This window comes from Bombina bombina, chromosome 1 (genome assembly GCF_027579735.1).
Source record: "Bombina bombina isolate aBomBom1 chromosome 1, aBomBom1.pri, whole genome shotgun sequence".
NCBI classification, from domain to species: Eukaryota; Metazoa; Chordata; class Amphibia; order Anura; family Bombinatoridae; genus Bombina; species Bombina bombina.
In genome coordinates, this window is record NC_069499.1 from 314,570,979 (window position 1) to 314,643,067 (window position 72,089).

Consider the following 72,089-nt stretch of genomic DNA (forward strand, 5'->3'; position numbering starts at 1 on the left):
AGTGGCGGCGATGTGGGGGGACCTCGGTTTAGGGGTACATAGGTAGTTTATGGGTGTTAGTGTACTTTAGGGTACAGTAGTTAAGAGCTTTATAAACCGGCGTTAGCCAGAAAGCTCTTAACTCCTGCTATTTTCAGGCGGCTGGAATCTTGTCGTTAGAGCTCTAACGCTCACTTCAGAAACGACTCTAAATACCAGCGTTAGAAAGATCCCATTGAAAAGATAGGCTACGCAAATGGCGTAGGGGGATCTGCGGTATGGAAAAGTCGCGGCTGAAAAGTGAGCGTTAGACCCTTTAATCACTGACTCCAAATACCAGCGGGCGGCCAAAACCAGCGTTAGGAGCCTCTAACGCTGGTTTTGACGGCTACCGCCGAACTCCAAATCTAGGCCTTAGAATATTCGATGCACGATAACCTGATCCCTCATTGAAGTCAGTGGAGAAAAAAACCTAACAACCTACTCAATCGTAAACCCAATCACATATTCTCACGTGTGCTAACCCAACATGAAAATATGAATCACACACACACATGGTAACATTTTTGGTAACAATATATACAGATATACAGTATATAGTAATATGTGCAGAACATTGGAATGTGAAATATTTACTGTAAATGCACACTAAAACACTTTATTAAATATGAATATTGCATAAATATGTTTTTACATATTTTCATATATTTAACAGCAAAGTGCTCTAATGTGTGTATATATATATATATATATATATATATATATATATATATATATATATATATATGTGTGTATATACAGGGGCGGACTGACAAGTCGGGCAAATCGGCCCCTGCCCGAGGGCCCGGCCACTTAAAGGGGCCCCGTCATTTGATCAGAAACTGCAGCAGCCAGCAGGTTTTTTTTTTAATTATTATTAAAATGTAAGAATATTTTTTTCTCCTTTTGATTTACTGGGTGTGTGCGACCATTGGTGGTGGGTGACAGTCAGTCGACTAGTAGAAGTCACAAGTCAAGTGTGTCATTGGGAATTTGGGGCCAGGCCATATAAACAGCGCCGTCACAGTGTGGAGACTTGGAGTGAGTCTGCTCTGCAGAACAAAGCAACAGGAGGATTAGGAGCTGGATGGTTGTGATGTTAAAACACTGAGCACTCATTGTCACTGCACCTGCGGAATATGTGAACCGGGTTCGGATGACTCCGGAATCCGGTCCACATATTAGATACCTAACCCTGTTCCTGTTCGTTGTGGCTCCTGCTTGGCTCCACCCACGCGCCGGCCATGCGAACACTCACCACACAATTTTTAACTGCGCAGTTCTTGTTAGAGGCACAGTGACAGCAGCATGTGTGGGCACGTGGTGAACGAACTTGAACAGGAGGACTGAGCAGTCAGGTAGGGTTGACAGGTGTCCGTTATATTTCTGAGCGCTGTGCTGTCCGGTATGATGTATTGGAAAAAAACCGGACATCATGCCAAAGTACCTATACCATCCACAAAAGACTAACTACCTGACTGTCTGACTAACAGTTCTTTCCTGGCTGATCTGCCTTTGTGTGTAGTTTATAGTTAGTCGCATTTGCATTCCTCTACAAGCCTGGCTGTTATCAGTCACGTGATGCTTCAGTGAGCACTGATGACATCACCTAGTAGTGCAGCGCGGGTACTGTGTTGAGAAGACCTGTAAGGGAGTGAGACTGTGAGAGACACGCAGCCTGGCTTGATTTTAAACTTGCAGCATGCCAGACTTTTGTAGCCAGCCCAGGGAGATCAACTGTCAGTTGACATTAATGCACAGATCTCAGATCACCTATAAATGAGGTATATTATGCAGTACTATAGAAGATTAATTCTTATAGTGATAAATGTATAGAATGCTCATTACACAGTTACTTAAGAAGGTTTAATAAGATCAATTGTTGATTCTGTGATTTCTCTCTGTAATGCTACTGAGTGGTCATGACTCATGACCATTATTAAATGCTGTACAGCAGTCTAGTATATAAAGTTTAATATATCTGTATATAAGGTACTGGGGAGAGGGTCAGTGTGTGTGAGACAGAGGGAACCTCTTTATAATATTATATATCTGTATATAAGGTTCTGGGGAGAGGGCTGTGTGTTAGAGACAGAGGGAACCTCTCTATAATATATATCTGTTTATAAGGTACTGGGGAGAGGGCTGTGTGTGTGTGTGTATGTGTGTGAGACAGAGGGAACCTCTCTATAATAGTATATATCTGTATATAAGGTACTGGGGAGAGGCTGTGTGTGTGAGACAGAGGGAACCTCTCTATAATATTATATAACTGTATATAAGGTACTGGGGAGAGGGTCAGTATGTGTGAGAGAGGGAACCTCTCTATAATATTATATATCTGTATATAAGGAACTGGGGAGGGGGCTGTGTGTGTGAGACAGAGGGAACCTCTCTATAATAGTATATATCTGTATATAAGGTACTGGGGAGGGGCTGTGTGTGTGTGAGACAGAGGGAACCTCTCTATAATATTATATATCTGTATATAAGGAACTGGGGAGGGGCTGTGTGTGTGACACAGAGGGAACCTCTCTATAATATATATCTGTATTTAGGAACTGGGGAGGGGCTGTGTGTGACACAGAAGGAACTCTTTATATTAGTGTTAGTGTCTGTATATAAGGGACTGGGGAGGGGGCTGTGTGTGTGACAGAGGGAACCTCTCTATAATAGTATATATCTGTATATAAGGTACTGGGGAGGGGCTGTGTGTGGGAAAGAGGGAACCTCTCTATAATATTATATAAGGATCTGGGTAGGGGGGCCTCTCTATAATAGTATATATCTGTATATAAGGTACTGGGGAGGGGCTGTGTGTGAGAAAGAGGGAACCTTTCTATAATATTATATAAGGATCTGGGTAGGGGGCCTCTCTATAATAGTATATATCTGTATATAAGGTACTGGGGAGGGGCTGTGTGTGAGACAGAGGGGACCTCTCTATAACAGTATATATCTGTATATAAGGTAATGTAGACGGGGCTGTGTGTGAGGCATAGGGAACCTCTACATTGTGTTAATTTTTTATACATTAGGTTTTGGCGGACGTTAGACCTCTCTATAGTACTGTATATATCTATATGAGATGCTATAGGAGGGGAACAGCAATGTTCTACTGGAGCTAGCTGAACTTGTTGGGTGAGCCAATAACAAGAGGCATATATGTGCATCCACCGATCTTAAGCTAAATCCCAGTAGTCCATTGCTGCTCCTGAACCTACCCAGGTATGCTTTTCAACAAATGATAGGAAGTGAATTAAGCAACTTAGATAATAGAAGTAAATTGTAATGAATGGTGTTTAAAATTGTATGTTCAATCTGAATAATTAAAGGGACAGTAAAGTCATAATTAGACATCATGATTTAGACAGAGCATAACATTTTAAACAATTTTCCAATGTACTTAAATTATTTATTTTGCTTCCTTCTCTTGTTATCCTTTGCTGAAAGGTCTAGATAAGCTCAGGAGCAGCAAAGAACCTACGTTCTAGCTGCTGATTGGTGGCTGCATATATATATACCGATTGTCATTGGCTCACCCATGTGTTCAGTTAGAAACCAGTAGTGCATTGCTGCTTCTTCAACAAATGATACCAAGAGAATGAAACAAATTTGATAATAGAAGTAAAATGGAAAGTTGTTTAAAATTGTTTGTCCTACCTAAATCATGAAATAAAGTTTTTGGATTTCATGTCCCTTTAAAGTTTAATTTTGACTTTACTCTCCCTTTAAAATTGATTTCTCTAAACCTGCCCTGGTTTCAGATAAAATGGAGACAGTTTTATCTTTATTTAGTATAGACGCCTACTTATAGGATCATGCATCTCTTATTTAAAGGAAATATACAAATGAATGATTTTTACCTCTTTGGCTGCCAGTAACAAGTGATTTTTACCCCCTTGTCTACCCCTCATTACTTTCTGCTCCATACTGTAGTGCATATAGGCATGGGGATTATAAAACATTTCTTAGTATAAGCACTTGTTACTTTACAATATTTAGTTCTTATTAAAAATATTTAAGAACAAAAATTGTCTCTTTATATGGCAATTAAAAACATGGTGGGAGAGGGGCATATGAGGTGGGAGGGGCACAGGAGATGGGGGCAATAGGGTGGAGGAGGGGCAGAGGAGGTAGGTGGAACAAAGAGGGGGTGGTGGGGCCCTGCCACACTTTTGCCCGGGGCCCTGGTTGGTCTCAGTCCGCCCCTGTGTATATATATGTCTGCAAATACATAAATACAAATATAAATACATATGAACACACATACAGTATATATAATATATATATATATATATATATATATATATATATATATATATATATATATATATATATATATATATATATATATATATATATATATATAAAATTAAAGAGGGTGGACACAGGCGCAGGACAGGGCTTGCCCCTGAAGATTAGTCAGTGCATATAGACAAAATGCAGTGTCATAAAAACATAAAATATGTATATTTACAAATATAAAATTAAAGTCAATATTGATAATTATTAATCAAACGGTCTAAGTTTAAATAATACCGCACTAGATATATATATATACAACACTAGTTATCACCCTCTGAACCAACAATGGTATCAATATGGTATTTTCAAAATCAAAAATAAAACTCTTATTAGAGGATTATTAGATATTCAGTCATAAATTCCTGTACAATAATAATAATACACTTAAAGGTGTTATTCAGTGTATAAAGACTCCCAAATACATAAAACACAATGAAGAAAAGGCCCCACCAGAGATGTATTCAAGACCAGTCTCAAAGTTCCCATGTGAAGAAAGTTCAGATCCAAAGTTAAGGTACGTTGGTGTGCCCAAAAGACCAGTGGAAATAGGTGAACTTCCTACTTACAAAAAACTACCTCAATCAGAATGAGGTAAGTGCCGCACAGATTGTCAAGTAGTTGGCTCTCCAGTAAAAAATGATCCGCTTTCTTGAACGCATCTTGGTAAAGATTTCCTTTCTCTTTTGTCTCTCAGATTGTAGTGGCCCCATCAGGTACAGATGTGGAGAGAAAAATAGATACAAAATAGTGCAATATTTTTTTCACAAGACTCACTTGATATTTATTGATGAAAAGCACATAGGTAAAATGTGCTTACATTCTACAACCTCAATCCACATATGTGGTATCAGTGGCATTTATTGTAACAATGGTATAACCATTCATATGACTGCAGATGTAGAAAAACCTTTTTATACAACAGTTCATATATGGGAACAGTTGTTGACCCAAGAAGCGTAAACCTCACCAAAAATATTCCTAACGCGTTTCAAAGGCATCTTACGGATAATACCAGCCTTCTTCATCCTCTGATTTAGTTTGAAATATATCTTTGATGTTTTTGTGACACTTTTTTTTTTGCAAAACAGTTAACCAGAGCTCTGTGCTAACCCAACTTACGTTAACTTGAAATGCGCTCAAGCAATCGCGTTTACTTTCAACTTATAATATGAGCGAATAACCCAAAGTACTTAAACACTCGCGATAAACCCCTTATTGCTCACGCATAACTGTTAGCGCTCCACTCATTATCTGGCCCTTAATCGTAAAAATTTTAAGATTTACAGGTTTTTTTAATTGTATGGCCCCTATTTAACAAAGGTCTGTTGGACCTGATCCAACAGTGCGGATCAGGTCCGACAGACCTCGCTGAATGCGAAGAGCAATATGCTCTCCGTATTCAGCATTGCACCAGCAGTTCTTGTGAGCTGCTGGTGCAAAGCTGCCCCCTGCAGATTCGCTGCCAATCGGCTGCCAGCAGGGGGGTGTCAATCAACCCGATCATCCTCGATCGGGTTGAATTGCGGCAATGTCTGTCCGTCTGCTCAGAGCAGGCGGACAGGGTTATGAAGCAGCGGTCTCTAGACCGCTGCTTCTTAACTGCTGTTTATGGCAAGCCTGCAGGCTTGCCAGAAACACGGGCCCTCAAGCTCCATTCGGAGCTTGATAAATGGGCCCCTATGTATTGCGTTGCTAAAATCATGCAAAACTGTAAGCTACTTCTTACTGTGAAGAACAGGTTTACTAATACCACAGTCACACTGTACCTAACATGTTTTGTTTTAATTTTTTACAAACCTTTTAAATTATGAAGAATTTAAAACAATATCCAGAATATTTATTGATGAATGCAAAAAAGGGTTTGATGTTTTAATTAAATTATATGAAAATTATTTATCGACCACACCAAGATGTAGATTTATTAAAAGTCGAGCATATGCTGTTGTCATTTAACAATGCACAAACATTTCTGGTGAAAAGCTTGTGCAATGCCACTCACTTCTCACTGGCGGCAAATCGGCCACAAGCAGGGGCTGTCAATTCGATCGGATCAGGATATTTCAATCTGCCACCTCCTGAAACGATGGGGCTCGGAAGCAGCATCCACTGCTAAATAAAGGGAGCCCCATGAATTGATATTGATAAAACTTCATAACATTTTCCAGAGGCTCTTTAGGACAGTGAGTGAGGGGCACCAGTGGCAGCACGAGTGTGCCATGAAAAGTGTTGGGTGGGCTTTAGGCAGATATAGTGTAAGTCCCTTCTTTTGCTTTGGAAACTAGGATATTTGTGATAAATAGAAACAGCAAAAGGATAGTGGGGCAGAGCTCAAAATTGTCTCTCCTTATGGGTTGGAATTAGGGACGCACATGGCCAAAAAGATTGTTTCAAGTGAATTTAAAAAAAAAGTTTCATGGAGCTAATTACTATCTTATCTATTGGCTGAGAAGTTTGCACCATATTTAATTTTAATCACAATAGCATTGCCAGGTTTGAGCTTTGGGTTCATGAAGGCACAATCTCGGTTGAAAGCTTATTTAACTGGGCAAATTCCATTTCACAAACACATTACAAAGGTGGAATCTCATTTGAACATCTTTGCAGATACAATAGTGCATGGAGCAGTTTCACGTTTTACAGTTTCAGTACTCTATTAGAAAAGGTCATAAGTCCTTGTAAGACAAACCTGTAGTCTTCTTGTGTTCAGATGCAGATCACGCCAAACCAGAACAATAGGGTTATTAAACAAACATGCTTTGTATGCCCATCATGCCTAAATAACAAATGACATTAACAGGTTAAGCAGTGGTGAGTATGGATTTGGATTGCAATAGCTTAATCTCACACATAGAAATATTTTTTTTTCCTTACACACTGAACAAAGAAGTTAAGTCAAAAGATATTTACTGTAACCTTTAAAGGGGGAAAGGATAATTTTATATGCGAGTTTTGAGTGGTTTCACAGTTTCTATCGTGATAACATGTACTTAACACACAAAAAGGATGAATAGCCTATATAGGCCTAGATTACGGGTGGAGTGCTATCGTTAGCGTGAGGAACCTAAACGCAATTGCATGTTCTTTATGCTCAAATCCATATTACAAGTGGTGCGCTGTTAAAATTGTCACAAATTTGTTTGCGCAAACTCACAGTAATTGAATCTCCACATATTTTCTCTGGGTAGCATTGGGGAATAATGTGCGCTCATATTAAAAGTTGAAGGTAAATGTGATCGCATTTAGCATAAAGAGTTTGTCCATATGAAACAGTTGCACTAAACTATACTATGAACCCCTAAACCGACACCTTCCCATATTATAAACCCCCACCTCAAAGTAAGCTTCTACACTATTAACCCTTATAAACCTCCACACCCCCACATTGCAAAGCCCCAACTACACTGTTAACCCCTAAACCACCACCTCCCACATTGTAAAGCCTTCACTACACTATTAACCCCTAAACTGCCAGCCCACCCAGTGCAAAGTAAACCACTAACATCTAAACTCCCCAACCTAACACCCCCTAAGTTAACCGAAAAAAGACTAACCCTACCTTTACAAAAAAGCCTAACTACCTTAAAAAAAAAAAACCTTACCTGAGATATTAAAAAAGCAAAACAACCAACTTTACCTTTAAAGGGACAGTCAACACCAGAATTTTTGTTGTTTTAAAAGATAGATAATCCCTTAATTACCAATTACCCAGTTTTGCATAACCAACACTGTTATAATTATACACGTTTTACCTCTGTAATTACCTTGTATCTAAGCCTCAGCAGACTGTCCCCTTATTTCAGTTCTTTTGACAGACTTGCATTTTAGCCAATCAGAGCTGTCTCCATGGTAAATTTATGTGCATGAGCTCATTGTTATCTATATGAAACACGTGAACTAATGCCCTCTAGTGATGAAAAACTATCAAAGTGCATTTAGATTAGAGAAACAACCTTCAAGGTCTAAGAAATAGCATATGAACCTCCTAGGTTTAGCTTTCTACTAAGAATACTAAGAGAACAAAGCAAAATTGGTAAAAAAATGTAAATGGGAAAAATGTTTAAAATTACATGCCCTATTTGAAACATGAAAGTTTTTTTTGGACTTGACTGTCCCTTTAAAAACTTTCATTGCTGTTAATAAAAAACACCTAACATTACTGTAAAAAAATCATACCATTACAAAAATAAAAAACCCTACCTTTACAGCAAAAAAACCCTAACATTACAAAAATAAAAACCCTACCCATTAAAGTATAAAAAGGATAAAAAAAATCAAACATTACAAAAAATAATAAACCTTGGTGTTACAAAAAAAAATACAAATAAACCTACCATTACAAAAAATAAAAAACAAATAACCAAAAATAAAAAAAGAGTTTGCGGCAGCTAACAAACCCTGTACAATAGATATCAAATGGGATTTCTGGGCTGTAAGAGCATGGGAATTGTGGTGTAAATTTAGGGTTTGTGTACTGTAGGCCCCATTTTTTTTCAGTGACTCTGCTGCCTGCTGCTGTCACTCCTGCTCCTCCCCTTTCTTCTCTTTGGTAGTCATCATCCGTCAATGCCAAGTACTCAGGGAACTGCTATCTGCTGTGTCCATGGGACCCTAAACACATGTTTGTCCTCCTTCCTTTAAGGTGTATTTTTTGGGAGTTTGTATACTGGGGGCCTACCTAGTCCAGGACCTTGCTGGCTGCTACTGCCTCTCTTGCTCCTGACCTTCCTGCTCTATGGTAGTCATCATCAGTTGAAGTAAAAAATCAAAACAAACTGTGGCCCACTGTGTCCAAAGGACTCTAATCACGTGTTTGCCCTCCTCCCTTGGAGGTGTATTTTTGGGGTTTGTGTACCAAGGCCTAACTACTTCAGTAACTCTACTACCTGCTGCTGCTATTCCTGTTCCTTTGCTTCCTGCTCTGTGGTAGGCATCATCTATCAATGCGAAATCCTCAAGGAAATGCTGGCCACTGTGTCCAATGGACTCTAGTAAACACATGTTTTTCCTTCTCCCTTGGAGGTGTAATTTTGAGGTTTATGTATGCCAACCTAGTTCAGTAAGTCTGCTGCTGGATGGTGCCACCACTTCTGCTCCTGCCCTTCCTGCTCTGTAGTGGTTATCATCTATTAATGCCAAATCCTAAGGGAACAGCTGGCTACTGTGTCCACAGGGCTCTATAAATCTGTCCTCCTCCTTCCTGGAAGGTGTATTTTTTAGGTTTATGTACTGTCAGACCTACCTAGTTCTGTAACTCTGATTCGTCACTTGCCACTCCTGCTCCTGCCCTTTCTACTTTGTGGTGTTCATCATTAGTTAAAGTAAAAATTAATTGTAGTAAACGGTAACCTGCTTTGTACAAGGATCTCTAAGCATGTCCTTTTCCCTTGGTGGTGTATTGTAGGGGCTAATGTAACAAGGCCTACCTAGTTCAATAACTCTGCAGATTGCTGCTGCAACTCCTGCTACTGCTCTTCCTGCTCTATGGTAGTCATCATCTGTCAATGCCAAATCCCTAGATAACGGCTGGTCTCTCTGTCCAGGGGACTCTAGTAAACACGTTTGTCCCCCTTCCTTAGAGGAGTAGTTTTGAGGGGTTTTTTTTACTGTAATTTAGAAGCCTTACTAGTTTAGTAACTCTGCTGCCTGCTAGTAAACTAGTTAGTGTGCATATTACAATTTGAAAGTAAAATGTTTGTGTGCAAGCAAATCCCAACGTGTTCTAACTTCAGTACTTGAAGGGAGCATGTTATTTAAAAAAAACAAAAAAAAACAACTAACACTTATATCTCACGTACAAACCCGAGACCACATTAGACCTACTGCATGGGAGTTAGGGTGTGTGAAAGTCAGAATACAGGAATAGCTACACAAAACAATGAAAGTATTTATAAAGCTTTAATTATGGTTAGTAAATTCAAGATCAGAGTGACAACAAGTTTGTACATATGCCCAATGAAGAACTCTAAAGTTCAACACAAAGTTCAGATTATTTAAGTAGATTATTGTAACAAAGTCCATTGGACACTGGTGCTTGAATTGTGCAGTAAAGGATGAGGCTGTTACAGAATACCTGGTACAGCAGGCACAGCTGGTAAGAGGAAAGCAGACACAGGATACCTAGTGGGCTCTGTTGGTGAGACTGTCATGCGATACTATGTAGGTACAGAAGACACAGCTGATTTGAGAGAGGCTGTCACTGGTATAGTAGACACTGGAACCACAGCAGGTACAGGATACCCAGCAGGTACTGTTGGTAACACTTTTACAGGATACTAGATAATTACAACAGGCACAGTTGGTTTGAGGAAGGCTGCCACTGGCATAGTAGACACAGGTTTATCATCAGGCACAGGATACCCAATGGGTACTGTTATTGAAACTGTTATGGGATACAAGATAGGTACAGCAGGCACAGCTGGTTTGAAGAAGGCTGTCACTGATATAGTAGACACAGGTTTCTCAGCAGGCACAGGATACCGAACAGGTACTGTTAGTGAGACTGTCACTGTATATCAGATAAGTACAGCAGACACAGTTAGTTTGAGAAAGGCTGTCACTTATATGGTATAGATAGCAAAGAAAAAGGTTGTACTCTGCTCAAATTTGAAATGTAAAACATAGTCTTTATTAAGCATTTGGTATAAATACAAGTTAAAAATGATTGCAAAACACTGAAAAATAGCAGTCAAACGAGATGATGTCCAACACTGTACAACTGGTTTACGCATTTCAGCTTTACTTATATAGTATACACATGTTTCTCAGCAGGCATAGGATATCCAGTGGATACTGTTGGTGAGACTGTCACAGGATACCAGATTGGTAGACTCTCAGGAACAAGATGAGCATACACAGGTATCAGGCAAGTCTGCTTGGTTTTCAGGAACCAGGTGAGCATACACTGGTGCAAGGTAAGTATGCTTGGTCTCTGGAACAATGTGAGCATACACGGGTACCTGGCAAGTATGCTTGGTCTCTGGCGCAAGGTAAGCATATGCAGGTACAAGGTAAGTATGCTAAGTCTCTGGGAACAAGGAGAGTATAGGCAGGTACAAGATAAGTATGCTTGAGACTCTGGAAGAAGGTGAGCATACACAGGTACAAGGAAAATATGCTTGGTTTTTGGAACAAGGTGGGAGTTCCAGTAATTAGGACATGGTCCCTTTAAATATCTGCAGCATGTGGCCGTGTGCACCTAGGGAAAGCTGCAGCAGGAGGATTCAAATCTTAGCAGGAGATTAAAGTAGTAACTATGGGCATTCACCGAGATCTGAGGGCTGGTCCAGAAGTGGAGCTCCCCGCAGGGCCAGCTCAACCATGGGACCAAGTGGGTCCAACAGACCCAGGCACCATTTGACAAGAGGCAACACTTCAGTGACTGAGTATTATTATTATTATTATACTTTATTTATGAAGCGCCATCATATTCCACAGCGCTGTCCATGGATACAGATCATTTAAATTAAACAATAGTATAAAACTTCTAAGACTAAGAGACAGGACAGAATTTGCAAACACATACAGGAGGAATTGAGGGCCCTATTCCCATGGGAACTTACAATCTAGAAGGGTAGGAGGTTGAGAAACATGAGGTGATGACTGCAAGATTGAGAAAGATGTTAATGCAGAGTTGGAGGAGGGAAATGTTGTTAGGTAAAATGAATATTATTGCGTGGGGTGGTAAGCTTCTCTGAACAGAAAAGTCTTCAGAGAGCATTTAAAGGAAGAAAGATTCCAGAGGGTAGGTGCTGCACGATAGAAGTCCTGCAGTCTAGCATGGGAAGAGGTGATAGTTGCAGAAGCAAGGAGCAGGTCATTGTTGGATCTTAGTGGGCGGGCTGGAGTATACTTGTTGTTTAGAGAGGATAGGTAGAGGGGAGCGGAGTTGGTGAGTGCTTTGTATGCAAGGGTGAGAATTTTGAATTGAATTCTGCTGTGTATGGGGAGCCAATGAAGGGACTCACAGAGAAGTGCAGCAGATACAGAGCGACGGGAAAGGTGGATCAGCCTGGCAGAGGCATTTAGGATGGATTGAAGAGGGGAGAGGTGGGAAAGAGGAAGTAAATCAGTGTCAAACCCAGATCACTCCTGTCCTCTGTTTCCATGGGGGAAGTTGCAGGTTCCAAGCAGCATACCTTCATCATGCACAAAGAAACAGAAGCGGTAAGGGGCAACATTTTTTATGGGACAAGTGCGTCTCTTCCCTAACTACCCTCCCATCTATTGCACAATTATACATAAGCATTGATTGCATGCAGGTACCAAGGCAGGCTTAGTAAGGTCATTAGCCAAGGTAGTAGGTTGCTATGCTAATCAGTAATGTTATTGCATTCTCTGACCCAGGCAGCACAATACCTTGCTTGGGTAAGCATGATGACTCCTACAGCATTAAACTCAAAGGTAGTGATGCATATTTTACATTCCAATGTTCTTGACGTAGAAGAAAATGTTCTTTTTATTTTTAAATATACAAAGTATAGATATATTCAGATATATCTAGGACTATATATTTAAAATACAACAAACGTTTTCTACTATGTGAAGAACATCTGAATGTAAAATATTTACAATAAATACACAGTAAAACACATTATAAAACATTACTATGTAATAAAAATTAATTTCCTGTTTTAAGGTTTTTGAGTGGAAATGGCTCCAAAGTGTATATATACACCTTTACACAAGGTTATCAGTACTGCTAACCCAACAAGTGAACACATTTACTTTCAACTTACAATGTATATACAAGTTAGCGCATTGCGATATTGCTTACAATATCACCCCACTTGCAATCTAGCCCCAACATTTTTGCCTATGCTTATGTCTAGTAGAGAGTGTGTTAAAAGTTCAGCTTTCATTGTTCATATACAATAATAATTGTATTCCTCTTGCATCATTTTAGACAAATTCTTTGGGCGTATTGAAGAGTGATTTTTAGTTAAGCAAAGCAATAAATGTTATACGCTTGAAACCTAATATGCTACATTTTTCATATCAGTCTTTGATAAATGCAATCTTTACATGTAATTTTTCTCATAAGTTTTATGCAAGTCAAATGATTTTGCAAAGCATATTTGGATATCTAAAAGCATATAAAGCTACAATAACTCAGAATAATTCTGAATTTATGATTCATAGCTGTAAATCATGATTCATAGAAATTCATTTATTCTTATGCAGTACGTGCCAGAATAAAATTAATGTACAAGTTTATAGGGGACTAACTCGACATGACATCAAATATGAAACTCTCTTATTGATTTGTATCATTGACCATATTTTCAAAGCTAAATACATCTTTACTTTAAGGAAATACATATTTCTTTTAAAAGGCTTCATAATAAGTATTTTTTTAAAGCTACAACCTACCTTGTGTATTCCAAAAAGTACACATTGAAAGATTTTTTTTTTTCATTCTGAATACTGTTTGATGAAAAGGAGGTTGCAGAGGAAAAAATATCATGCTCTAATTTGTTAGAGCATTATATTTTTAAATACTCACCTTGAAACACCATGACCCAGATTGTAAATGATAGCACGTGGTAGACTGTGCTAAAATGTATATTACAACTCCACGTTAAAACAGATTTACCAGAGAAGGTTTCGTGTGGGTGACATCCCTTTAGGACACCCTATACCTCAGAGGTGGCAAAGAATGTAAAAAGCAGCGGTCTAAAGACCACTGCTTCTAACATTGCGGGAAGCAGGTTCACGTGTATGCTGCTTCATACATGGAGCCCAATGTGTTTGACTGGGAAGATCTCAAAGTTATACATATATATGTCTAAATATTTGTATGTGTGTATGTATTTATGTGTTTATATACTGTATGCAAATATGCATGAGCACACATTTGTACCTGTTGCAACCTGTGCTGAACAGAAATTGGTTCAGTCTGTTGTGCCCTGTGTGAGATCTGTATCATGACCATCTTTGTGTAGTTTGTCCTGTGTGCAAGTATCTCTCTATGAAGGTCTATAATCTGCTGTATCTCTGCCTGTGTTTCCACTAATCCAGTCCCCAGGCCGCTAGGTTGGTTATCTGCACTGCCTTGATCTTATCTGTTATGTTTGCTGATCAGACCAATTACTGTCAATGACCTCTGGTTTGGCTATCTGGACTGCTCTTTTGCCTCACTCTTACCTGTTCTGTTGCTAATTGTACAGACTTCTGATTTGATCCTGATCTGCTCTGTCTTGCTACCTGCAAAAAACCCTCTCCACTACTTCTGCACATCAGATATCAGCATAACCGGAACAAGAGGTATGTTTACCCCTTACACATATATAGACAAAGATATACACTTCTGAGCCATTCCCAGTCAAAAGCGTTAAAATATGCAATATAATTTTAAACAATTTTAATTAAGAAAAATGTAAAGAAATACTTGAAATTACCATGGCTTTTTTGTTTTTAAATTAAAAAATATAAGTAATCCAGAAGAGGCACTCACCGTGATACAACCAGGTGAATTTATTAAAGAGTGAACGTTTTCGGGATATAAACCCATCCTCAGACTCCTGAAAAAACAAACAGTGTTTGTTTTTTGCAGGAGTCTGAGGACAGGGTCCTTTTGGAAGCCTGGCTCCACCTGGTCTTAGACCAAACAGGCCAAAAAGTCTGCCCCTCCTCTAAATATGCATGATTGTTTAGCCCCTAATTCAGACAAAATACTGGTGGGAGGCTTATTAAACCTTTTTACATTATTTTATTTCTTAGGTTTCAATCAGACAGTGCCACTGTGGAGGCTTTACACCAATCACCAAGGTGGAACTCAAATTTTAACTTCTGTAGAACGCCATCATTGCTGGGGGCAATTGGGATGTGGACTTTCTCATTTGTCCATGCTTTCACCCCAACAATTGATACCTGAATCTTGTGGTATTTGACCACATTTTCAATGGGGCAGTCCATACATAGATCTCCTGTCCTCTTGGTTTAATAACAACATACCACAGTATTGTGCCAGATCTTGTGATCCACAAGTGACTCACATAGTAGCTTTAGTGATCAATCTGATTTACATTGCTCCTCCATTTGTTTCTATACACTGTAGTAGCTAGGATAAAAAAAAAAAAATTAGCGCCTGTAATACTGATTGCTGTCTCGTGGCTTTGCAAGGGAACAGCTGCCTATTGTGTCCACAGGGCTTTTTAAATGCATCTGTCCTCCTCCTTCCTGGAAGGTGTATTTTTTTAGGTTTATGTACTGTCAGACCTACCTAGTTCTGTAACTCTGATTCTGCATTTGCCACTCCTGCTCCTGCCCTTTCTACTTTGTGATGTTCATAATTAGTTAAAGTAAAAATTAATTGTAGTAAACGGTAACCTGCTGTGTCCAAGGATCTCTAAGCATGTCCTTTTCCCTTGGTGGTGTATTGTAGGGGCTAATGTAACAAGGCCTACCTAATTAAATAACTCTGCTGCCTGCTGCTGCAACTCCTGCTACTGCACTTCCTGCTCTATGGTAGTCATCATCTGTCAATGCCAAATCCCTAGATAACGGCTGGTCTCTCTGTCCAGGGGACTCTAGTAAACACGTTTGCCCTCCTTCCTTAGAGGAGTATTTTTGACGTTTTTTTTTACTGTAATTTAGAAGCCTTACTAGTTTAGTAACTCTGCTGCCTGCTAGTAAACTAGTTAGTGTGCATATTACAATTTGAAAGTAAAATGTTTGCGTGCAAGCAAATCCCAAAGTGTGCTAACTTCAGTACTTGAAGGGAGCATGTTATTAAAAAAAAAAAAAAAAACTAACACTTACATCTCATGTACAAACCCGAGACCACATTAGACCTACTGTATGGGAGTTAGGGTGTGTGAAAGTCAGAATACAGGAATAGCTACACAAAACAATGAAAGTATTTATAAAGCTTTAATTATGGTTAGTAAATTCAAGATCAGAGTGACAACAAGTTTGTACATATGCCCAATGAAGAACTCTAAAGTTCAACACAAAGTTCAGATTATTTAAGTAGATTATTGTAACAAAGTCCATTGGACACTGGTGCTTGAATTGTGCAGTAAAGGATGAGGCTGTTACAGAATACCTGGTACAGCAGGCACAGCTGGTAAGAGGAAAGCAGACACAGGATACCTAGTGGGCTCTGTTGGTGAGACTGTCATGGGATACTATGTAGGTACAGAAGACACAACTGATTTGAGAGAGACTGTCAGTGGTATAGTAGACACTGGAACCACAGCAGGTACAGGATACCCAGCAGGTACTGTTGGTAACACTGTTACAGGATACTATATAAGTACAGCAGGCCCAGTTGGTTTGAGGAAGGCTGCCACTGGCATAGTAGACACAGGTTTCTAATCAGGCACAGGATACCCAATGGGTACTGTTAGTGAAACTGTTATTGGATACAAGATAGGTACAGCAGGCACAGCTGGTTTTAAGAAGGCTGTCACTGGTATAGTAGACACAGGTTTCTCAGCAGGCACAGGATACCGAACAGGTACTGTTAGTGAGACTGTCACTGTATATCAGATAGGTACAGCAGACACAGTTAGTTTGAGAAAGGCTGTCACTTATATAGTATAGATAGCAAAGAAAAAGGTTGTACTCTGCTCAAAGTTGAAATGTAAAACATAGTCTTTATTAAGCATTTGGTATAAATACAAGTTAAAAATGTTTGCAAAACACGGAAAAATAGCAGCCAAGCGAGATGGTGTCCAACACTGTACAACTGGCTTACGCATTTCAGCTTTACTTATATAGTATACACATGTTTCTCAGCAGGCATAGGATACCCAGTGGATACTGTTGGTGAGACTGTCACAGGATACCAGATTGGTAGACCTTCAGGAACAAGATGAGCATACACAGGTATCAGGCAAGTCTGCTTGGTTTTCAGGAACCAGGTGAGCATACACTGGTGCAAGGTAAGTATGCTTGGTCTCTGTAACAATGTGAGCATACACGGGTACCTGGCAAGTATGCTTGGTCTGTGGAGCAAGGTAAGCATATGCAGGTACAATTTAAGTATGCTTGAGACTCTGGAAGAAGGTAAGCATACACAGGTACAAGGAAAATATGCTTGGTTTTTGGAACAAGGTGGGAGTTCCAGTAATTAGGACATGGTCCCTTTAAATATCTGCAGCGTGTGGCCGTGGGCACCTAGGGAAAGCTGCAGCAGGAGGATTCGAATCTTAGCATCCCACGTAGAGGAGATTAAAGCAGTAACTATGGGCATTCACCGAGATCTGAGGGCTGGTCCAGAAGTGGAGCTCCCCGCAGGGCCAGCTCAACCATGGGACCAAGTGGGTCCAACAGACCCAGGCACCACTTGACAAGAGGAAACACTTCAGTGACTGAGTATTATTATTAATATTATACTTTATTTATGAAGCGCCATCATATTCCGCAGCGCTGTCCATGGATACAGATCATTTAAATTAAACAATAGTATAAAACTTCTAAGACTAAGAGACAGGACAGAATTTACAAACACATACAGGAGGAATTGAGGGCCCTATTCCCATGGGAACTTACAATCTAGAAGGGTAGGAGGTTGAGAAACATGAGGTGAGGACTGCAAGATTGAGAAAGATGTTAATGCAGAGTTGGAGAAGGGAAATGTTGTTAGGTAAAAGGAATATTATTGCGTTGGGTGGTAGGCTTCTCTGAACAGAAAAGTCTTCAGAGAGCATTTAAAGGAAGAAAGATTTGGGCAAAGCCTGACAGCACTAGGGAGAGTGTTTCAGAGGGTAGGTGCTGCACGATAGAAGTCCTGCAGTCTAGCATGGAAAGAGGTGATAGTTGCAGAAGCAAGGAGCAGGTCATTGTTGGATCTTAGTGGGTGGGCTGGAGTATACTTGTTGATTAGCGAGGATAGGTAGAGGGGAGCGGAGTTGGTGAGCGCTTTGTATGCAAGGGTGAGAATTTTGAATTGAATTCTGCTGTGTATGGAGAGCCAATGAAGGGACTCACAGAGAGGTGCAGCAGATACAGAGTGACGGGAAAGGTGGATCAGCCTGGCAGAGGCATTTAGGATGGATTGAAGAGGGGAGAGGTGGGAAAGTGGAAGTAAATCAGTGTCAAACCCAGATCACTCCTGTCCTCTGTTTCCATGGGGGAAGTTGCAGGGTCCAAGCAGCATAACTTCATCATGCACAAAGAAACAGAAGCAGTAAGGGGCAACATTTTTGGTGGGACAAGTGCGTCTCTTCCCTAACTACCCTCCCATCTATTGCACATTTATACATAAGCATTGATTGCATGCAGGTACCAAGGCAGGCTTAGTAAGGTCAGTAGCCAAGGTAGTAGGTTGCTATGCTAATCAGTAATGTTATTGCGTTCTCTGACCCAGGCAGCACAATACCTTGCTTCGGTAAGCATCATGACTCCTACAGCATTAAACTCAAAGGTAGTGATGCATATTTTACATTCCAATGTTCTTGACGTAGAAGAAAATTTTCTTTTTATTTTTAAATATACAAAGTATAGATATATTCAGATATATCTAGGACTATATATTTAAAATACAAAGAACATTTTCTACTATGTGAAGAAAATCTGAATGTAAAATATTTACAATAAATACACAGTAAAACACATTATAAAACATTACTATGTAATAAAAATTAATTTCCTGTTTTAAGGTTTTTGAGTGGAAATGGCTCCAAAGTGTATATATACACCTTTACACGAGGTTATCAGTACTGCTAACCCAACAAGTGAACACATTTACTTTCAACTTACAATGTATATACAAGTTAGCGCATTGCGATATTGCTTACAATATCACCCCACTTGCAATCTAGCCCCAACATTTTTGCCTATGCTTATGTCTAGTAGAGAGTGTGTTAAAAGTTCAGCTTTCATTGTTCATATACAATAATAATTGTATTCCTCTTGCATCATTTTAGACAAATTCTTTGGGCGTATTGAAGGGTGATTTTTAGTTAAGCAAAGCAATAAATGTTATACACTTGAAACCTAATATGCTACATTTTTCATATCAGTCTTTGATAAATGCAATCTTTACATGTAATTTTTCTCATAAGTTTTATGCAAGTCAAATGATTTTGCAAAGCATATTTGGATATCTAAAAGCATATAAAGCTACAATAACTCAGAATAATTCTGAATTTATGATTCATAGCTGCAAATCATGATTCATAGAAATCCATTTATTCTTATGCAGTACGTGCCAGAATAAAATTAATGTACAAGTTTATAGGGGACTAACTCGACATGACATCAAATATGAAACTCTCTTATTGATTTGTATCATTGACCATATTTTCAAAGCTAAATACATCTTTACTTTAAGGAAATACATATTTCTTTTAAAAGGCTTCATAATAAGTATTTTTTTAAAGCTACAACCTACCTTCTGTATTCCAAAAAGTACACATTGAAAGATTTTTTTTTTTCATTCTGAATACTGTTTGATGAAAAGGAGGTTGCAGAGGAAAAAATATCATGCTCTAATTTGTTAGAGCATTATATTTTTAAATACTCACCTTGAAACACCATGACCCAGATTGTAAATGATAGCACGTGGTAGACTGTGCTAAAATGTATATTACAACTCCACGTTAAAACAGATTTACCAGAGAAGGTTTAGTGTGGGTGACATCCCTTTAGGACACCCTTTACCTCAGAGGTGGCAAAGAATGTAAAAAGCAGCGGTCTAAAGACCACTGCTTCTAACATTGCGGGAAGCAGGTTCACGTGTATGCTGCTTCATACATGGAGCCCAATGTGTTTGACTGGGAAGATCTCAAAGTTATACATATATATGTCTAAATATTTGTATGTGTGTATGTATTTATGTGTTTATATACTGTATGCAAATATGCATGAGCACACATTTGTACCTGTTGCAACCTGTGCTGAACAGAAATTGGTTCAGTCTGTTGTGCCCTGTGTGAGATCTGAACCATGACCATCTTTGTGTAGTTTGTCCAGTGTGCAAGTATCTCTATATGAAGGTCTATAATCTGCTGTATCTCTGCCTGTGTTTCCACTAATCCAGTCCCCAGGCCGCTAGGTTGGTTATCTGCACTGCCTTGATCTTATCTGTTATGTTTGCTGATCAGACCAATTACTGTCAATGACCTCTGGTTTGGCTATCTGGACTGCTCTTTTGCCTCACTCTTACCTGTTCTGTTGCTAATTGTACAGACTTCTGATTTGATCCTGATCTGCTCTGTCTTGCTACCTGCAAAAAACCCTCTCCACTACTTCTGCACATCAGATATCAGCATAACCGGAACAAGAGGTATGTTTACCCATTACACATATAGACACATATAGACAAAGATATACACTTCTGAGCCATTCCCAGTCAAAAGCGTTAAAATATGCAATATAATTTTAAACAATTTTAATTAAGAAAAATGTAAAGAAATACTTGAAATTACCATGGCTTTTTTGTTTTTAAATTAAAAAATAAAATAATATATATATATATAATAATAATAAGTAATCCAGAAGAGGCACTCACCGTGATACAACCAGGTGAATTTATTAAAGAGTGAACGTTTTCGGGATATAAACCCGTCCTCAGACTCCTGAAAAAACAAACAGTGTTTGTTTTTTGCAGGAGTCTGAGGACAGGGTCCTTTTGGAAGCCTGGCTCCACCTGGTCTTAGACCAAACAGGCCAAAAAGTCTGCCCCTCCTCTAAATATGCATGATTGTTTAGCCCCTAATTCAGACAAAATACTGGTGGGAGGCTTATTAAACCTTTTTACATTATTTTATTTCTTAGGTTTCAATCATACAGTGCCACTGTGGAGGCTTTACACCAATCACCAAGGTGGAACTCAAATTTTAACTTCTGTAGAAAGCCATCATTGCTGGGGGCAATTGGGATGTGGACTTTCTCATTTGTCCATGCCTTCACCCCAACAATTGATACCTGAATCTTGTGGTATTTGACCACATTTTCAATGGGGCAGTCCATACATAGATCTCCTGTCCTCTTGGTTTAATAACAACATACCACAGTATTGTGCCAGATCTTGTGATCCACAAGTGACTCACATAGTAGCTTTAGTGATCAATCTGATTTACATTGCTCCTCCTTTTGTTTCTATACACTGTAGTAGCTAGGATAAAAAAAAAAAAATAGCGCCTGTAATACTGATTGCTGTCTCGTGGCTTTGCAGGACTTGGTGTGCAGATCTAGTCTTCTCAGAAAGGACCTTCTCCTCTCATTCCCTTTTTTAATCAAGACCTCAATTTATTGGATTTGATGGCATAATACTTGAAGCCCAATATCCAATGGCTAATTTTGTCTAAAAGAGGTTTCTCTAATCAAGTGATTGACACTTTTAATTACCCTTGTTACCAGGGTTAATTATCAGAAGGTGTTGAAAACTTTTCTTACCTGGTGTCATACTAGCATTGACATTGGCTTATTGCAATTTAGTTATTTGTGTAATACAATTCTAACAGTACAGTCCAGAAAAAGGTTTATCAGCCAGCTCCCTTATATGTCAAATTTAGACCTTGTTGGTCTTGTATCACAAAAAGATCTCTTAACATCTTTGCATGCAAGCTTTTGTTCAGTGTTTGATCTGGATAAAACCAGTTATCAAACAAGTTTTTCTTCCATGTAACTTCAGCTTGTTTTTGAGAGTTCTGTAGGTGCAACTTTATGAGCCAAATTATGAGCTTGATAATCAAATGTTATTTTTTAATGTTGTTTTTCGTTTGGTCATGTCTTATGACAACAATTTTATCATCAGGACAAGGCAATTTTGAGAAGCAACTATTATTTCCTTTGTACAGCTTCTAAAAATGGTAAGGATAGACTTCTTCACAACTTAGATATTAAAGCTTCAAAATGCTCTAAAAATTCTTTTTTATTCTGGTCCCAGCAATAGACAGAAAGCTACATCAATAGCTTAAGGCCTTAATTCACAAAGCTTACTTGGTGGTGGAGAAGTCTCCCCACGTGTGAATTACTACTTATTCTACTAGAACAGTTGTGATCTCTTGGGTTTTCAGGAAGAAACCTTTCATTGAGCATACCTTTACTAAATTATTTTATTTGACACATGTGCCATGTCTGAGGCTGCTTTTGGCAGGAAAATTTTGCAAGCTGTTGTGCCTTTTTAGTGACTAACTTGTTTTAACTGTTATCTTTCATTGTGGTCTTGTGAATTTTAAAGCGTTGGTACAATCCCACATGTGATAGCTTCTGGACTTTCAACATCATATTGTCAGAAGATCTGTGAATATTATTGTTAGGTGTTGTTTTCAGAGGGGGAGTGCCAATCAGGACTGGGCCTTAGGCACATCGTACCAGCTGTAAATGAATATGTTATTTGATCAGGATATCCAGAGAATAGAATTCAGACCATGCAGCAATAAGTCTAAAAACGATTCTGTTTATTGAAAGATGAAAGGCACATCTTATAGGCGACAGTTACAGCATATAGGGTTAACAAGATGACACGTTATGACCGCGTCATTTTACACAGTGTTTGTCAGGAAAAATACAAGCTCATTATTATAATTAGGTAAAAGACAGTTTTGAGAAGCAATATTTCTATAGCCATAATAAGAGGTGCATCTGCGCCCATAGCAAGGCCATATGAACATCTTATAGAGAAAACAACTTCCAGGCACCTTGCCAAGAACATCTGCAAGGCCAACCTAGCTCTAAGAAACTAATAACAAATATATATTTCCCCAATACAGAATAGCTGCTATAATAACTGTTACTCAGACAAGATGGATGCCAAAGACAAAATGGCAGCTAAGAACAAGATGGTGCTGGTCATGCTAACAATTATTCCTAACATACCACCCTTTTATTCTATTTATTTAACAGAATAACATAAAAGCTAAAAAAATAACGAATATAAAGAACTTTATAGAGAGATGGCTGATTAGTTACATTGTGGAAAAGAGAATGGTGAGGGTTAGCATGGGTACTGGCAAGCTTATTAATCAAACACACAGTAAGCTTATATATGAAAAGGAAAGCAAGAAAAAGAATAAATGCAAAACCCATTACATTTTTCATACCAAGGGATCCTAGCCAGGAACCCAGACCAAAGATCCAATCTATACCATCAAAGAAACCTTTAGGCTGTTTACGTATCTGTGATTGAATGTCATGCAAAGTATCAAGATCATGGTGTATTCTACCAGTGTTATTCCAAATAAAAACACAACAAGAAGAACCTATGCGCTTACCTACTCCTCCTTCTGCGGCTAGCAAATAATCTAAAGCCATTCTATTCAGGAGAGCAGTCTGAGCTATTTGTTCTTGTCACATAGTCAAGGACTCTATAGCATCTGTGGTAGAATTAAAGGCTGAATCCACAAGTGTGGCAAACAAATTAAGCTCATAATATAATCACATTACAGCTGCAGTAGGAAACCAGGATGCAGTAGCTATCTCGGAATTACTAGTCTTAACTGTGAAACTAGAAGCTCTACGTGTACGCAGTTTATCACTAGGGAGTGTGTCGTGAATACTTAATGCTGGGAATATGTAACCCAAGTAACAGGGTGATAGATGGCTACATGGTATAATTTTAACTACCCATCTGTCACAAAGCCAGTAATAACCATAAGGTTACTTAATAACTGGAGGACAGGAGGGAAATCTTCTCCTCTTAGCTTCTGGAGAAGCACCAGTCTGCTTACCTATATTTCTATTGTTACGCCAAAACCAGTTACGAATTGTGTTATGGGGTTCAGTGTACTTAGCAGTAAAGTTGTGAGTAGAAGAAACATCACCATAGATGCCATACAAGGTTTCAATCAATTTACTCACATATTCTTCCCTTACAACATTTATGTCTCTCCAGGAGAACCTTTATGTTTACACCATGGGGTTGGAAAAGATCTGCCCATTTACATTTCAAAAGGTGAATAACCCGTAGTGGCGCTAGGAGTCATTCTGATTTCTATTAATATAGAGTTCATATAAGGATATGTATTCTCTTCCTGGCACTCTTCAGTCTTCTGTGTGGTCTCTCTTGATCCTCATAATTTATCGTTCTCTGGCGTCTTCCCAAGTATCTGCACACCAATAAGAAGAGCAACAGTTACTGGACTTTCTGGGGGAGGTTGTGTGGTTCAGTTTCTATACTCCTTACCATGGTTTATAGTATCCTGTTAAGCTCATATTGAGCAATTACTATATTGTATTGCCTAAACTTATTACAAAAGGTGTTGATAGCAGGTCTGGTGACGCTATTTTATATATTTTATATATTGTGTTTTAATAAATTTATTTATCTGAACAACTGGTACAAGAATCTGTTTACCCAAAAGTATAAAAGTGGGTGTGCGCTTTTACCTGAGCTTGGTTATAGCTCCACCGCATGTGAGTAACCATTTTCACGGACACAAGTTTTGTATTGCAACAAAGTTACAGAATTACGCTATGTGGCATATTTCTTCTTTTTTATGAAGATCAAGAGAGACCACACAGAAGACTGAAGAGTGCCAGGAAGAGTATACATATCCTTATATGAACTCTATATTAATAAATTTTATGGTTTAACATATATTAGTGGCACCATATACTTAATTTTTTGGGGTTTATCTTATCTTATCACATTTATTTCATTTATTCCCCTTCTTTTGTGATATTTTGGTACTTGTTATCATTCTGATTTCTGCCAAAACTGCAGGTAAATGTTCAAGCTAGTTAGTAAATGTACCACCAGTTCCCTTCCTGAATTTATCTTTAATGTTTCTATTCATTCGCTCCACCTGCCCTGATGACTGTGGATGATAAGGAATATGAAATTTCCAATCAATGGATAACAAAGTATAAACCATTTGTGTAATCTGTGAGATAAAAGGAGTACCTTTGTCACTGTTTATCTGTAATGGACACCCACAACGAGGAGTAATTTCTTTGCACAATATCTACAGTACGTGCATTTTCTCTAGTGGTTGGAAACACCTCAACCCACTTACTGAATTGATCAACAATGACTAAAAGATACTTGTACGCACCTCGAGCAGTCGGAATGTGTGTAAAATCAATTTGCAATACCTGCATAGGGCCATCAGGGGGTGGTAAATGCTCAAGTTTACCATGTACAAGGCCTCCAGGATTATTTCTGGCACAAGTTAGACATCTATCCAGTTGTCTATCAATCATGTGCGACAGGTCTTTAATGACATATTTGGATGTCATCAGATTCTTAGTCTGTTGTTTACTTATGTGGCCAAAACCATGAAAATTACTAATAAACAAAGGTGCAGCTATTTGTGGTATTCCCACTCTCCCCTCCTCGTCTGACCATAGGCCATCCTGGCCTTTGGTCAGAGCTGCAGGCATCCAAGTCTGTAAATCAGTTTCAGTTGCGCCAAACTGTAGGTGCACCACATCCACATCAGATGCTAGTGCAGGAATCATTACCATATGTAACTGTTACTGAGTATTAGTGTTGAGATAGTCAGGGTGTGGTGAACCCTGAAGTGCAGCTTCTTTTGCTATTGTATCTGCAAAATCATTACAAAATCTAATGTCAGTGGAGTCAGTACTGTGACCTTTACATTTAACAATTGCTAGCTTATGTGGCAATTTAATTGCATCCAAGAGTTCCTGTACCAGTGTAGAATGTGAGATACTCTTACCATCAGCAGCAACAAAACCTCTATTCTGCCAAATCACTCCAAAATCATGCACAACTCCAAACGCATACCTTGAGTCAGTGTAAATGGTCACATCTTTCATTGCAAACCCTCTAAATGCCTGAGCTAGGGCTTCCAGTTCAGATGCCTGAGCTGACACAAAAGGCAGGGAACCAGCAGTAATCACTGGGTTAGGCAACTGTACCATGGCAAAGCCTGTAAGATAAACACCATCAGCAGGTTTAGAACATGACCCATCAACAAAAACAACTTCTCCCTCTTCTAGTGGGGTTGTTTACAAGTCAAGACATGGTGACATCTCTGTGTGTACCGTGTCTATACAATTGTGGTCATCAGTTTGTTCTAAAGGACCATTACAAATCAATGCATGTAAAAAAGGTGCTGGGTCTCCTGTAGGTGCAATGTATTTGATAGTGAGGTTTGCAGTAGATGTGAGAATTGTTTCATAGCCTGACCTTCTCTGTGCGGTCATATGTTGTGTAGTGAGATTGTTTAACACTTGCAAGACTTGATGTGATGTATGCAATGTCAAAGAATGTGACAGTACCAATGTTTGTGCTGCCATCATAGCGCATGCTGCTGTAGCTCTTAAGCATGCTGGCATACCCTGTACCACCATTGGCAACAATTTTGAAAAAAAAAGCTACCGCTCTGTACCCATTACCATGTTCCTGAGCAAGGACCCCTGCTGCTGTACCTCCCCCTTCTGTGCAATACAGGTGAAATGGTAGGTTATAGTTCGGTAAACCTAAGGCTGAAGCGGAACAGAGAGCCTGCTTGAGGGTGCGGTAGGCCTCATCAAGAGCCTGTGTCCAGTAGATTTGTTCTGGTTCATTCTGACCTGTAACTGAGCATAAAATATGATCATAATATGAACAGTCTGGTATCCATTGTCTACAATAAGTAACCATACCCAAAAAAGATAACATAGCAGTCTTTGTTTGTGGTCGATGAAGAACCATGAGAGCCTTAACACTTTCAGGGGATAACAGTATCTTGCCTGCTGAAAGAACAAAACCCAGGTATGTTACTTGTGGAAGACAAAATTGCATTTTTCTCAAAGTCACTTCTGCTAAGTGCTAAAGCAAATGGAGAGAGTCAGTTTTACAAGTCTGTTCATCAACACTGCACAACAACAGATCATCCACATACTGTATCAATGTGGAACCTCCAGGAGGTGTCCAGGATTCTAGGGTCTTATGGACTACAGCTGAGTATGCGGCGGGGGAGTCAATAAAGCCCATCGGTAACCGATTCCACATATACTGATCCCCTAAGTATGTGAAACCAAACAACGGTTGAGTTTCGGGATGCACAGGGATGCTAAAGAATGCACTGCAGAGATCAATGGCTGTAAAGCAAGTTGCAGTACTTGGGATGGCTGTTAAAATGGCATTAACATCTGGCACTATCGGGGCAAGTGGTTGCAGTAAGGCATTTACTGCTCGCAAGTCATGTGTAAATCTGTATTCTTTACCTCCAGGTTTAGGAACAGGATAGATAGGTGTATTGTATGGTGACAGTGTACGTTTAATAACACCCTTATATAATAGGTCCTTAATGACAGGAGCTATTCCATGTTCCTTTTCTTTTGACAAAGGGTACTGTTTAATATATACAGGTTTAGCATCTGGTTTGAGAGTAGCTTGATATGGTGTGCATGAAATGAAACCTGGATCATTAGACCCAGTGGCCCATAAACTCTGTTTTAATTCACTAAGTGCATCTGGAATGTTGTTAGTGATGTGTGAAGCATGTGTGAAGGTCTGTAAAAAGCTTGTGTCACAACTTTGTCAGGGTGTGAGGCATACTCAAATACATTCTCAAGAGTCTGTAAACTGTCAGTGTCAAGGTACAACTGTTTAGTAAGGGCAGGTTCATGATCAGCTGCATACAGTGACTGAACCGCATCCTAGGGAGTGTCAACATGCAGTCCACCCTTAGAATCAATGTTAACAGACATTTGCATTTTAGCCATTAAATCCCTTCCCAACAAATTAACAGGACTATTGGGTATTATGCGAAAAGCATAAGTAAACCTGTTTGAAGGGCTTTCATTTGGATACACCTCTAAAGGGGGTGTTCTGGGACACATAATTGGGACTCCTCCAATGCCAACAGATTTCACATGTATTAGTTACTGGCCCATTGTATTCTCTAGCAGAAATGCTAGATTTAGTTGCTCCGGTATCTACTAAAAAATCATGTGGGACACCTTGCACAACTAAGGACATTAATGGTAAATCCTGTCAATGATAAGACAATTGAGCCGTATAATATGTGAGAAGTCCCTTCTGCTGTCAATCCTAGTGGGTATTATTCTGATTCTGGGAAGGAGACTGAGTCCAGGGAATCTGGTATCTAGGACCATTGCTGGGATTCTGGGGAAAGTTATTATTCCCATCATACTGATCATTTCTTTCCCTTTTAGGATGTGGGCAGTCTCGCTGCCAATGATCATGAGCCCCACAATTCCAGCAAGATCTGTCTGAAGAGGTATTCACCTCTATATCGTTCCACTGAGATCTGTCTCTTCCTCGTCCTCTAAAACCTCATTTCTGTCCTCTATTCTGTCCTCTTCCTCTCCTGTAAGCTGAATTATTAAACATACTCTCTTGACCTTTCTCATTAAACATACAAAAAACATCTGCTGCATCCTTTTCTCGCACAGCCTTTTCAAATTCTTCCACTTTCATTGCATGTATACCTGAAATTGTCTGTCTCACCAATTGCGCAGTTTGCACATGCATATTATTCAACAGATGTTGCACATACAATTGCCCCAAATCTCCTTGCGTCCCCAAACAACATTCTTGTCTCCAACAGTCACCAAATCTCTTCAAAAACCGGCACCGCACCGGCTTTCGTAATATCTTTACGATCACCATGCTGACTTTTAAAGAATCTCTCAATCGCCTCCCACATATCACTTACAACTGTTGGTTCTCTCCACACATAATTAGCACCAGTTGGAACATCATATTTAGTATCCAGCAAATTATACACTTCAGTAAAATTCACATCTGCATATTTAGTAATCCCATTTAACAAAAACCTATAATCAGGACCACCCAGACACATATCATTTGTGACCCTCTTAAGATAGGTAATTGCTCCCATCGGATGCTTCACAGGGTCAGGGCATTTCAATGCCCAATCTATCAAATGCTCTGAGTCAGGGGTCTGACCATAGGTTGGTCACCTATAGTTACAAATGGTGCATCAATGTCCACGTCCATGTCTGTGTCTGTGCCTGTGCCCTGCATGTATGATCTTGTGTGCTAGGATCAGTAACAGCCTTAGCTTTAACTTTAACAGCTTTCGTTTTAGGCTGTCTTGAAGCACTCTGTGGCCCCCCTTCCTTGCCCACAATGCTAGTGAATACAGGAGCTAACTTCCTTGCAGACCCCAGAACACTGTTTTCACTGCTAGCAGCCTGAAATTTCAATTCCTCGTCCCCCTTTTCCCCCTTGGGAGTGGACATTCCTCTCTCTACACTGCTCTCATCCTGAAAAGAAACTGTTTACCTCTTCTTAGCTACTAAAGTTGCAACAGCAGCATCTTCCATCTGCTCTGTCTCCCTGCTGCGTGCGTTATTAAGCACAGCTAATGAGGGGTACAGTGCAGCTGGAGGAGGTGAGGAGAGCGCTGGAGCTGTGGGAATAGCTGGGTATGGAGGAGGCAGGGTGTCACACTCGGTCCAAAAAGAAGACAGTTTAAACCAAACCTCTCCACATTCTCTCATGTATTTTTTATCCCATAATGGGTCTCCACTGGGACCCTGATAAGCAGAATCCTTTAAAGTGAATGTAAATTTTGATGCTAAAGTGCCCGGTTTTTAAAATTTTGATTAAAAACAGGGGCACTTTAATTCATCAATATTTTCATTTCACTCCTGTTGTGAAAATAAACTTACTTTTTAATCTTCACAGCAGCTCCAGCTTCCTCCACCTGTTTCAAAGCCTCTTCCTGGGTCTAAAATGAGGTATCTGGATTCCTCCAATCACAGCAGTGAATCAGACACTGAATCCCCCGTGGGGGAATCTGTGATTGGAGGATGACCTATCAATCATTTCTGACATCAGAAATGGCTTGTGAGACCGGAGGAAGCAGCAGCTGCTGTGAAGTTTAAAAGGTAAGTTTTTTGTCACAACAGGAGTGAAATGTAAATTTTGATGAATTAAAGTGCCCCTGTTTTTAATCAAAGTTTTAAAAACCGGGCACTTAAACATCAAAATTTACATTCACTTTAAACACATACCCCTTATCATAGTAACATGCGGTTCACATAGAGACCCTGTACGGGGGAACGGATTTGCTTCCTGAGGATACAATGACTCCATCCAGCCCAACAGGTTATTGGAGAAGGGGATGACATAGTACCCCCCTGCTATCCTAGTTACAAAATCTCAAAGAGTTTCCTCTTTAACAGGTATTTAACAGAGTATTTGTAACACGTAAGGTATATTTACCAGGCTAGATGGCAAATGCTGCACAGATTTATACTTAATATTACATTTCTGCACATCAGCAAACTCACCACAACACAGCGATGCCAACTTGCACGGGGGACTAAGAACCTCCCGTCAAATGCATGCTAACTTTTTATCTCTTTGTGCGCTTCACCAGATAGGAGACTGCACACCTGTCTAAACCAGCACAGGACTTTTAACCTGCCTGGAGGGGATTATCACAACTGCCGGCATCTGAAAACCTCTGCAAAAACCCTGCTTCTTTACTGCAGGAACCCCTTAACCCTTTATCAGATATCCAGAGAATAGAATTCAGACCACGCAGCAATAAGTCTAAAAACGATTCTGTTTATTGAAAGATGAAAGGCACGTCTTATAGGCAACAGTTACAGCATATTGGGTTATGACCGCGTCATTTTACACAGTGTTTGTCAGGAAAAATACAAGCTCATTATTATAATTAGGTAAAAGACAGTTTTGAGAAGCAATATTTCTATAGCCATAATAAGAGGTGCATCTGTGCCCATAGCAAGGCCATATGAACATCTTATAGAGAAAACAACTTCCAGGCACCTTGCCCAGAACATCTGCAAGGCCAACCTAGCTCTAAGAAACTAATAACAAATATATATTTTCCCACTACAGAATAGCTGCTATAATAACTTGTACTCAGACAAGATGGATGCCAAAGACAAAATGGCAGCTAAGAACAAGATGGCGCTGGTCATGCTAACAATTATTCCTAACAGTTATTAAATTTTATATATATATATATATATATATATATATATATATATATATACATACATATTATTATTTAATATATATAGATGGTTGTATACGCCAAATAATTCATTTTATTTGTAAAATTAAAAAAAGGTCACTGTGTGGACAAACCCCCCTTCTCTCATTCATCAAAGAAATTACTTGCATAGTTATTTCAGAAAGAACAAAGGCTTAGACTGTTGTATAGATAAACAGATTATTTAAAAAAGATAGTCATCTACATGGCTGTATATTGCAGGTCTTAGATCAGACATAAGATACACTTATCCTAATTAAAATAACATTTACATTATTACTTAGATTACAGGAACCCCTGGAGTGACAGAGACGCGATGTCTAAGATTTTCATTTGAAGCCTAATGAAATTCATAAAGCAAATCAATAGCTGAAGAAATGACTAAGTGACTACTATGTGTTAATTGCCCCTAAATCTCAGATACACGTCTTTATTGCTAGCTAAACAGAAAATATGTTGTATTGTGACTTTTAAATTCACTGAAAATACAGCTGGTATAATTTTATTTCTTGTATAACAATGTGTAATCTGCCAGGTTTTCATTTGAGTTTGGAATACTCAAATAACACACACACACACACACACACACACACACACACATATATATATATATATATATATATATATATATATATATATATATATATATATATATATAATTTTAAATACTGTATTAAATGTCTACATATGGATCTGGGGAAATGCAAATCAAATTGTAATAAATTAAATGAATAACTACATTTGTATATATAAAATACTGACCTATTGATTTCAAGATAAACACATTTTTCTCTGTTTTGCAGAAATCTAGTGAAAATTACAGGAGGAAATGATGTGGAGATGAGATCTCTAAATAAGTATCTATATAATAAATGTATCAATGTTAGACTAATTTCAAAATAATATCTGTCCCTTGTTTTTCAGAAAAGATGTCCCATGAATAGTAGTCATAAACAGACATATATGGATATTTTCTATTTTAACATAGACATTGATAAAATAATGATGTTTGATATCAAATTATAATTTTTCTGTTATGCAAAATGAGATATGGATGCTGACAGGAGAGATTTGTTAATGCAAGGAGTTATGGTGGTTTAAATGGTCATTTTATAAGGATGTATTAAATTGTTAGCAATGTTTGATGGTGGGTCTACATTGCTGGTTGTCTGCTGCCCCTAGGGGATTGGAAGTGGTGTGACAGCCAGATGAATTGTCTATTGGAACGTATGCAAACCCCAGTGACCAATAAATGTTCAGTATCCAAAGGGCCAAGCCGATAAGACCTCACAGGTGACCAATGAGATGTTCAGCTCCGAAGGGCCTCCCATACAGATCACCAATTATTAGATATAAGAAAAGCTGAATGCAAGAGAGAAAAACATTTTTTGTGTGATCTGCTTACACTGGTGATTGATAACTGGTGGCCATTCTTGGGGACACAATCACTTAAGCAAGGAGCTGAGACTAACCTTGATCTATGCAATAACTTTTCTTCAAATGAGGTGATCTGAATACAGTATACTTGAAAAGGAATGAAACATTCATTGGTTCAAGTTGGTGATGTATGATTGTTCTATGTTTTGATATTTAAATCAAAGGTATTTAGTAACTATAGTCCAAAAGCAGATTTAAAAGAACAATTTGTATTTTAAAACTTGTATTTCATAGCCTGTGTATTTTAAAACGAATCCTTAGTGCTAAGTAATTTATCTTTGCAAATATATATATATATATATATTTTAGAATTGGTCTTAATTGTAAATAATTAAATATTTATTTCAGCTTAGATAAATTGGCATTCTGATTCTGATATCTCATTGTGGTATTTTAAATGCAACTTTGATTTGAGAGACTATTGTGAATAAGGCAACTTTTATGATCTTTGCATAGCATATTATAATAGTTTAAACGTATATAGTATTGATTCATATCTGGTTTTCTACAAATATATTTCAATGTGTCTATAAATTTTAACTAATATAACGAATTTATGAATTTACATTAATTTTATGGTTTTGTATAAGCATTTTATTGAGGGGTTATTTTAAAGGATAATTATTAAATATATATATTGTATTATAACCCTGCCATATACGGACAATATGAAGGGAAAAAAATATGCTTACATGATAAATTAATTTCTCTCATGAAGGTGAGAGTCCATGAGACCTGTGGAAGATAGATTTTTCTGGCACTGTGTGTATTGTTAAATGGCTTAACGGGGTAGGCATACCCGGTGCTACTCCTCTCATTAAGGAAATACTGTATTAGAAAATATTTAGCACCCTATGGTGCAAATAAGAAAGTTTATGAGTGCACACCTAGCTCCTATATTTCTCTAGCTAAAACTTTAACTTTATTATATCATAATTAAACTTGATTAGGTAAGATACCTAAGTGAAAAGTCAATGAGACCTGTTCTTTATTTTTTTTACAGTTAGCCACAGTACCAGCTTGCACTTCACTTTCTTTTTCCTGCTTTTCTAATTTCTCCTTTCTCTTGGCCATATGAATAACAAAGGGATTATGGGAAAAGGGAGGAATTAAAAGTACTGCTATGTTTAGTGTGTTTTTCTCCTCCTAGTAAACTAAAGTTTAATCCCACATGTGATGGTTTATGGACTTTAAACATTATGAAAAAAACATATTTATCATGTATATTTTTACAATAAACAAACTTAGGAAAAATTGTACTGAACAATTTTACAGTACAATGCATAATTACACATCATACACACATGAACTGTATACCCATAGGCCTAGATTACAAGTGATGTGCTAACGCAGGCACATATTACAAGTTGAAATTAAACAGTTGCGCTCAAGCAAAAATTTAATTCAACATATTAGCATACCTGAACCTTAGTGTAATGTGTTAAAAGGGTTAAAAACAGTTGCACCACGAACAACTTAAATACATTAAAATAAGATACATATCACACTCAAAAAATGCAGTTTCTAAAAAAAATGTTTCAGAAAAATATTAAAGGGACACTGAAGCCAATTTTTTATTTTGTGATTCAGATAGAGCATGCAATTTTAAGCAACTTTTTAATTTACTCCTATTATCAATTTTTCTTCATTCTCTTGCTATCTTTATTTGAAAAAGAAGGCATCTAAGCTAAGGAGCCAGGCAATATTTGGTTCAGGATCCTGGACAGCTCTTGTTTATTGGTGAGTTAATTTATCCAGCAAGAACAACCCAGGTTGTTCATCAAAATGGGCCGGCATCTAAACTTACATTCTTGCTTTTCAAATAAAGATACCAAGAGAATTAAGAAAATTTGATAATAGGAGTAAATTAGAAAGTTGCTTAAAATGCCATGCTCTATCTGAATCACAAAAGAAAAAAATTGGCTTCAGTGTCCCTTTAATATTGTGTAACTAAAATTCCAAATTTAATATATGAGTAATAAGTGATTTTTGATAATATTGAAGTTAATGTCCACCAATATTCTAATTTGTATATATATATATATATATATATATATATATATATATATATATATATATATATATATATATATATATATATATATGAAAAAAGACTCACAGCACCATTTGTTATTACAGACTGAAAAATCCACCCCTGTCTGCAAATTTAAATATATAGCAGGCAAGGGGTGCCGGACAATAGGGTCAATAATATTAAATTTGTAAGAAGAAATAGGTTCATAAGAACCAATACTTCTATTATAGCCATCACTGATTTATATTGCCAAAATTAACCAAGACTCCATTACGGGGGTGTTAAACAAAGGGGAAAGAAACACAAAGATTAGAAACCGTATCAATTATTAAACATTTATTTAATTACCACAGTACCAAAGTTACCAACACAGATTGACTAGTCATTAACAATTCCTATGATAACTCTACCATCCCGGGAGGTATATTAATAATGCTAATAGAGTCCAGCAGTATGTGAACATATAATGTTGAACCTCCTAAACGTAAATTAAATGAGATCATAGGATCAGAAACTTAAAAGGCCTCCTTGGGTGGATAAGATAATATAGTCATAGGAATGGCTGAAAAATAGAGGGAGCTGCTGTTCTTTGTATTACCCCTGTGCACTATGGACTTTATTCATCATGCCATGTGTTTAACAAGCAAAGTCCCAATGTAAGATAATATCATAGCAACCAAGTCACTGGAACAATGCAAACAAAATTCCCAGTGATGTAGCTTTAAGAAGGCTTACAGATACCTATATCAGGCTCTTGCATATACCTGACCCATCCTTAGACGGTCCGTACTGTACCTTTAAGTATCTGAAGACACTGCAACTAAGTCACTTAGGATGATAAGAACAAAGTCCCTGTAAATCAGCTTTGAAAAGGATTATGGATACCTGTATCAGGCTCTGTCACATACCTGACCCATCCTTGGATGGTCCGTTATATACCTTTAAGTTGTCAAAAACCACTGGTGTTTGTTCCGGCTTGTTTCGCTAAGTATTTAACTTGAATCACTCATCCAATAGAAGCATCAAATCCCAGAACAAAGTTGCACAGGGGTCAGCAGTCTCAACCTCTATATTAAGCCACACAGGACTGTCAACTGGTTAGGAACAGGGGGGTTCAGCTGATACCCCCTTCACTTCTGCTACGCGCGTTTCAACCGCACATGGAGAATTTGAATCGGGCTTCATCAGGCCGTAGAGTTATCATAGGAATTGTTAATAAGTAGTCTATCTGTGTTGGTAACTTTGGTACTGTGGTAAATAAATAAATGTTTAATAATTGATACGGTTTCTAATCTTTGTGTTTCTTTCCCCTTTGTTTAAAACCCCCGTAATGGAGTCTCGGTTAATTTTGGCATTATAAATCAGTGCTAGCTATAATAGATGTATTGGTTCTTATGAACCTATTTCTTCTTACAACTTTTATATATATATATATATATATATATATATATATATATATATATATATATATATATAACGTAAAAAGAAAATTTTCTTCTCTGGGGAGAACATTGGGATGTAAAATATGTAAAATAATACCTGCGGCATTAGTGCAGTTGGTTTAATGCGTGATGAGTTAGCGCGCAAGTGATTTGTTATGTTTGTTTGTTTTTTAAAGACTGATCCATTGAAGTCTAGGGGACCAAACATATTTCATAGCTCACCGCTTGTAATCTGGCCCATAATGTTCCAACTCACATTGATTTAACAGTATGTTGTAATATTTTTTCTTTTTGCAAGATAGATACCATTGATTTCACGCCTTCCAAATAAATATGTTATTTCCACCACATTACAACATGCAATATTGTACTTCCAAAAATATATTTAATGAATTTAAACCTTTGTATTAAAGAGACAGTGCACTGTGATTTTTTTTAATTTTTTTTTATTTTCTTTTTTACCTGTTGGAGTGTATTATATTTTTTTTAATTTATTTTATCATTTGAAATAGCTGCTTATGTCTGTTGTATCCCCACCTCTACTGTAAATTTCATTACTTGAGTACTGTTTACAGGAAAAAAATGTGTAAAAGAGAAAAGTTTAGAAGAAGAAAATAATATGTTAAAATTTTCCATTGTTCGTCCTAAGTGGTCCAATTCTAAAAAGTTTGCAGCGTCCTGTATGAATTTTGGGTTTTAACTTCACGTTCACAAAGTTCAATGTTTGAGTAATTTTCTAACAAAGTGGGCTGTCTTATGCCATAACTGTAATGTGCAAGTTTCCGTCCATTGTAAAAAAAAAGGTTTTGCACTTTTTTAGAATTTTGAAAATTACCCAATTGTGTATAAATCAAACAAGTTGATTTCTTTCATGTAATTAGCAAGAGTCCATGAGCTAGTGACGTATGGGATATACATTCCTACCAGGAGGGGCAAAGTTTCCCAAACCTCAAAATGCCTATAAATACACCCCTCACCACACCCACAATTCAGTTTTACAAACTTTGCCTCCGATGGAGGTGGTGAAGTAAGTTTGTGCTAGATTCTACGTTGATATGCGCTCCGCAGCAAGTTGGAGCCCGGTTTTCCTCTCAGCGTGCAGTAAATGTCAGAGGGATGTGAGGAGAGTATTGCCTATTTGAATGCAGTGATCTCCTTCTACGGAGTCTATTTCATAGGTTCTCTGTTATCGGTCGTAGAGATTCATCTCTTACCTCCCTTTTCAGATCGACGATATACTCTTATATATACCATTACCTCTACTGATTCTCGTTTCAGTACTGGTTTGGCTATCTGCTATATGTAGATGAGTGTCCTGGGGTAAGTAAGTCTTATTTTCTGTGACACTCCAAGCTATGGTTGGGCACTTTGTTTATAAAGTTCTAAATATATGTATTCAAACATTTATTTGCCTTGACTCAGAATGTTCAACTTTCCTTATTTTCAGACAGTCAGTTTCATATTTGGGATAATGCATTTGATTTAATAAATTTTTTCTTACCTTCAAAAAATTTGACTCTTCCCTGTGGGCTGTTAGGCTCGCGGGGGCTGAAAATGCTTCATTTTATTGCGTCATTCTTGGCGCGGATTTTTTTGGCACAAAAATTCTATTTCCGTTTCCGGCGTCATACGTGTCGCCGGAAGTTGCGTCATTTTTTTGACGTTATTTTGCGCCAAAAATGTCGGCGTTCCGGATGTGGCGTCATTTTTGGCGCCAAAAGCATTTAGGCGCCAAATAATGTGGGCGTCTTATTTGGCGCGAAAAAATATGGGCGTCACTTTTGTCTCCACATTATTTTAGTCTCATTTTTTATTGCTTCTGGTTGCTAGAAGCTTGTTCTTTGGCATTTTTTCCCATTCCTGAAACTGTCTTTTAAGGAATTTGATCAATTTTGCTTTATATATGTTGTTTTTTCTCTTACATATTGCAAGATGTCCCACGTTGCATCTGAGTCAGAAGATACTACAGGAAAATCGCTGTCAAGTGCTGAATCTACCAAAGCTAAGTGCATCTGCTGTAAACTTTTGGTAGCTATTCCTCCAGCTGTTGTTTGTATTGATTGTCATGACAAACTTGTTAAAGCAGATAATATTTCCTTTAGTAAAGTACCATTGCCTGTTGCAGTTCCTTCAACATCTAAGGTGCAGAATGTTCCTGATAATATAAGAGATTTTGTTTCAGAATCCATTAAGAAGGCTATGTCTGTTATTTCTCCTTCTGGTAAACGTAAAAAATCTTTTAAAACTTCTCTCCCTACAGATGAATTTTTAAATGAAGATCATCATTCTGATTCTGATGATTCCTCTGGTTCAGAGGATTCTGTCTCAGAGGTTGATGCTGATAAATCTTCATATTTATTTAAAATGGAATTTATTCGTTCTTTACTTAAAGAAGTACTAATTGCTTTAGAAATAGAGGATTCTGGTCCTCTTGATGTTAATTCTAAACGTTTGGATAAGGTTTTTAAAGCTCCTGTGGTTTTTCCAGAAGTTTTTCCTGTTCCTAATGCTATTTCTGCAGTAATTTCCAAGGAATGGGATAAATTGGGTAATTCATTTACTCCTTCTAAACGTTTTAAGCATTTATATCCTGTGCCGTCTGACAGATTAGAATTTTGGGACAAGATCCCTAAAGTTGATGGGGCTATTTCTACCCTTGCTAAACGTACTACTATTCCTACGTCAGATGGTACTTCGTTTAAAGATCCTCTAGATAGGAAAATTGAATCCTTTCTAAGAAAAGCTTATCTGTGTTCAGGTAATCTTCTTAGACCTGCTATATCTTTGGCTGATGTTGCTGCAGCTTCAACTTTTTGGTTGGAAACTTTAGCGCAACAAGTAACACATCGTGATTCTCATGATATTATTATTCTTCTTCAGCATGCTAATAATTTTATATGTGATGCTATTTTTGATATTATCAGAGTTGATGTCAGGTTTATGTCTCTAGCTATCTTAGCTAGAAGAGCTTTATGGCTTAAAACTTGGAATGCTGATATGGCTTCTAAATCAACTTTGCTTTCCATTTCTTTCCAGGGTAACAAATTATTTGGTTCTCAGTTGGATTCCATTATTTCAACTGTTACTGGTGGGAAAGGAACTTTTTTACCACAGGATAAAAAATCTAAAGGTAAAAACAGGGCTAATAATCGTTTTCGTTCCTTTCGTTTCAACAAAGAACAAAAACCTGATCCTTCATCCTCAGGAGCAGTTTCGGTTTGGAAACCATCTCCAGTCTGGAATAAATGAAAGGCAAAGCCTGCTTCTAAGTCCACATGAAGGTGCGGCCCTCGTTCCAGCTCAGCTGGTAGGGGGCAGGTTACGTTTTTTCAAGGAAATTTGGATCAATTCTGTTCACAATCTTTGGATTCAGAGCATTGTTTTAGAAGGGTACAGAATTGGTTTCAAGATGAGACCTCCTGCAAAGAGATTTTTTCTTTCCCGTGTCCCAGTAAATCCAGTAAAAGCTCAAGCATTTCTGAAATGTGTTTCAGATCTAGAGTTGTCTGGAGTAATTATGCCAGTTCCAGTTCCGGAACAGGGGATGGGGTTTTATTCAAATCTCTTCATTGTACCAAAGAAGGAGAATTCCTTCAGACCAGTTCTGGATCTAAAAATATTGAATCGTTATGTAAGGATACCAACGTTCAAGATGGTAACTGTAAGGACTATATTGCCTTTTGTTCAGCAAGGGAATTATATGTCCACAATAGATTTACAGGATGCATATCTGCATATTCCGATTCATCCAGATCATTATCAGTTCCTGAGATTCTCTTTTCTGGACAAGCATTACCAGTTTGTGGCTCTGCCGTTTGGCCTAGCTACAGCTCCAAGAATTTTTACAAAGGTTCTCGGTGCCCTTCTGTCTGTAATCAGAGAACAGGGTATTGTGGTATTTCCTTATTTGGACGATATCTTGGTACTTGCTCAGTCTTTACATTTAGCAGAATCTCATACGAATCGACTTGTGTTGTTTCTTCAAGATCATGGTTGGAGGATCAATTTACCAAAAAGTTCTTTGATTCCTCAGACAAGAGTAACCTTTCTGGGTTTCCAGATGGATTCAGTGTCCATGACTCTGTCTTTAACAGACAAGAGACGTCTAAAATTGATTGCAGCTTGTCGAAACCTTCAGTCAGAATCATTCCCTTCGGTAGCCTTATGCATGGAAATTCTAGGTCTTATGACTGCTGCATCGGACGCGATCCCCTTTGCTCGTTTTCACATGCGACCTCTTCAGCTCTGTATGCTGAAGCAATGGTGCAAGGATTACACGAAGATTTCTCAAATAATATCTTTAAAACCGATTGTTCGACACTCTCTCTAACATGGTGGACAGACCACCATCGTTTAATTCAGGGGGCTTCTTTTGTGCTTCCGACCTGGACTGTAATTTCAACAGATGCAAGTCTTTCAGGTTGGGGAGCTGTGTGGGGATCTCTGACAGCACAAGGAGTTTGGGAATCTCAGGAGGTGAGATTACCGATCAATATTTTGGAACTCCGTGCAATTTTCAGAGCTCTTCAGTTTTGGCCTCTTCTGAAGAGAGAATCGTTCATTTGTTTTCAGACGGACAATGTCACAACTGTGGCATACATCAATCATCAAGGAGGGACTCACAGTCCTCTGGCTATGAGAGAAGTATCTCGAATTTTGGTTTGGGCGGAATCCAGCTCCTGTCTAATCTCTGCGGTTCATATCCCAGGTATAGACAATTGGGAAGCGGATTATCTCAGTCGCCAAACGTTACATCCGGGCGAATGGTCTCTTCACCCAGAGGTATTTCTTCAGATTGTTCAAATGTGGGAACTTCCAGAAATAGATCTGATGGCGTCCCATCTAAACAAGAAACTTCCCAGGTATCTGTCCAGATCCCGGGATCCTCAGGCGGAGGCAGTGGATGCATTATCACTTCCTTGGAAGTATCATCCTGCCTATATCTTTCCGCCTCTAGTTCTTCTTCCAAGAGTAATATCCAAGATTCTGAAGGAATGCTCGTTTGTTCTGCTGGTAGCTCCGGCATGGCCTCACAGATTTTGGTATGCGGATCTTGTCCGGATGGCCTCTTGCCAACCGTGGACTCTTCCGTTAAGACCAGACCTTCTGTCACAAGGTCCTTTTTTCCATCAGGATCTGAAATCCTTAAATTTAAAGGTATGGAGATTGAACGCTTGATTCTTGGTCAAAGAGGTTTCTCTGACTCTGTCATTAATACTATGTTACAGGCTCGTAAGTCTGTATCTCGAGAGATATATTATAGAGTCTGGAAGACTTATATTTCTTGGTGTCTTTCTCATCATTTTTCTTGGCATTCTTTTAGAATACCGAGAATTTTACAGTTTCTTCAGGATGGTTTAGATAAGGGTTTGTCCGCAAGTTCTTTGAAAGGACAAATCTCTGCTCTTTCTGTTCTTTTTCACAGAAAGATTGCTATTCTTCCTGATATTCATTGTTTTGTACAAGCTTTGGTTCGTATAAAACCTGTCATTAAGTCAATCTCTCCTCCTTGGAGTTTGAATCTGGTTCTGGGAGCTCTTCAAGCTCCTCCGTTTGAACCTATGCATTCATTGGACATTAAATTGCTTTCTTGGAAAGTTTTGTTCCTTTTGGCCATCTCTTCTGCTAGAAGAGTTTCTGAATTATCTGCTCTTTCTTGTGAGTCTCCTTTTCTGATTTTTCACCAGGATAAGGCGGTGTTGCGAACTTCTTTTGAATTTTTACCTAAAGTTGTGAATTCCAACAACATTAGTAGAGAAATTGTGGTTCCTTCATTATGTCCTAATCCTAAGAATTTTAAGGAGAAATCGTTGCATTCTTTGGATGTTGTTAGAGCTTTGAAATATTATGTTGAAGCTACGAAATCTTTCCGTAAGACTTCTAGTCTATTTGTTATCTTTTCCGGTTCTAGAAAAGGCCAGAAAGCTTCTGCCATTTCTTTGGCATCTTGGTTGAAATCTTTAATTCATCTTGCTTATGTTGAGTCGGGTAAAACTCCGCCTCAGAGAATTACAGCTCATTCTACTAGGTCAGTTTCTACTTCCTGGGCGTTTAGGAATGAAGCTTCGGTTGACCAGATTTGCAAAGCAGCAACTTGGTCCTCTTTGCATACTTTTACTAAATTCTACCATTTTGATGTATTTTCTTCTTCTGAAGCAGTTTTTGGTAGAAAAGTACTTCAGGCAGCGGTTTCAGTTTGAATCTTCTGCTTATGTTTTTCGTTAAACTTTTATTTTGGGTGTGGATTATTTTCAGCAGGAATTGGCTGTCTTTATTTTATCCCTCCCTCTCTAGTGACTCTTGCGTGGAAAGATCCACATCTTGGGTAGTCATTATCCCATACGTCACTAGCTCATGGACTCTTGCTAATTACATGAAAGAAAACATAATTTATGTAAGAACTTACCTGATAAATTCATTTCTTTCATATTAGCAAGAGTCCATGAGGCCCACCCTTTTTTGTGGTGGTTATGATTTTGTATAAAGCACAATTTATTCCAATTCCTTATTTTATATGCTTTCGCACTTTTTTATCACCCCACTTCTTGGCTATTCGTTAAACTGAATTGTGGGTGTGGTGAGGGGTGTATTTATAGGCATTTTGAGGTTTGGGAAACTTTGCCCCTCCTGGTAGGAATGTATATCCCATACGTCACTAGCTCATGGACTCTTGCTAATATGAAAGAAATGAATTTATCAGGTAAGTTCTTACATAAATTATGTTTTTTAATATTGACATTTATATTGAATACATTTTTATTTATAAATGTAATTTACCATGTTATTTTCAGGTATGTATGACAATCTTAATATTTATTTTATTTACATTTTAAATTGTGTATTTTACATTTTATGCTTTATTTCGACATGTTTAAAGTTGCAAGGAAAATATGTGTACATATATGCAAGATGAGAGCGTATAAATGTTATAAAATACAAACATATGTTTAATGGCGTTTCTATTTAAATGAAGTTACGCCCCTGTTATGCTCGTGTTACACCATGTTTGCGTATTATGTTTATTATTTTCATAAAACTTGACTTTACGTATTTTCAGTTATGAAGATTGCATTTTTTTTAACAATTTTTAATGAGCAACATGATATTGTCAATTACAAAGTGTGTTTCAATTACTAATTTTATCCTTAATGCAATGCGTATATTGTTAATATATTTTTTTTTTACATCCTTATTTTTAGAACAGTCATAGTGAGTTTTACATTATGATAAGATTTGTACTACACACTTAATTACAAAACCTTGTTCAAATTTCATCAGTTTAATTCTGCCTTCAAGATGGTGGCTACAAAATTCCTTGGTGCCACAATTTCGGGAGCTATTTGGTCCACAGAGAAGGCCAACAAGCATACAAACATGGGGGTTGATCTGGGGGATATTACAGAGATTGTAAATTTAACATCTACAAATGTGGAAGAAACAAATATTGCAGCCATATGTGAAGATAATATTTATTTTTAAGCAACCACTGTGTGTGTGTTTGTGTGTGAGAATTACTGTGTATGTTTTTTTTTCACTCTAATGTACATACAGGGAGTGCAGAATTATTAGGCAAATGAGTATTTTGACCACATCATCCTCTTTATGCATGTTGTCTTACTCCAAGCTGTATAGGCTCGAAAGCCTACTACCAATTAAGCATATTAGGTGATGTGCATCTCTGTAATGAGAAGGGGTGTGGTCTAATGACATCAACACCCTATATCAGGTGTGCATAATTATTAGGCAACTTCCTTTCTTTTGGCAAAATGGGTCAAAAGAAGGACTTGACAGGCTCAGAAAAGTAAAAAATAGTGAGATATCTTGCAGAGGGATGCAGCACTCTTAAAATTGCAAAGCTTCTGAAGCGTGATCATCGAACAATCAAGTGTTTCATTCAAAATAGTTAACAGGGTCGCAAGAAGCATGTGGAAAAACCAAGGCGCAAAATAACTGCCCATGAACTGAGAAAAGTCAAGCGTGCAGCTGCCAAGATGCCACTTGCCACCAGTTTGGCCATATTTCAGAGCTGCAACATCACTGGAGTGCCCAAAAGCACAAGGTGTGCAATACTCAGAGACATGGCCAAGGTAAGAAAGGCTGAAAGACGACCACCACTGAACAAGACACACAAGCTGAAACGTCAAGACTGGGCCAAGAAATATCTCAAGACTGATTTTTCTAAGGTTTTATGGACTGATGAAATGAGAGTGAGTCTTGATGGGCCAGATGGATGGGCCGTGGCTGGATTGGTAAAGGGCAGAGAGCTCCAGTCCGACTCAGACGCCAGCAAGGTGGAGGTGGAGTACTGGTTTGGGCTGGTATCATCAAAGATGAGCTTGTGGGGCCTTTTTAGTTTGAGGATGGAGTCAAGCTCAACTCCCAGTCCTACTGCCAGTTTCTGGAAGACACCTTCTTCAAGCAGTGGTACAAGAAGAAGTCTGCATCCTTCAAGAAAAAACATGATTTTCATGCAGGACAATGCTCCATCACACGCGTCCAAGTACTCAACAGCGTGGCTGGCAAGAAAGGGTATAAAAGAAGAAAATCTAATGACATGGCCTCCTTGTTCACCTGATCTGAACCCCATTGAGAACCTGTGGTCCATCATCAAATGTGAGATTTACAAGGAGGGAAAACAGTACACCTCTCTGAACAGTGTCTGGGAGGCTGTGGTTGCTGCTGCACGCAATGTTGATGGTGAACAGATCAAAACACTGACAGAATCCATGGATGGCAGGCTTTTGAGTGTCCTTGCAAAGAAAGGTGGCTATATTGGTCACTGATTTGTTTTTGTTTTGTTTTTGAATGTCAGAAATGTATATTTGTGAATGTTGAGATGTTATATTGGTTTCACTGGTAAAAATAAATAATTGAAATGGGTATATATTTGTTTTTTGTTAAGTTGCCTAATAATTATGCACAGTAATAGCCACCTGCACACACAGATATCCCCCTAAAATAGCTATAACTAAAAACAAACTAAAAACTACTTCCAAAACTATTCAGCTTTGATATTAATGAGTTTTTTGGGTTCATTGAGAACATGGTTGTTATTCAATAATAAAATTAATCCTCAAAAATACAACTTGCCTAATAATTCTGCACTCCCTGTATGTACCTTTTTGCAGAAGTTCTGGATAATATGATGTTATCCATTGAAGAGGCTGTTGAGGGAATGCAGATTAAAGCTATATCTGAAGTTAATGTTTGTTTATAAAGATGCACTGTGTATGTGAGTGTGCTTTTTAACCATTTCCCGCTGTTATGCTGTTGTATTCTGTCACAACGGCGCTGGGGTTTAAAGCCGTTATGATGGAATACAACGTCTTAGCCAACGGCTGTCCTGAAGCCTACTGCGCTTGCAGGATTTGATCACGGTCTGGAGGGTGTTCCTAGCGTCCTTAGGGACGCCCCCCAGACCTGATCCCATTATTGAATCTCACGATAGTTTGAAGGATCGCGTGATTTCAAATTTTTTCTACATCGGAACAGTTGTTCGATGTAGACACTTTAACCCCAGTCACAAAAGGGTTAAACAATAACATACATATGTATTGTTTTGCAGAGGTGCAGGCTAATAATATTGTTTATGGTGAAGATTAGGCACATCTTCACTTTGTGTACAATCCAATCATTCAAGGAGCACCCAAAATAGGAGTAAAATTCAACTTTTATTCACGTACAAGTTAAAAGCAGGGCAAAACACAAACCGCTGAGGTAAACAGTGAAGTCCATGGGGATAGGAAGTGGACATATCGCTCCAGGGTCCGGTTGATGAGGACTACATATACGGACTGAGACGGATACCAGCGGTATGGACTCCTCACAGTAAGTTACAATTTCACTGTGATTGGTGGCTAGAACTCTTGCTATACTTTACATGTGTGCATCTGTGAGGTGTATATAGTGATGGTTGGACTGTCAGATTTAATGCTGATACAATTGCTCAAGTTTGAGCACTTCACTGCCCTACGTGTATTTAATACTGTAGCTGTGTAAACAGACATTAACGCTCTCTTTTTTCAATCTTCACTTTCTCAGCCAGTATCTCAAGGTAATTGTTTTTATTTAATATATTTTTTTTTTTAATTATTAAAGGATATTCATATTTAAATTATGTTTAGTAGATACACATGCATCACATCACAGGAAGGAGATATCCTTTGTGGTTGTGGAAGACTAAGTAACATTTAACATGACATTTTTAAATATTAACTAAATTAAAAAAAAAAATTGTATTAGCTTTGAAGTTGGCACCCAAAGAATTGTGATCCAAGGCTATAGTTTATGGCAGATGTGATGGTTTGAAATTTACACTTATGCTTTTGTACCATGCAATACCATTCTTTTTTTTAAATATATCATTTATATACTCATTTAAATCTAGACATAACCAACATTGTTATATTCACATACTTTTTTTCCCCTCTGAGATTAGGTATATCTAGAGCCCTGCAGGCAGCCCCCTTAACTCAGTGTTTTATTCTAAAATTTGATTTAAACCAATTAGAGATGATTCATAAAATAACTACACTAACTGAACCAAGTGCATTTGTTTGATTATTGAAATTGTAAAAGTTTCTTACAAATACATGCCCTACTTCAAACTTCTACCTTTATATTTGATTTTACTGTATCTTAAAAGTAAATATTAAATTATTTTTCATATAAACAAACATACATACATTAGTTTTTTTATTTTTAAATATGATTTTTTATGTTTCAGAATCTCCTTCACAGATTACTCAACAGTAAATTGATTGTCGATCAACAAATCAATGACAATTTAATTAACATACATAAGTCTATGAATAAAAAATGAATAAAAACCGAATGTTAAAGAAGCAAAATATAATGTGCTCACTAATGAAGAAAATGTTGGAACAGTTACAGGTATACTTATGTTTTATTCTCTTCAATAAAAAAGACGGTGGGGGGGGGGCATTTTTCAGGAAAACATTAATTTTGATTTTGAGCTTTCTATATTTTAATGATTATTTTTATTTATTTACTGATATTCATTTTAAAGAAATACATAAAACAAACCCACGCATATATGTCATATGTTTTTACATTTGTTTTTTGTAAAAAAGGTCACATTTATATAAAAATCCAATGTACATTAAAGGGACAATCTAGTCAAAATTAAACTTCTATGATTAAAATAGGGCATACAATTTTAAACTACTTTCCAATATACTTTTATCATCAAATTGCTTTGTTCTCTTGGTATTATTTGTTAAAAGCTAAACCTATGTAGACTCATAAACTAATTTCTAAGCTATTGAAACTGTCTCTTATCTCAGTGCATTTTGACAGTTTTTCACAGTTAGACAGTGCTAGTTTCATGTGCGTCATATAGGCAACCATTGTGACCTCACTGCCCGTGAAATTATTAAATGAGTAGATTACAAGGTCATTTCAGAGGTAAAAGTGTATTAATATAACCGTGTTGGTTATGCAAAACTGGGGAATGGGTAATAAAGGGATTATCTATCTTTTAACAATACAAATTCTGGAGTAGACTGTTCCTTTAAGTATCAATGTTTTTATATTTAACTTTTTTTTTTTTTTTTTTAAATTTGGTACCTACACTTTCTTTTTACATTAACAATTAGGTTTCATGGTTATTTTTTAGATGTGTTAAATGTGTTGGTTCCTCTGTAATAGTCGAACCATCATTTTGCCTTGTGTGGTTACGTTCAACAACGTTCGTAAAACATTTTGCTCATCAGATTGATCTTCAGGTTGATGTTGTAATGAATTACCTTCTTGTTGAAAAACAATCATTGGCTGTACTTGACTATTAACTAACGCCCTAGATTTAGAGTTCTGAGGCCAAAGGGGTGCGTTAGCTACGCGTGCTTTTTTTCCCCCCGCACCTTTTAACAACGCTGGTATTGAGAGTTCTCAGAAGGGCTGCGTTAGGCTCCCAAAAGGAGCGTACAGGCAATATTTACCCGCCCACTGCAACTCTCAATACCAGCGGTGCTTATGGACGCGGCCAGCTTCAAAAACGTGCTTGCGCACGATTCCCCCATAGGAAACAATGGGGCAGTTTGAGCTGAAAAAAAAACCTAACACCCTGAAAAAAAGCAGCGTTCAGCTCCTAACGCAGCCCCAATGTTCCCTATGGGGAAACACTTCCTAAGTCTGCCACCTAACACCCAAAACATGTACCCCGAGTCTAAACACCCCTAACCTTACACTTATTAACCCCTAATCTGCTGCCCCCGCTATCGCTGACCCCCTGCATATTATTTTTAACCCCTAATCTGCCGCTCCGTACACCGCCGCAACCTACGTTATCCCTATGTACCCCTAATCTGCTGCCCCTAACACCCGCCGACCCCTATATTATATTTATTAACCCCTAATCTGCTGCCCACAACGTCGCCGCCACCTACCTACAATTATTAACCCCCTAATCTGCCGAACCGGACCTCACCGCTACTATAATAAATGTATTAACCCCTAATCCACCTCACTCCCGCCTCGCAAACCCTATAATAAATAGTATTAACCCCTAAATCTGCCCTCCCTAACATCGCCCGACACCTAACTTCAAGTATTAACCCCTAATCTGCCGGAACCGGACCCTCACCGCTACTCTAATAAATGTATTAACCCCATAAAGCCTAACCCTAACACCCCCCTAAGTTAAACATAAATTTTTATTCTAACGAAATAAAATAATTCTTATTAAATAAATTAATCCTATTTAAAGCTAAATACTTACCTGTAAAATAAACCCTAATATAGCTACAATATAACAAATAATTATATTGTAGCTATTTTAGGAATTAATATTATTTTACAGGCAACTTTGTATTTATTTTAACCAGGTACAATAGCTATTAAATAAATAACTATTTAATAGCTACCTAGTAAAAATAATTACAAAATTACCTGTAAAATAAATCCTAACCTAAGTTACAATTAAACCTAACACTAAACCTATCAATAAATTAATTAAACTACCTACAATTATCTACAATTAAATCAACTAAACTAAATTACAAAAAATAAAAAAAAGATTACAAGAATTTTTAACTAATTACACCTACTCTAAGCCCCCTAAAAAAAATAACAAAGCCCCCCTAAATAAAAAAATACCCTACCCCATTCTAAAATGAAAAGTTAACCGCTTCTTTTACCTTACCAGCCCTTAAAAGGGCCTTTTGCGGGGCATGCCCCAAGAAAACAGCTCTTTTGCATTACATAAACATACAATACCCCCCCAACATTACAACCCACCACCCCACATACCCCCTAATCAAATCCAACCCCCCCCCTTAAAAAACCTAACACTAAGCCCCTGAAGATCTTCCTACCCTTGTCTTCACCACGCCGGGTATCACCGATCCGTCCAGAAGAGGGTCCGAAGTCTTCATCCTATCCGGCAAGAAGAGGAGATCTGGACCGGCAAACATCTTCATCCAAGCGGCATCTTTTATCTTCTTCATCCGGCGCAGAGCGGGACCATCTTGAAGCAGCCAACGCAGATCCATCCTCTTCCAACGACGTCCTAAGTCCGAATGAAGAGGTTCCTTTAAATGACGTCATCCAAGATGGCGTCCCTCGAATTCCGATTGGCTGATAGGAATTCTATCAGCCAATTGGAATTAAGGTAGGAAAAATTTGATTGGCTGATTGAATCAGCCATTCAGATTCAAGTTCAATCGGATTGGCTGATCCAATCAGCCAATCAGATTGAGCTGGCATTCAATTGGCTTTTTCCGATCAGCAATAGAATGCGAGCCTCAATCTGATTGGCTGATTGGATTCAGCCAATCTATTGAACTTGAATTTGATTGGCTGATTCAATCTATTAATAATCAATAATATATTAGGGTTTATTTTACAGGTAAGTATTTAGCTTTAAATAGGAATAATTTATTTAATAAGAATTATTTTATTTCGTTAGAATAAAATTATATTTAACTTTAGGGGGGTGTTAGCGTTAGGGTTAGGCTTAGCTTTAGGGTTAATACATTTATTAGAGTAGCGGCGAGGTCCGGTCCGGCAGATTAGGGGTTAATAATTGTAGGTAGGTAGTGGCGACGTTGGGGGGGGCAGATTAGTGGGGGTAATAAATATTATGTAGGGGTCGGCGATGTTAGGGGCAGCAGATTAGGGGTACATAGGATAATGTAGGTTGCGGCCGGGTGTGCGGTCGGCAGATTAGGGGTTAAAGAAATTTAATAGAGTGGCGGCAATGTGGGGGGACCTCGGTTTAGGGGTACAATAGGTAGTATTATGGGTGTTAGTGTACTTTAGAGCACAGTAGTTAAGAGCTTTATGAAGCGGCGTAAGCCCAGAAGAAGCTCTTAACTCCTGGCTTTTTTCTGCGGTTGGAGTCTTGTAGTTAGAGTTCTAATGCACTTCAGCCAAGACTCTAAATACCAGCGTTAAAAAGATCCCATTGAAAAGATAGGATACACAATTGACGTAAGGGGACCTGCGGTATGGAAAAGTCGCGGCTGCAAAGTGAGCGTTAGACCCTTATCCCTGACTGACGCTTAATACCAGCGGGCAGCCAAAAACCAGCGTTTTAGGACCCCCCTAATGCTGGTTTTGATGGCTAACACAGAATTCTAAATCTAGGGGTAAGTCATTTTTCCCAAATTGTTGCTTTCATTTTAAATTTCTAAAACTAAAAGGTTGAGATAATTCCAATATATATTTTTCTTCACTGGCAGAAGTTTCTTTATTATTAAATAATTTTCCTAATCTGTTTCTATATTGATTCAGCATTTAGGTAGAGTTTCACTAAAACTATAAAGTGAAAACATGTATTTTATACATTTACCTGCCCATTAAATTTACCCTGCATGTGGACTTACATGCATCATACATCCTCATACATCAGCTAAAATAGGTGTCAAAGTATTTTCATCCTATATAATATATTATTATAAACGTATAATTAACTTATATTTAGTTAATTATGAAAAAATATATACAGTAATATAATATTTAATTATATTTACAATATATTTATTACATTTTATTATTAAATGATTATAAATTAATATATTAATTAGAGTTTCACTAAAACTATAAAGTAAAAACATGTATTTTAATACATTTACCTGCAATTAAAATTTACCTGCATGTGGACTTACATGCATCATACTTCTCATGCCAGTTACATATTTGTAAGTTTTAATTTTCCTCTTTTCTTCAAGTTTTTCTTTTGATATTTTTGCCTTAACTTTAATTTTAATGTCATAAAAAAGTTGTTTTTCTTTTGCATTTTGCAACTGATTGCGGAATAAATCCAACTGCTGAGAGCTGCTTTTGCAAAAGATTCACATATGTTGGATCTCTGAAAACTTGATGTATGTGCTGAAATTCAATGAAACAGCTTAATATAATTTTACTCTATTTCCTGGCATAGTACTAATTTTTCCCTTTTAATTGAATGCATCAGATAAAACAGGTGTCAAAGTATTTTCAACCTATATAATATTTTTCTGTTTTAAAAAAAATATATATTATTATAAACGTATAATTAAACTTATGTTTAGTTAAATTTATGACAAAATATATACAGTAATATAATATTTAATTGTATTTACAATATTTCATACATTTTATATTAAATGATTATAAATTAATATATTAATTATTTTAATAAATTACCTTGTTTTGTTTAACTTGTAATTTGAAATAAAATGATGTTGTGTTTTTGAAATTCTAAATATGCAAAGAAACATTTTTTATTATTGGATACAAAAATTAGCAGGAATTGTATATTTAATTTTACTCTTATTTATAACCCTAAAAAGATGTTTTAGGCATATGACCATTGACTTAAGATAAGATGACTTATACTTATCAAATTTACCTCAGCAAAATCAATCACATTTTGCAATTTTAATTCCTGCAAAAAAAAAAAAACATTTAAAAAAAATACAATTCAATGAGGAGTGAGAGCAGATGCTGGTTTGGAAGGAGAAAATTCCCAATCTGATAATACACAAAAAAAAGTTATTTAATATATATATATATATATATACTATATATATATATATATATATATTATATATATATATATATATTTTATATATAAAAATTAATATATATATATATATATTTATTATATATATTATATATATATATATATATAAAATAAATATTAAACAAGAAAAGGACATTGTGAATCTTGACTAAAATATTATTGAGGTTGGAATGATAATTAAACAATAAACACATACAAACTAACATCATAAACACATTTAATTATAAAATAACAATTTTTTAATTTATTTTTTAAAATTGTTTTTTTTACGGTATTACCCTGTCTGGTCCTAATTGCCTATTTAATAATGAAACAATGCATGTTTAAAAAGAAGGCATCAATGTCAGACAAATAACATTAATAATCAAAATGAAAAAAACTCTACACAGAACATTCCCAATACAGCAAACTGTAAGGCAATGGATACCACGGCCTAGAGTATATGTGAGAGACCAGAATTGGAATCAATACCTGATTATATTATATTTAAGATATAGATTTCCAAACTATGCCATTTATAATATATATGTAATGCTAAAAGATATTTAGAGCCAAAAAGCAAAAGGGGACATGCTATTCCAGTTATTGTAAAATTAATGAGTTGTGGCATTTTTTTTTCCAGTGGCTCTTTCTTTCATGTAATTAGCAAGAGTCATGAGCTAGTGACGTATGGGATATACATTCCTACCAGGAGGGGCAAAGTTTCCCAAACCTCCAAAATGCCTACAAATACACCCCTCACCACACCCACAAATCAGTTTTACAAAACTTTTGCCTCTATGGAGGTGGTGAAGTAAGTTTGTTCTAGATTCTACGTTGATATGCGCTCCGCAGCAGGTTGGAGCCCGGTTTTCCTCTCAGCGTGCAGTGAATGTCAGAGGGATAGTGAGGAGTATTGCCTGTTTGAATTCAATGATCTCCTTCTACGGGTCTATTTCATAGGTTCTCTGTTATCGGTCGTAGAGATTCATCTCTTACCTCCCTTTTCAGATCGACGATATACTCTTATATATATACCATTTCCTCTGCTGATTTTCGTTTCAGTACTGGTTTGCTTTCTACAAAACATGTAGATGAGTGTCCTGGGTAAGTAAGTCTTATTTTCTGTGACACTCTAAGATATGGTTGGGCACTTTTTTAAAAAAAGTTCTAAATATATGTATTCAAACATTTATTTGCCTTGACTCAGGATGTTCAACATTCCTTATTTTCAGACAGTCAGTTTCATATTTGGGATAATGCATTTGAATCAATCATTTTTCTTACCTTAGAAATTTGACCTTTTTTTTCCCTGTGGGCCTTGTTAGGCTCGCGGGGGCTGAAAATGCTTCATTTTATTGCGTCATTTTTGGGGCAGACCTTTTTTGGCGCAAAAAATCTTTTCTGTTTCCGGCGTCATACGTGTCGCCGGAAGTTGCGTCATTTTTGACGTTCTTTTGCGCCAAAAATGGGCGGGCGTTCCGGACGTGGCGTCATTTTTGCTGCCAAAAGCATTTAGGCGCCAAAATAATGTGGGCGCCTTATTTGGCGCTAAAAAATATGGGCGTCGCTTTTGTCTCCACATATTTAAGTCTCATTTTTCTGTGCTTGTGGTTGCTAGAAGCTTGTTCCTTGGCATTTTTTTTTCCCATTCCTGAAACTGTCATTTAAGGAATTTGATAAATTTTGCTTTATATGTTGTTTTTTCTCTTACATATTTGCCAAGATGTCTCACGTTGCATCTGAGTCAGAAGATACTTCAGGAAAATCGCTGTCTGGTGCTGGAACTACCAAAGCTAAGTGTATCTGCTGTAAACTTTTGGTAGCTGTTCCTCCAGCTGTTGTTTGTATTAATTGTCATGGACAAACTTGTTAATGCAGATAATATTCCTTTAGTAATGTACCATTACCTGTTGCAGTTCCATCAACATCTAATGTTCAGAGTGTTCCTGATAACCATAAGAGATTTTGTTTCTGAATCATCAAGAAGGCTATGTCTGATATTCCTCCTTCTAGTAAACATAAAAAATCTTTTAAAAACTTCTCGTTATACTGATGATTTTTAAATGAACATCATCATTCTGATTCTAATGACTCTTCTGGTTCAGAGGATTCTGTCTCAGAGGTTGATGCTGATAAATCTTCATATTTATTTAAAATGGAATTTATTTGTTCTTTTACTTAAAGAAGTACTAATTGCTTTTGAAATTGAGGAGTCTGGTCCTCTTGATACTAAATTCTAAACGTTTAGATAAGGTCTTTAAATCTCCTGTTGTTATTCCAGAAGTTTTTCCTGTTCCTGGTGCTATTTCTGAAGTAATTTTCCAGAGAATTGAATAATTTGGGTAATTCATTTACTCCTTCTAAACGTTTTAAGCAATTATATCCTGTGCCGTCTGACAGATTAGATTTTTGGGACAAAATCCCTAAAGTTGATGGGGCTATTTCTACCCTTGCTAAACGTACTACTATTCCTACGTCAGATGGTTTTACTTCGTTTAAGGATCCTTTAGATAGGAAAATTGAATCCTTTCTAAGAAAGATTATCTGTTGTTCAGGTAATCCTTCTTAGACTGCTATATCATTGGCTGATGTTTGCTGCAGCTTCAACTTTTTGGTTGGAAACTTTAGCGCAACAAGTTACAGATCATGATTCTTCATAATATTATCTTCTTCTTCCAACATGCTAATAATTTTATCTGTGATGCCATTTTTGATATATCAGAGTTGATGTCAGGTTTAGTCTCTAGCTATTTTAGCTAGAAGAGCTTATATGGCTTAAAACTTGGAATGCTGATATGTCTTCTAAATCGACTCTACTTTCCATTTCTTTCCAGGGTAACAAATATTTGGTTCTCAGTTGGATTCTATATATCTCAACTGTTACTGGTGGGAAAGGAACTTTTTTACCACAGGATAAAAAATCTAAGGGTAAAACAGGGCTAAGAATCGTTTTCGTTCCTTTCGTTCAACAAAGAACAAAAGCCTGATCTTCATCCTCAGGAGCAGTTTCAGTTTGGAAACCATCTCCAGTCTGGAATAAATCCAAGCCCTTCTAGAAAAGCAAAGCCAGCTTCTAAGTCCACATGAAGGTGCCGGCCCTCATTCCAGCTCGCTGGTAGGGGGCAGGTTACGTGTTTTTCAAAGAAATTTGTATCAATTCTGTTCACAATCTTTGATTCAGAACATTGTTTCAGAAGGGTACATAATTGGTTTCAAGATAAGACCTCCTGCAAGAGATTTTTCTTTCCCGGTGTCCCAGTAAATCCATTGAAAGCTCAAGCATTTCTGAAATGTGTTTCAGATCTAGAGTTGGCTGGAGTAATGTATAAGCCAGTTCCAGTTCTGGAACAGGGGCTGGGGTTTTATTCGAATCTCTTCATTGTACCAAAGAAGGAGATTCCTTCAGACCAGTTCTGGATCTAAAATATTGAATCGTTATGTAAGGATACCAACGTTCAAAATGGTAACTGTAAGGACTATCTTGCCTTTTGTCAGCAAGGGCATTATATGTCCACAATAGATTTACAGGATGCATTTCTGCATATTCCGATTCATCCCAGATCATTATCAGTTCCTGAGATTCTCTTTTCTGGACAAGCATTACCAGTTTGTGGCTCTGCCGTTTGGCCTAGCTACAGCTCCAATAATTTTTACAAAGGTTCTCGGTGCCCTTCTGTCTGTAATCAGAGAACAGGGTATTGTGGTATTTCCTTATTTGGACGATATCTTGGTACTTGCTCAGTCTTCACATTTAGCAGAATCTCATACGAATCGACTTGTGTTGTTTCTTCAAGTTCATGGTTGGAGGATCAATTCACTAAAAAGTCATTGATTCCTCAGACAAGGGTAACCTTTCGGGTTTCCAGATAGATTCAGTGTCCATGACTCTGTCTTTGACAGACAAGAGACGTCTAAATTTGATTTCAGCTTGTCAAAACCTTCAGTCACAATCATTCCCTTCGGTAGCCCTTATGCATGGAAATTCTAGGTCTTATGACTGCTGCATCGGACGCGATCCCTTTGCTCGTTTTCACATGCCGACCTCTTCAGCTCTGTATGCTGATCAATGGTGCAGGGATTACACAAAGATATCTCAATTAATATCTTTAAAACCGATTGTACGACACTCTCTAACGTGGTGGACAGATCACCCATCGTTTAATTCAGGGGCTTCTTTTGTTCTTCGGACCTGGACCTGTAATTTCAAACAGATGCAAGTCTTACAGGTTGGGGAGCTGTTGTGGGGATCTCTGACGGCACAAGGAGTTTGGGAATCTCAGGAGGTGAGATTGCCAATCAATATTTTGGAACTCCCGTGCAATTTTCAGAGTCTCTTCAGTCTTGGCCTCTTCGGAAGAGAGAATCATTCATTTGTTTTCAGACAGACAATGTCACAACTGTGGCATACATCAATCATCAAGGGAGGGACTCACAGTCCTCTGGCTATGAAAGAAGTATCTCGAATTCTGGTTTGGGCGGAATCCAGCTCCTGTCTAATCTCTGTCGGTTCATATCCAGGTATAGACAATTGGGAAGCGGATTATCTCAGTCGCCAAACGTTGCATCCGGGGCGCAAGGTCTCTTCACCCAGAGGTTATTTCTTCAGATTGTTCAAATGTGGGAACTTCCAGAAATAGATCTGATGGCGTCTCATCTAAACAAGAAAACTTCCCAGGTATCTGTCCAGATCCCGGGATCCTCAGCGCGGAGGCAGTGGGATGCATTATCACTTCCTGGAAGTATCATCCTGCGTATATCTTTCCGCCTCTAGTTCTTCTTCCAAGAGTAATCTCCAAGATTCTGAAGGAATGCTCGTTTGTTCTGCTGGTAGCTCCGGCATGGCCTCACAGGTTTTGGTATGCGGATCTTGTCCGGATGGCCTCTTGCCATCCGTTGACCTCTTCCGTTAAGACCAGACCTTCTGTCGCAAGCTCCTTTTTTTCCATCAGGATCTCAAATCCTTAAATTTAAAGGTATGGAGATTGAACGCTTGATTCTTGGTCAAAGAGGTTTCTCTGACTCTGTGATTAATACTATGTTACAGGCTCGTAAATCTGTATCTAGAGAGATATATTATAGAGTCTGGAAGACATATTTCTTGGTGTCTTTCTCATCATTTTTCTTGGCATTCTTTTAGAATTCCGAGAATTTTACAGTTTCTTCAGGATGGTTTAGATAAAGGTTTGTCCCGCAAGTTCTTTGAAAGGACAAATCTCTCTCTCTTTCTGTTCTTTTTCACAGAAAGATAGCTAATCTTCCTGATATTCATTGTTTTTGTCAAGCTTTGGTTCGTATAAAACCTGTCATTAAGTCAATTTCTCCTCCTTGGAGTTTGAATTTGGTTCTGGGGGCCTCTTCAAGCTCCTCCTTTTGAACCACATGCTTTCATTGGACATTAAATTACTTTCTTGGAAATTTCTGTTCCTTTTGGCGATCTCTTCTGCCAGAAGAGTCTCTGATTATCTGCTCTTTCTTGTGAGTCCTCCTTTCTGATTTTTCATCAGGATAAGGCGGTTTTGCGAACTTCTTTTGAATTTTTACCAAAGGTTGTGAATTCCAACAACATTAGTAGAGAAATTGTGGTTCCTTCATTATGTCCTAAACCTAAGAATTCTAAGGAGAAATCGTTGCATTCTTTGGATGTTGTTAGAGCTTTGAAATATTATGTTGAAGCTACTAAAGTCTTTCCGAAAGACTTCTAGTCTATTTGTTATCTTTTTCCGGTTCTAGAAAAGGCCAGAAAGCTTCTGCCATTTCTTTGGCATCTGGTTGAAATCTTTAATTCATCATGCCTATGTGGAGTCGGTAAAACATCTGCCTCAGAGGATTACAGCTCATTCTACTAGGTCAGTTTCTACTTCCTGGGCGTTTAAGAATGAAGCTTTGGTTGATCAGATTTGCAAAGCAGCAACTTGGTCCTCTTTGCATACTTTTACTAAATTCTACCATTTTGATGTATTTTCTTCATCTGAAGCAGTTTTTGGTAGAAAAGTTCTTCAGGCAGCGGTTTCAGTTTGAATCTTCTGTTTATGTTTTTCATTAAACTTTATTTTGGGTGTGGATTATTTTCAGCAGGAATTGGCTGTCTTTATTTTATCCCTCCCTCTCTAGTGACTCTTGCGTGGAAAGATCTACATCTTGGGTAGTCATTATCCCATACGTCACTAGCTCATGGACTCTTGCTAATTACATGAAAGAAAACATAATTTATGTAAGAACTTACCTGATAAATTCATTTCTTTCATATTAGCAAGTGTCCATGAGGCCCACCCTTTTTTGTGGTGGTTATGATTTTTTTGTATAAAGCACAATTAATTCCAATTCCTTATTTTATATGCTTCGCACTTTTTTTCTTATCACCCCACTTCTTGGCTATTCGTTTAAACTGATTTGTGGGTGTGGTGAGGGGTGTATTTGTAGGCATTTTGAGGTTTGGGAAACTTTGCCCCTCCTGGTAGGAATGTATATCCCATACGTCACTAGCTCATGGACTCTTGCTAATATGAAAGAAATGAATTTATCAGGTAAGTTCTTACATAAATTATGTTTTTTGACATACATTAAGCACTATATGAAATATATCTCAAAGTGCATTTTCTAAGTTTCTTCAACCAGTCATGAATGCTTATAAAAAGCACACAAATACATTTAATTTGAATTTAAAAAATGAAAATGAAGGTAGAAAAAGAGACATTTTTTAAAAAAAATATAATTTACCAAATGTGATTGGTTGTATTGATTACATGTGCCTATTTGAGCCCTTCATAATGAGCCTGAAAGGTTGTATGTGACCATCAGTGTAAAATAACATCTCCATTATCTGCATATCCAGGGAGTGCTCACGATTCCTTTATATTTAGACAAATTACTCTTTATGGAGATTTTGAAAGTGAAAAAATATGCTTGTCTGAATAGTGCTGGTGTGACTATAAATACAATGAGAAAAAAGATAGAAGGATTTTGTGTAAATATAAAGAAAAGCTCAGCCAGTTTGATTTGGTTGTGGTTTCATTTAGCATAGACAACTATTTCATATTAAAAATGTACCTAAAGTATCAATTTCCCCTAGATTTTAAACTCTGTAGTTGATATAGCAAGTCATTGTAAACACATCAAGGGGAAACCAATTTTACAGTACACTGTCAACTTAAGTACATCTAAAACTGGCATTAGTATTTTTTGTCTATGTGCAAAAGGATTGTGTTATCTAAAAAGTGTTGCATTAGTTTGGAAATAAAAAAAAAAATTGGATTATGAAGTCCTGAATGAGCAGTCACAATGACTTTACCAGGTCATTGTACTTTGGTTAATATATCCAAAGTATAGGGAGTGTTAGTTACCACAAACTACTTGAAAAGGGATTATCGGGGGAACAAATTTTGAGATTTCAGAATCGTAATAATGCTCTCAATGTAACAATTGCTCTCTACTAGCGGTCTAGGCAGCATATGTGTGTAGGTGCCAAGCAACAGCCATGTTCAGCTCAGCTTAGCAATGCATTGGTGGACCAACATTGTTCTGTTCAAGCAATGGTGCATTAATACAATTACGTAGCATATTAGATTATGTTATATGTCCCTTTAATTTATAATAAAAATTGTCATAATGTCCAAGCATGCCTTAATGAACAAACATTCTGCTATATTTTGATCATTTTCTGAATACATTTTGAATATTTTAAGTTTGAACATGATCCATAATTTAAAAGTGTGGCTTGTTTACTATTTATATATTTAGAAATTGTGCAAAAATCCATTATTGGCGTGAAACGTTGTTAAAAACTTGTGTTAGAAGTGTTTTCTGATGCAAAAGAATACTGTTAGTGAGATGTCTTAGTGGAAAGTGTCTCAGGAGTTTAGGTGGTGCAATGTCATTTGAAAATGATTAAAAAGAGCTACATAAACCTATAACTCTTATTGTATAGTGTTTTCTATTTATACCATTTTAAAATACTTATATGCACAGGCACACATATAAAAATAACAGAAATGCCACTTACATTTTCAAAGCAAATCAAGGTTGGTGGTTGGTAGCTAATTATGGCCCATATTGCAAGTTGTGTGCTAATTTGTTTTCGCACTAGAGTGCTAACAGCGCTCAAGTTTAAAAATGATGGCGGCTAGATTAGCGCACTGTGTTCACTCCCTCTCCCTATAGACTTCTATGGGGTATGCTAAAGAAAGACGTTTCCATTTATCAATTGTATGCTAACCCGACACTGTACTAGATCAAACATGCTAAAGCTGAAGGTAAACTTAGGAATACTTTAAATTCCTAGGTAATATCAAGTTGTGCGTTAATGTTTTCGAGGTCCAGGCGATACTGCTTATGGCGTCTCACGCTATCATTAGCAACGCCACTTGTAATCTTCATCTATCTGTACAATGGACAACCTCCAATATACTGTATGTGATTTTGCAGCTGACCTGAATTTATTTACAAATGAGAACTAATCTCTAAATCTGAAATTTCATTACAAACCCTGACTTAAAATAATGTGTTTAGAGTAATTAATTACATAAATCTATCTTTAACCCTTTAAGGACACAGCTTTCAGTTTGCTCAATTGTTTTATGACGGAAAAATTCCGTCATATGTCCTTAAGAGGTTAAACAATGTATCATCTTCATTTACTTTGGAAATCAAATAGCACAAGCCTGATTTTTTTTTACAGTTCAAACTACCAAATGTATTTACCTCCTGTCAAGCTTAATTCACATTCTGTCCTTGTGATTGCTATGGGTCTATATTGTATATTAGTTTGGATACAAATAGCTTTGCTTGAAGGAACCAACACAATTTTTGATTATTGTGTACCCATTTATCTTCATTAAAATGAAATATGAAAAAATAACAACATTATAGAATGTATCTTGAGACTCTGTTACATCAAGGAATAACGTGGGAGGGAATTAAGAGTTAATAGAGAATAAAAACACCCTCCCTTGAAGCAGGTAATATTTTACACTCTCACCACTGCAGAGCATCAGGAGAGAGCTTTTGAAACACAAATAAATTGGATTTTAGAGTCTGCAATTCTGTGTACTTGAAGCAAGTCACACAAAAGACACAAGGGAGGATTTAAGTTCACAGTGTGGTTGCTCAGCAAAACGGCTTTGGACATTTTTCATCCCATTGTGCAACTCAACCGCTGCTGTTCCTTGTCACCTGCACAAAATGGTCCCTTGATGTTTAATGCAAACATGAGGATTAATGATTACAAATTATAGATAACGCTGTATTATTGTATAGATAAAAACTGTTGCAAATTAAACTCAGGTGACATATCAGTAGGGAAGATTTTTTTGATAATATTTTTTTTATGGAACAATATTTATAAGGAAACAATAAATATGATATACAATTAGAAAACACTTATAAATAGCATCACCACCATGTTTAATGGGACAGGAAAATCAAAATTAAACTTGCATGATTCATATAGAGCATGTCATTTTAAGACATATTTATTTTCACTTCTATTTTCAAACCTACTGGTTCTCTTGGTATCCCTTGTTGGAAAATAATACGCACATATCGTACACTAGTGGGAGCTAGCTGCTAATTGGTGCCTGCACACATTTGTTTCTTGTGATTGCCTAACTAGATGTGTTTAGATAGCTGCCAGTAGTGCAATGCTGTTCCTTCAGCAAAGGATTACAAGAGAATGGAGCAAATTTGATAATAAAAGTAAATTGGAAGTTGTTTTTAAATTGTATGTTCTATTCAAATAATAAAAGAAAAAAATGGTGCTTCCTATCCCTTTAGGCTTAATGTCTGGATATATGAACACATTTAGTTTAAATGACAGCTGGCAGTTTTGTTTGTCATTCTGATCACAAAACATTTTAAATATTTGAAGAAAATTGCTTTAATGCATTAAAGAATATTCAAGTGTGATTTTGGTATTTATTTGTTTGCACATTTTCATGAAATTTGGTGCAGAATGGGTCTTTTTAGCATAGCATATTCCTAATCATTGTATTGCAGCTAATGTACTTTTTTATTTATTATTAATATTTACTTCTTTTTCAAAATTATTCAAAACCCATTTGAATAGCTGATAATACCATTTGAAAAAAAAAATAACCAAATTACACAGTTTTTGCTTAGATAAAATCATGAATATGTAAGAACTGAGGGTGCTATTGCATACTATTGAATGTTAACAATGACACGGCTGTGTGGTTTCATCTTATTTTCACAGATCTCTTGAAGGAGGTTTTAACCAATCAATAGAAAACTACTGCATTTTCATATCACACATTCTATACATTGTTTTTACTAGAGATGTGGTAGAAAATGTGTTTTAATTATTTGGCACGATGTTTATTCAAATTTCATTTGTTTTCGTTTTTTTTTTTTTTTATTCAATTTAATAACAAATTTTTTATTAATACAATTTGTTAAAAACAAATGAAAAAACCTGCAGATTCCAAACCCCCTAAATTAATCCTAAAAGAGGCTGTACGATATATATGTACCTAAGCACTGGACCCCCACCACAACTCCACCTCACCAAACCCCTAAACTCCAGATACTGCACCTACAATTAACCTTTTAAACCCTTTGTCCCCACCTCTGCAACTAACTCAATAAATACTGGACCTTCACTGCAACTAACCGTATAATTATCAGACTCCTCGCTTTGCATATAACCAACCTACAATGACCTCCATGCACTTTACTTATTCCCTATCACTTGACCCCCACTGCAAACAAACCCCTTACTGCAAGACCAACTTATCCAACACTTCACCATACTACTCTAAGTTATAAAAAAAATTTATTACTAAAATAAAAAATAATGTAACAAATAACCATTAAAACCACTTAAAAATAAAAGTTCATCAAGACAACAAACCCTTCCTGAAATGTTTCTTCCCCCTGTTTTGTGATATCGTCTTTTCACAAACCTTTTTAATTGCACTGATATTACAAGATGAGTGTAATCATCATTTACGCTTCAATCCTTACCGCAATCTCAGAGCTGTGGTTAACTGTTTTCCGAAACAAAAAAGTTGCACAAAACAAATCAAAATGCATTACAAAGTACAGTTACACTCACATAAACATTGTCTAATAAAAAAAATAAAAAAAAAAATATATTGCACATAAAAGTTATAAGGGTTCAAAGATATGAGATCTCGGGTGTTAGAGAAAAAAAAGACAGACAAGGTACATACATATACACGGGAGTGCAGAATTATTAGGCAAGTTGTATTTTTGAGGATTAATTTTATTATTGAACAACAACCATGTTCTCAATGAACCCAAAAAACTTATTAATATCAAAGCTGAATAGTTTTGGAAGTAGTTTTTAGTTTGTTTTTAGTTATAGCTATTTTAGGGGGATAATCTGTGTGTGCAGGTGACTATTACTGTGCATAATTATTAGGCAACTTAACAAAAAACAAATATATACCCATTTCAATTATTTATTTTTACCAGTGAAACAATATAACATCTCAACATTCACAAATATACATTTCTGACATTCAAAAACAAAACAAAAACAAATCAGTGACCAATATAGCCACCTTTCTTTGCAAGGACACTCAAAAGCCTGCCATCCATGGATTCTGTCAGTGTTTTGATCTGTTCACCATCAACATTGCGTGCAGCAGCAACCACAGCCTCCCAGACACTGTTCAGAGAGGTGTACTGTTTTCCCTCCTTGTAAATCTCACATTTGATGATGGGACCACAGGTTCTCAATGAGGTTCAGATCAGGTGAACAAGGAGGCCATGTCATTAGATTTTCTTCTTTTATACCCTTTCTTGCCAGCCACGCTGTGGAGTACTTGGACGCGTGTGATGGAGCATTGTCCCTGCATGAAAATCATGTTTTTCTTGAAGGATGCAGATTTCTTCCTGTACCACTGCTTGAAGAAGGTGTCTTCCAGAAACTGGCAGTAGGACTGGGAGTTGAGCTTGACTCCATCCTCAACCCGAAAAGGCCCCACAAGCTCATCTTTGATGATACCAGCCCAAACCAGTACTCCACCTCCACCTTGCTGGCGTCTGAGTCGGACTGGAGCTCTCTGCCCTTTACCAATCCAGCCACGGGCCCATCCATCTGGCCCATCAAGACTCACTCTCATTTCATCAGTCCATAAAACCTTAGAAAAATCAGTCTTGAGATATTTCTTGGCCCAGTCTTGACGTTTCAGCTTGTGTGTCTTGTTCAGTGGTGGTCGTCCTTTCAGCCTTTCTTACCTTGGCCATGTCTCTGAGTATTGCACACCTTGTGCTTTTGGGAACTCCAGTGATGTTGCAGCTCTGAAATATGGCCAAACTGGTGGCAAGTGGCATCTTGGCAGCTGCACACTTGACTTTTCTCAGTTCATGGGCAGTTATTTTGCGCCTTGGTTTTTCCACACGCTTCTTGCGACCCTGTTGACTATTTTGAATGAAACGCTTGATTGTTCGATGATCACGCTTCAGAAGCTTTGCAATTTTAAGAGTGCTGCCATCCCTCTGCAAGATATCTCACTATTTTTTACTTTTCTGAGCCTGTCAAGTCCTTCTTTTGACCCATTTTGCCAAAGGAAAGGAAGTTGCCTAATAATTATGCATACCTGATATAGGGTGTTGATGTCATTAGACCACACCCCTTCTCATTACAGAGATGCACATCACCTAATATGCTTAATTGGTAGTAGGCTTTCGAGCCTATACAGCTTGGAGTAAGACAACATGCATAAAGAGGATGATGTGGTCAAAATACTAATTTGCCTAATAATTCTGCACTCCCTGTACATTGCTAAAGATGTATTTGTATGTATATAGATATGTCTATATATGTGTACATATATTAATGTATTTATATGTGTATATATTTATTGAAAGACATATATACACATACAAACACATAAATATATATGTATACAAATAAAGACATAGGCATCTACTTATTAAGCTGTCAACTGTGCTGCATTCAACGGCACCAATACGCTCGCCTAAGTTCACCTAACATCACTGCTGTGGACCTGAATACGCTCTCCAAAGTTATCAAAAAAGCTGTCAAAAAGCCGTGCACCAAGTACGGGGCTGTTGTTAACTTACAGTCATCGATCTCGCTGCTTTTCGGCTTTTTCACAGCTTTATTGGTACCCTGTCACTAAACACCCAAACTATACTATACTGTTTACCCCCCTAAACCGCGACTCCCGGACCCAGCCACAACTAAATAAAGTGTTTAAACCTTAAACCCCGCCGCTCCCGGAGCCCACCGCCACCTACATTATACTTATTAACCCCTAATCTGCCCCCCTACACCGCCGCCACCTACATTATATTATTAACCCCTAATATGCCACCCCCTACACTGCCGCCACCTACATTATACTTATTAACCCCTAATCTGCTGCCCCCCCACACCGCCTCCAACTACATTATACTTATTAACCCCCTAATCTGCCACCCCCCTACACCGCCGCCACTAACATTATACATATTAACCCCTAATCTGCTGCCCCTACACCACCGCCACCTACATTATACTTATTAACCCCTAATATGCCCCCCCCCTACACCGCCCCCACTATATTAAATTTATTAACCCCCAAACCTAAGTCTAACCCTAACACCCTCTAACTTAAATATAATTTAAATAAATCTAAATAAATATTCCTAGCATTAAATAAATTATTCCTATTTAAAACTAAATACTTACCTATAAAATAAACCCTAAGATAGCTACAATATAACTAATATAACTAAAATAACTAATCATCCAATAGGATTGAGCTCGCATTCTATTGGCTGATTGCATCAGCCAATAGGATTTTTTCTACCTTAATTCCGATTGGCTGATAGAATTAAAGGGATGCCATCTTGGATGACGTCACTTAAAGGTACCTTCATTCAACAAGAAGACGTCGTCAGAAGAGGATGCTCCGCGTTGGATGTCTTGAAGATGGACCCGCTCTGCGCCGGATGGATGAAGATAGAAGATGCCGTCTGTATGAAGACTTCTGATTGTCTGGAGGACCTCTTCTGCCCGGCTTGGATGAAGACTTCTCCCGACTTCGTCCCGGTTGGGTGAAGACGTCTCCCGGTAAGGTGATCTTCAAGGGGTTAGTGTTAGGTTTTTTTAAGGGGGTATTGGGTGGGTTTTAAAGTAGGGTTGGTTGTGTGGGTGGTGGGTTTTAATGTTGGGGGGGTTTGTATTTTTTTTTTACAGGTAAGAGAGCTGATTACTTTGGGGCAATGCCCCGCAAAAGGCCCTTTTAAGGGCTATTTTTAATTTAGTTTAGGGTAGGGCTTTTTATTTTGGGGGGCTTTTTATTTTGTTAGGGGGATTAGATTAGGTGTAATTAGTTTAAAAATCTTGTAATTTGTTTATTGTTTTCTGTAATTTAGTGTTTTTTTTGTACTTTAGATAATTTTATTTAATTGCATTTAATTGTATTTTAGTTTAGGGAATTTATTTAATTATAGTGTAGTGTTAGGTGTAATTGTAACTTAGGTTAGGTTTTATTTTACAGGTACTTTTGTATTTATTTTAACTAGGAAGTTATTAACTAGTTAATAACTATTTAATAACTATTGTACCTAGTTAAAATAAATACAAAGTTGCCTGTAAAATAAAAATAAACCCTAAGATAGCTACAATGTAACCATTAGTTATATTGTAGCTATCTTAGGGTTTATTTTATAGGTAAGTATTTAGTTTTAAATAGGAATAATTTATTTAATGCTAGGAATATTTATTTAGATTTATTTAAATTATATTTAAGTTAGAGGGTGTTAGGTTTAGGGTTAGACTTAGGTTTAGGGGTTAATAAATTTAATATAGTGGCGAAGGTGTAGGGGGTGGTAGATTAGGGGTTAATAAGTATAATGTAGGTGGCGGCATTGTAGGGGGGCAGATTAGGGGTTAATAAGTATAATGTAGGTTGCGGCGGTGTAGGGGGGCAGATTATTGGTTAATTAGTATAATGTAGGTGGCGGCGGTGTAGGGGGGCAGATTAGGGGTAAAAAGTAGAATGTAGGTGGTGGTGGTGTGGGGGGGGCAGATTAGGGGTTAATAAGTATAATGTAGGTGGTGGCGGTGTAGGGGGGGCAGATTAGGGTGTTAATAAATTTAATATAGTGGTGGCATGTAGGGGGGGGCAGATTAGGGGTTAATAAGTATAATGTAGATGGCAGCGGTGTAGGGGGGCAGATTAGGGGGTTAATAAGTATAATGTAGGTGGCAGTGGTGTAGGGGGGCAGATTAGGGGTTAATAAATTTAATATAGTGGCGGCAGTGTAGGGGGGCAGATTAGGGGTTAATACATTTAATATAGTGGCGGCAGTGTAGGGGCAGATTAGGGGTTAATAAGTATAATGTAGATGGCGGCGGTGTAGGGGGGCAGATTAGGGGTTAATAAGTATAATTTCCTTTAAATGTCCAAAATATAATTACTTTGCGTAATATAATTATCGCCTGATTTAATAACTCACTTTCTCCCAATTGTAGGTAACCCAAATTTCTTACCAGGACTAACTTCACAAGTTTTTAGAACATGGGCAAAAAAAGGACTGGTCTGGTTAACCCAAATTTTGGATAGCACAAATCAGATAAAAACCTTGCTAGCTCTCAAGAATAGAACATCTCAAATAAATCCTTTTTATACATATCTGCAACTTAGGCATTTTATCCAAGGCAATATAGAACTGTTTCAAATGGCATCTGTCTTAGGGAAACTTGAAGAATTATATAAAATTTGCCTAACTAAACAGGTCAAAATTTTCTAGATACAATTCAGCTCAGTTGGGTAAAACATTTTCCATATCTCAACACCATTGATATAAAATATAGTATTAGATGGATTAGAGAAGCATTAATCTCCAATACATGTAAATAATTGCATATTAAGTTAATAAATAATGTTTATATTGCCCCTCAAAGACTCTCTAAATGGAAAAAGGATGAGAACGTAACATGTTCCAGATGTAAGTTTCCTCAGGCGGACATTTTACACTGTCTGTGATATTGCCCAAAAATTTACCAATTCTGGAAAAAAATTATTTACTGGTTAAACCTAATAATGGAGTCTACAATTACAATCTACCCAAAACATATCTTTTTTTCTCCATACAGATTCAAACATACAAGAGCGCAATTTAGTCAACACTATTATTATGATAGAACGTAACATAATTTTAAAGGAGTGGAAATGCAGAGATGCCCCTACCCTCCCTGTGTTCATTAAAATGATACACTCCCAAATTATATTTGAGCAATTTAATTTCATGACACTCCAAGATAGGCAGATCTCATTTTTTTTCTCCAAATAGCTCAAAATGATTCTATCCTACCTAATAATGACTCACTATATGCTCATGCTACAATTAAATAAATCTGATTTTTTTTTTCCAATCCTTGGTCTTAAGAGAAAATTTTCCCCCAAGTTGTTCCTTTAGTTGACTGTCTGGGAGGAAGACTGAGGAACAGGAGGTGGCCGAACCCTAATATATTATTATTTTTTCTTGTTGTTCTTGTACTATAGGATGATCTCTATCTTAATAGGAGAATATTTCAGTTTTACTCTGTTTCTGTTAGTTGTTTTTTAATTTTGTTTACTTTAAAATATAAAATCCCCATCACTGCATACAATTATTGTATGAGTTATAGTTACTGATGTCTCAGTAGAACTCAGACGGAATTATATCAGAATAAGTTATATTTTGTCAATATATATCTAAATTTGTTTTCCATCTTTCTGTAGGCTGTAAAATATTTTGCCCTGTGTGGCACAATGGTATCAAATTTGCATATCTGTATACACTGCTGGATATAAATAAATAATAATTTAAAAAAAAAAAAACTTTACTATCCCTTTAAATAAATGATAAGGATGGCTACTTGGTGTGTGCATAAGACTTTTGACAGAAATATATTTACTATACAAATGTCTGTCTACTCTCATTGTACTCACATCTGATATAAGGAGAAGATCCAAAAACATTATCTCAGTGTTATTACAAATATGGGTAAATTCCAAACCCCTGCCATTGACATTCAAATATGTAGCAAATTGAGTTGCCAAAATTCCATCTCCATTCAAAATACAAAGAGGTCATTGATAAATCTCCTGTAGAAGCATATTTTGTCTCTGTGGGAGTTTCCATCCACATTGACATGGGTAAGCTCCCACCAAACCATAAAGAGGTTGGCAAAGGAGGGGGGAAATTTAGCCCCCATCACTGTACCCTGCCACTGCAGAGAGAAACTCCCCTGTTTATGAAATAGGGAGAAGCTTTAAAGAAATACTTCAAAGATAGGGGTTATTCCAAATATGGTGTTGATAGCATCTAATGAAGTGATCTCTTTGGATAGAAAAGATCTCTTAAGAAAAAAGAGTACAAGACATGAACCAAAATAGTTGAGATTTCTAACTAAATACACTAACCAATTGTTCAAAATTTGCAACTTTGTATTTATATATTCTGTATGGAGATGATGTTTTAACCCCTTAATGACAACTGACTTACCAGGTACGTCATGCAAAAACTAACTGTTAATGACAATAGACGTAACTGGTACGTCAGTTGTCTAACAGAGTGCTGGAAGTGATCACAACCACTTCCAGCAGCTCTGAGGGTATTGCAGTGATGCCTCGATATGGAGGCATCCTGCAATATCCCTTTACAAGCCTCCGATGCAGAGAGAGCCACTCTGTGGCCCTCTCTGCACTGGAAGCGATGGTGCCGATGGTGCCGTTGTCTGGGTGGGAGGAGGGAGCGTGCGCGCGCGTGCACGATGCGCGCGCGTGCACGGGGGCGCGCATGCACGTGCGCACATTAGCCACACTGACACCAATGAAGGAAGGAAGGGGGAAAAAAAGTTAAACATTTTTTTTTTACATATAAAAGGATCTGGGAGGGGGAGGGGGTGGGGGTATTGTGGGGGGGGGCTGCTACACTACAGAAATAATTAAAAATAAAAATAAAAGTTAAAAATAAAATTAAAATACTTTGGTTTGTGGGGCCAAACTGGGTACTGGCAGACAGCTGCCAGTACCCAAGATGGCAGTAATTAGGTAGGGGAGAGGGTTAGAGAGCTGGAGGGGGGGGATCAGGGAGGTTGGTGCTAAGGCAGGGGTTCATCACAACTAAAATATTTTATTATTTTTATTTAAAAAAAAAAACAAAACTCTTTTATTTAGTACTGGCAGACTTTCTGCCAGTACTTAAGATGGCGGGAACAATTGTGGGGTGGGGGAGGGAAGAGAGCTGTTTGGGAGGGATCAGGGGGTGGAATGTGTCAGGTGGGAGGCTGATCTCTAAAATTAACCCTGCAAGCTCCTTACAAGCTACCTAATTTAACCCCTTCACTGCTGGGCATAATTCACGTGTGGTGCGCAGCAGCATTTAGCGGCCTTCTAATTACCAAAAAGCAACGCCAAAGCCATATAAGTCTGCTATTTCTGAACAAAGGGGATCCCAGAGAAGCTTTTTCAACAATTTCTGCCATAATAGCACAAGCTGTTTCTAAATAATTTCAGTGAGAAACCTAAAATTGTGAAAAATGTAAAGTTTTTTTTTATTTGCTCGCATTTGGCGGTGAAATGGTGGCATAAAATATACCAAAATGGGCCTAGATCAATACTTGGGGTTGTCTACTACACTAAAGCTAAAATTAACACTACAAGCTCCCTACAAGCTCCCTAATTAACCCCTTCACTCCTGGGCATAAAACATGTGTGGTGCGCAGCAGCATTTAGCGGCCTTCTAATTACCAAAACGCAACCACAAAGCCATATAAGTCTGTTATTTCTGAAAAAGGGGATCCCAGAGAAGCATTTACAACCATTTGTGCCATAATTGCAGAAGCTGTTTGTAAATAATTTCAGTGGGAAACCTAAAGTTTGTGACAAAATTTGTGAAAAAGTGAACTTTTTTTTTTTATTGCATTTGGCGGTGAAATGTTGGCATGAAATATACCAAAATGGGCCTAGATCAATACTTTGGGATGTCTTCTAAAACAAAATATATACATGTCAAGGGATATTCATATATTCCTGACAAATATCAGGGTTCCAAAGTAACTAGCGCTAATTTTTGAAAAAAAGTGGTTTGGAAATAGTAAAGTGCTACTTGTATTTATTGCCCCATAAATTGCAAAAAAAAGCAAAGAACGTGCAAACATTGGATATTTCTAAACTCAGGACAAAATTTATAAACTATTTAGCATGGGTGTTTTTGGTGATTGTAGATGTGTAACAGATTTTGGGGGTCAAAGTTAGAAAAAGTGTGTTTTTTTCCATTTTTTACTCATATTTTATCATTTTTTTTTAGTAAATTATAAGATATGATGAAAATAATGGTATCTGTAGAAAGTCCATTTAATGACGAGAAAAACGGTATATAATATGTGTGGGTACAGTAAACGAGTAAGAGGAAAATTACAGCTAAACGCAAACACTGCAGAAATGTAAAAATAGCCATTGTCATTAAGGGTAAGAAAATTGAAAAATGGTCCGGTCATTAAGGGGTTAAAACATGAGGTCTGACTTTGGGTAATATACTTTCACTAAGTATGCTGCCAAAATCCAGTGAACAAAGCTCATGGCTCAGTGTATCAGGTACCATTAGAAGTGGTAAATCATGCTGCAGGACATGTGAAGTTTTGAGACAGGCTAGCAGCTTTTCATCCCAGGTCACAGGGGAAGACTTTGTTACTCAGGATTGTATCGTCTGTTCTATGTTATAGGCTCCATTTATCATTGCAATTCTCCTACATTTACGCCTATAAATACGCTGGCGTAAATTCTCTCCTATGTATTAAAACAAAATACGACCAAAAAAAATGATTTTCGACCGAAAAATCCGACCACTCTATTCTATCTCGCCAAGGCGCACATGTGCGCCGATTGAAGCTTAAAACAGCGCTTTTTCGGTCGTATTTTCATCAAATCGACTAACAGATCGCCAAATTTCATATTTATCACTATTTTGCGCCATGGGAGAACCTAATA

At 37.4% G+C, this 72,089-nt stretch overlaps 1 protein-coding gene across 1 annotated transcript; it reads right to left on the bottom strand.

Annotated features, from left to right (window-relative positions):
* Positions 1–25,695: 25,695 nt before the first annotated feature.
* Positions 25,696–26,106, bottom strand: LOC128657781 (ribonuclease H-like). Its single transcript, XM_053712195.1, has one exon. It carries the CDS (start codon positions 26,104–26,106, stop codon positions 25,696–25,698), a length of 411 nt encoding a protein of 136 aa, XP_053568170.1.
* Between the last annotated feature and the right edge of the window lie 45,983 nt (positions 26,107–72,089).

Coding starts and splice junctions, on each gene's coding strand:
- LOC128657781 (XM_053712195.1), bottom strand. CDS start 26,106: ATGGTACAGTTGCCTAACCCAGTGATTACTGCTGGTTCCCTGCCTTTT.